The sequence below is a fragment of the Cetorhinus maximus genome, chromosome 13 (assembly GCF_964194155.1).
Source record: "Cetorhinus maximus chromosome 13, sCetMax3.hap1.1, whole genome shotgun sequence".
Taxonomy (NCBI): domain Eukaryota; kingdom Metazoa; phylum Chordata; class Chondrichthyes; order Lamniformes; family Cetorhinidae; genus Cetorhinus; species Cetorhinus maximus.
The window spans coordinates 105,142,057-105,214,145 of NC_135891.1; the positions used below are offsets into that span (position 1 = coordinate 105,142,057).

At 45.6% G+C, this 72,089-nt stretch overlaps 1 long non-coding RNA gene across 1 annotated transcript; it reads left to right on the forward strand.

Moving 5' to 3' along the window:
* The first annotated feature begins 786 nt into the window (after nt 1–786).
* On the forward strand, nt 787–58,166 carry LOC144689247 (uncharacterized). The gene is made up of 3 exons (XR_013578607.1): nt 787–1,018; nt 2,493–2,622; nt 58,074–58,166. It is a non-coding gene; the product is annotated as an uncharacterized LOC144689247 (long non-coding RNA).
* The last annotated feature ends 13,923 nt before the right edge of the window (nt 58,167–72,089 follow it).

Sequence of the window (72,089 nt, forward strand, 5' to 3'; positions counted from 1 at the left end):
TATTGTTAGGACTAACTTCTAAGCTAAGGTTCTTAATGTCATTCAGTGTGTTAAATTATACACCTCAAAACCCCTTGTTATTAATTATGTACTTAGCTACTGCATGTGAAAAGAATGCCTTGGCTAAAATGCATGTTCTTGCAGTATAAATATGTCACATAAGAGAAAGCACTGTTCTGTCAGCGTGCATTTTGAATTCATTTCAAGTATCTGCTCGAGTATTTTTGCAGGGCACATGTTTCACTGCATGTGCGCTTTTACACAAGGTTGCAGTTATCACTAAGGTGTAATATGCAAGACTGCAACGCAGGACATGCGCAAGGATCCCTGCATTGTTTGGAGAAAGGATTCTCCCCCAGCAGAGTAATATGTCGAGAAAGAATGTGCACCAAACAAAGTACAAGCTGAGCTCAGGCCTTAGTACATTAGGTCAAAAGCCTTGGCTTTCTAGTTTTGAAAGCTGGTATGCTTGCAAAGAGTTGATTGCTTGGGAGTGGAAACTTTTTTCCACCCACCTGCTGCCTGTAGCAACAAGGGTGAATTCCTGTGGTTTGCTCAGCTGTTCAAAGTATATATGTTATATGTACTATATATATATATATATATGTATAATATATATGTGAGCCTAGCATTCACAGCTGTAAATAAAGGTGATTTCATTCAACTGGTTTAATCTCAGCATGTCCTGCCAATAATAGTTAGGGATAAATAAAAAACATATATTGCACACTTTTCAGTTTGCATATGCGTAAACAATTCTCGGAGGGGGCAACCTGGCTCCTGCAGTCAGGAGGAGAATCGGAACATCCTTTCAGACATGTAAGCTGTCAGCTGTGGTGAAAGTCTGCTCAGAGCTGTGTTCTGGCAGGGAGAGTTTCTCACCACAGAACAGATGTCTTACTGATAATGGATGCTGTATTTGCACCATGAGGACCCTCTTTGTGCTTGTACATTTTGCTGTGCTTCAGATGTGGCTTGAACAGCAATTATAAACTTGACTACCTAATGAGTAAAATACGTGAGTCAAGTTTATCAAGGCAAGGAGGTCATAAAATCTAAGGTACAATTGTTGGTTGTTCTTTTTTTAAAAAAAAAATAGAGCCTCAAAATGGAGGTAAAATGGTCAAGATAAGTTGACATTGATGGCGAATTCATAAAGTGCGTGTAATTTCCCCCTCCCAATTGAAAGGAAAAGATTAGGCAATTGGAGCAAAGTAGATTTTCACTTGTTTGAGCAGTAGCCTGCCACAGCATGTAACACTAATTTTCACCACTAAGGTGGGAACTCACACTTAAACTTGGCAGGCTCACGCACGCTAAGTGTTGTCAGCTTTCATCTGTGCTAGTGGTGAGGACTTCCCCAAAGAGGATAGATCTCAGTTTGCCCGTCAAAAGCTTTGACAGTCTGTCTCCTGGGATGAGGTTGTTAATAGAACCTCCAAAGCACCACGTGAAGGACAAGCTGGGCCCCATGTTGGACATAGCATTTCATCTTCAAAAAGCAGTTTAATGATACCTAGATTTTTTTCTTACTCTGCCTGTCTAGGGAGAATGATCCCCGTGCATCAAACACCTTGTACCCACTCCACGCACTTCCCACCTGAAACTTGAATAGGAGGTGAACAGGCTTCAAATTCACTACTCTCTATTATACAAAAACATATATAAATAAAACAAAGTGAAGTTTTAGATCTATAGACAGGTAGCTCTATACGTTCTTCTATCGTGTTTTACTTACTTTGCTTAGCCACAAGGTTCGCTTACACCCACCTTTTCATTAGCCTTGTTTTTGCTGTTTCTGTAATTGTTTTGCAATTGTTTCTTCTTGTGCAATTAAAAAAAAAACTAAATCTGGAACACATTTCCATAGCTGTTAAGGATATTTTGAGGAGCCAAAATGTCACTTGTTCTACATATGTAAAGCACTTGAGCTTGGCACGCTTTCTTGCCTCTGAGTCTACAGGCTGTGTGTTTTGAGTTCCATTCTGGGATTTGAGTGCATAACCTAAGCTGATATTGCAGTGTTGTGCTGAGGGAGAGCTGCAAAAGGTGCTGATCTTCAGATGAGGCATCATTAAGCTGTCACCCTGGTTACGACAGCAGACCGTAGCACGGAATTACTTACAGGCATATTGAACTTTTAAAGGAAGTTATGTGTTTTTTTTTTAAAGTCATATGAGCAGAAGCTGGCTGAGGATGTAAAGTAACCACTTCTGGAAAATTTCTGTGTGGATTATACTTGACCAACTAGTTCAGTGAGAACATGGAATGTCACGCCTAAAAAATGGTGTCAAGGCCTACTTCAGACAAAGACATTTGGAATGCAAAAGACTAAACTTTAAACTCCTGTGGTTGTGGGGACAATGGAGACAGATTACCACATCTCAGCAGAAACCATCTCCTGCTGAGTTATATCTCAGAATGTGGCAATGGTCTGAGTTGAAAGAAAGTTGATTCTGGGCGAAAGACATGTTTGTTTTTTTCCCTTCCAGGAATACATAAGGGAATCGGTTAAAAAAGCCAGCTGCCAACCTGATCTATATGTTCTAGTTCTGATGTGCTAGTGTGTGCTGTGAAGGCCACAGCAGAAGAATATTAACTAGATAGCCCTACAGCTTGCAGGTAAATGTCGATTTCTCTCCTCTCTCTCTCTTTCTCTCTCTCTGGCTGGAGACAAGTCAGCAAAGCCACAGTCAAAAAGGAAACAGGACACTCCTTCAGCTAACCTGCAGAACTAGTGTTTCCAAACCAACTGCTTAACTGCCAAAGTCAGCTCTACCGGAATCAGCCAACTTAACAACCACAACGTTTTGCCATTGACTCCTCATGGACAAGCAAAAGACTGATTCGTATATATTTTTAAACTTTTATATTTGGACTCAACTTCTCATTTCTGATCTGTGTTAATACGTGTTGCATATTTATTGTTTTTTCTCTGGTTTTAGTAACTAATAAACTTACTTTTTCATTGATTCAACAAAGCCTGGTTAAATTGGCTCCTTCGAAAACATAAATACATTTGGACTGGGAAAAGGTATCCGCAAGGGAAGGGATCCGTTTTAAATTAACCTTGTTGCAACCAACCAAGAGAATTGAATAAAGAAGGGGAGCCAGCTCATTCCTCCTTACCCAGGAGCATAACAAAATTGGGGTTCTGTTCGGGAAGTTAACAATTTGAGGTATTATGTCTGGGATCATAACAAATTGGGGGACCTCACCCGGGGCCTGGAAGTAACACCCTATCTGCCTGTCCTTTTGCTTCAAAAGGATGTGAAAGGTCACATGGCATTATTTGAAAAAGAGAAGGGATTAGTTTTCAAATCTTCACCAACATTCCTCCCTCAATGAACACCAACCAAAGAAAAACAAATTAAGTTTGTGGGATATTGCGGAGTGAAAAATGGCTGCTATATTTGCCTGTGTAATGATCATTGCCTTTCAAAGCAATTAATTGTACGGTAAATGCTTTGAGATATTTCTGAGTGGTATGCTATGGTATATAAGTGCAAGTCTTATAGCCTGAAGATAACGACTATCAAACCTGCATTGAAAAACAAAATAATGTTTTCTGTGAACAGTGAAAAGAAGAGGAGATTCATAGGGCTCAATGATAAAGTGGAATACGGTTGCATAAGCATCAAAAATGTAATTTTACTACAACCAGTCGATACCTAAAAGAAAGTAGAAGGGACTGAGAGCAAGAGATACATGTTCTCAGGGGACAGTTCACCCACCTACCTTCGCCACCGCCATATGTTTTTCAGCATGTAGCCTCTGGTGTACACATGAGACCATCAGTATATAAACTGATCTAAAATGCTATAAAATGGAGAAATTGCTTGACTTTTGGAAATTGGATAATGTGTGCCACCCTACAGGGACTCATAAACGTATTACATTGGCTATAGATACGAGACATCATCCAGCTTCAATTCAGGCTTTTATTACTTTCAAATCAAGACATTTCTAAAATTGGATATTTGTCCATGATGGGTACACTTTCTGCAGTTCAGTTCTGTTAGATGTAATTTAAGCCATAAGACTATCCTCAGAGCAATGAATCCATTGTACCCTATTCAAAATGTGACCATGCATCATCGTCTATCCCTGGTCCACCCACCCGCAGGACTGAATGATTCGGGGGAAGAAATAGGGCAGCGATGGGGTAAAAGAAAGCAAAGAAAATCACTTTGAAAATCATTACACAACGACAAAAATAGGTTCTAGTAGCGAGGATTAAATAATTAGATAGAATTTCTATTACTTAAACTTATTATATAACTTATCCATTGCAGACATTGAAAATTAAAATTTGCCCAATTGTATCATTCAGTCAAGAGTGCACATACGCAGGCAAGGATATTGCCACGATCAGCCAGGCATGTTTTGGACACAGGTGCTGGATAATACCTGTGAAGGTATTATTTTGTGCACGTTCCCCTTTTCATGATTTGTATTAAATTTTCATTCGCCCTCCCCTTCACAGTGAAAAATATTTGGAGTGCAGTTTAATGCTACTGTTGAAGATAAGCAACAGCAACTGATTTTTAGTGTCATTTCCATCATAACTGCCTGGACCCTATCCATAGCAAAAACAGAATTACCTGGAAAAACTCAGCAGGTCTGGCAACATCGGCGGAGAAGATAAACCCTATCCATGCCCAGCCCATCATTCCCCCCCAGTGGAGGACCTGACAAAATATAAGGCAAGATTTATTTTAAAGATTAAGGTTAGATTTGTGTCTGGAATCGAGATACCAGGCAAAATGGACACCAGCTAGTGCACCTGAAGGAGCCATTTGCATTCCATCTTTCAACTTTGTGACATTGAGTTATAAAAAGCAGAAGCGTTTTAAAGAGAAAAAGAATACTTTTCCTGAGTCTCATTTAGCTACAGGGACAGTTTCATATTAACTATTAACTTTCTGAATTGTGGTGACATATGGTCATCAGAGGCTCAACTCAATTCTATTGATCTACTTTCATACACTCTTATTTGTATGTGAAGATTGAGAATTGAATAAGAATGATAGATTACTAAACATGGGTATGACTGTCATTCTTTAAATATATTACATTTAGCAGTTACTAAGAGCCTATCCTTGTTTTCTCTGTATAATCCATTGTGATAATAATACAACCATAGAACCATAGAAAAGTTACAGCACAGAAGGAGGCCATTCGGCCCATCTTCTCCATGCCAGCTCGAGGACACCCAGGTGCCCTTTCTAATCCCACCTTCCTGCACCCGGCCCATTGCCCTGCAGCTTACAGCACTTAAGGTGCAGATCCAGGTACTTTTTAAAAGAGTTTAGAGTTTCTGCCTCTACCACCAACTTGGGCAGCGAATTCCAGACACCCACTACCCTCTGCGTAAAAATGTTCTTCCTCATGTCCCCCCTACACCTTCTGCAGCTTATTTTGAATCTATGTCCCCTGGTTCTAGAATTTACCACCAAGGGATACAATTTGATCCTGTCCACTCTATCTATTCCCCTTGTAATTTTGTACACCTCAATCAAGTCACCTCTCAGCCTTCTTTGTTCTAAGGAAAATAACCCCAACCTATCCAATCTCTCCTCATAGCTACACTTTTCTAACCCTGGCAACATTCTTGTAAACCTCCTCTGCACTCTCTCCAGAGCTATTACGTCCTTCCTGTAATGTGGTGACCAGAACTGCACACAATACTCCAGTTGTGGCCTCACCAGTGTTTTATACAATTCAAACATTATATCCTTACTTTTATATTCTATACCTCTGCCAATGAAGGTGGGCGTTCCATATGCCTTCTTTACAACCTTGTCTACTTGAACTGCTGCCTTCAGGGACCTGTGTACTTGTACGCCAAGATCTCTCACTTCATCTACCCCTCTTAGTATATTCCCATTTATTGTGTAATCCCTGTAACTGTTTGACCTCCCTAAATGTATGACCTCACACTTCTCTATGTTAAAATCCATCTGCCACTTTACCGCCCACTCCACCAACCCATCTATATCGTTTTGGAGATTATGTCTACCCTCTACACTATCCACTACTCGGCCAATCTTTGTGTCATCTGCAAATTTCCCAATCATGCTCCCCACGTTCACGTCCAAATTGTTAATATATAACACAAACAGCCAGGGTCCCAACACCGAGCCCTGTGGAACAGCACTTGAGACAACTTTTGATTTGCAAGGGCATCCATCGACCATTACCCTTTGTTTCCTGTTACAAAGCCAACCTTTTATCCAGTTTGCCACATTACCCTGAATCCCATGGGCTTTTACTTTCCTGACCAATCTGCCATGTGGGACCTTGTCAAATGCCTTGCTAAAATCCATGCACACAACATCCACTGCACTACCTTCATCAACCCTTCTTGTCACTTCCTCAAAGAATTCAATCAAATTTGTGAGGCAAGACCTTCCTTTAACAAATCCATGCTGACCATCCCTGACTAGTCCGTGCCTTTCCACATGAATCCCTATCTCCCAGGATTGATTCTACAAATTTGCTCACCACCGATGTAAGACTAACTGGCCTATAATTGTTTGGCATTAATATTAGGACTTATGTGCAATCGTAATTATCCATCTATGAAAGATGATGGTCATGCAGTAAACAATCCATTTCAGACCGGGTGTCTTCATCTGGCTGACCTTTGGCTGATGAGGCCAGTTGAAGGGGCAGGTTCTGCCACAAGTACCACCCATGAAGCTTCCAATTGTCATTGTGGGTTGTTGTTTTGGGCTTTGGCACCTGTTGCCAGGTCACAGTAGCCATTGGTCATCATGGTGGTGCATGCCAGACCATAGGAGGTGTCACTATTTTCCTCTTTCGCCAGCTAGTGACTCCCAGGTGTGATAATCGATGATAGCAGGGCATTCATATTATGCTTGCAAGCATCCCTGAATCAGAGCTTTGAGATTCCCACTGGTCTGCTGGCTCTATACCTCACCATACAGAAAATCCTTGGGTATGTGACCATCTTTCATCCTGTGGACGTGCTGGAACATGGTCGAAGCTGCCTCTCCTTGATGAGTGCTAACAAACATGGGAGCTCTGCCTTTGAGTGAATGGCCAGCTTTGTGATTTTGTCCTGCCAAGGTGTACCCATAATGCGCTGTAGACTGTGAAGATGGAAATTGTTGAGCTTCTTCACTTGATAGCTGTAAGTTGTCCATGTTTCACAGCCATACAAGATGCTAAGAACACAGGCCTTCTAAACCATCATCAATATGCCGCCAATATTTGTGTTATCTTCTCCAGTAGGACATGAAAAGAAGTCTGGAAGCTTGGGAAGTTTTGTTGAGCTGGTGCATTTCGATGCATAAGGGGGTCTTTATCAATCATTTAATTCCCAGAAAATAGGATAAGTAATTGTGCAACAATATGGCAATAAAGAAGCATATTAAAACACAAGTGAACTGCCCAGCAGCTATTTGATATTAATGCAGGTATTTCTCCCTGAGCCCTCATATTCATTCATTGAGAAAATAGGCAGTTTGCTGCTTTAAATCAAATCTTCCTGTTTCCAGAAAGCTAAACATCATTCCAATGCCAGTTATGGCTAAAACATGTCGCTTGACTTTGGAGGTGGGGCAATTGCCAACAGTGATGCCAGTTCAGTGACCAGTCTTGATGTGAGCAGCAACCCATTTATTGCAAGGAAGAATGTGTGACATTCAACGCACCTTTTAAGATTCTGGTGGCTAGCATGCAGCTAAATTTTACATTCAACAGGCTGACCCAAAGTAAATCTTACCAAAGTAAATCATTTTGTTCAAAACTAAAAGAAATAGAACTTTCTAGGGTATTCTTACCTTTGGCAACCAGAAAAAGTTCTCAGAGTCTGACTCTGAATGACGGCAGACAAATACGTGGCTGTGGTGAAAGGCCTAAGCATCCACTTAAGGCCTTAGTATCCATTTAAGGCCGTCTCAGTGATTCTCTTGCTGCTTATATGAGCAAAAGTGGTGAATGACAACTGAAGATATTTCCACACTTACATTAATCCGATTCACATTCAGGATTGCAAGCTTAGTTTATTGAGGGGGAAAATAGCATTCAAGAAGGAGTTAAATTCGATCATCACTAATGTTATAAGCTGTGAGGAAATGAATGAATAACTTCCAAATTATTTTATGCGGTTTTAAGTAAACGGCTTTGCAGTGACATTTTTCGAAGACTTAGTAAATAATCATGTGAACAAAAATATTTTGTTCAAAGTTCAGATCACCACCATAATGAAGAAATTATACCATGAGAGATGAGAAAGAAAAGCCCGTGTGAGACATCAGGGAACAAATAATTCAATAATGAAAGTCAGATTTATTTAGTCACGATTCTTTTCTTTTTCAATTACAAGAATGTCTCAGATGAATGAAGAGAGTCATTTAAGGGTTGGATGTTGTTTATGTGAAAACATTTCGTTCTTGACTTCAATGGAATAGCATTCTGAGCCCAGTTCCTAAATGGTTCAAATCATGAATGTAGGTGACCCTTTCCCTATACAACCTTACAAATCCTAGATCTTCCCTTTGTGGGGCTAATGTAATTTTGGGTAGTTCAGCGCTATTGTTGCTTCTTCTCCAAACTTGCCAAATTGTTATCTTACAACATGGTGTAAAGACCGATTATCAATGATGCGGTAATGGACATCAGGGCACTGTAGCAACAAAGCTTTTGTGCTCATGATGGTTGACAAATATGAACAAAAAGTTGCGCATTTTAAAGGAAAAATGCAGTTAATGGAGCTCTCGCTGCACACAATCATTTGTGGGATATGATAATTTTGTGAGAGGAGGAGTGAGAGATTATGAAGTAGAAGATAAGTGTGAAGTGTTTCTTGATTGGTTCCTGGGAATTTTGAACCAATTAGGGTAAGTAGATTGGCACTAAGATTTTTAAAAATTTGATTATGGGATGTGGGCATCACTGGCTAGGTCAGCATTTATTGCCCAGCCCTAATTGCCCTTGAGAGCAACCAAGTTGCTCTTAGAACCATAGAACCATAGAAAAGTTACAGCACAGAAGGAGGCCATTTGGCCCATCTTGTCCATGCCAGCCCGAGGACACCCAGGTGCCCTTTCTAATCCCACCATCCTGCACCCGGGCCATAGCCCTGCAGCTTACAGGACTTAAGGTGCAGATCCAGGTACTTCTTAAAAAGAGTTTAGAGTTTCTGCCTCTACCACCAACTTGGGCAGCGAATTCCAGACACCCACTACCCTCTGCGAAAAAGAGTTCTTCCTCATGTCCCCCCTAAACCTTCTGCTGCTTATCTTGAATCTATGGCCCCTGGTTCTAGAATTCTCCACCAAGGAAAACAATTTGATCCTGTCCACTCTATCTATTCCCCTTGTAATTTTGTACACCTCAATCAAGTCACCTCTCAGCCTTTTTTGTTCTAAGGAAAATAACCCCAGCCTATCCAATCTCTCCTCGTAGCTACATTTTTCTAACCTTGGCAATATTCTTACAAACCTCCTCTGCACTCTCTCCAGAGCTATTACGTCCTTCCTGTAATGTGGTGACTAGAACTGCACACAATACTCCAATTGTGGCCTCACCAGTGTTTTATACAATTCCACCATTATATCTTTACTTTTATATTCTATACCTCTGCTAGTGAGGGAGAGCATTCCACATGCCTTCTTTACAACCTTGTCTACTTGAACTGCTGCCTTCAGGGACCTGTGTACTTGTACGCCAAGATCTCTCACTTCATCTACCCCTCTTAGTATATTCCCATTTATTGTGTAATCCCTGTAACTGTTTGACCGCCCTAAATGTATGACCTCACACTTCTCTATGTTAAAATCCATCTGCCACTTTACCGCCCACTCCACCAACCCATCTATACCGTTTTGGAGATTATGTCTACCCTCTACACTATCCACTACTCGACCAATCTTTGCGTCATCTGCAAATTTCCCAATCATGCCCCCCACGTTCACGTCCAAATTGTTAATATATGACACAAACAGCCAGGGTCCCAACACCGAGCCCTGTGGAACAGCACTTGAGACAACTTTCCATTTGCAAGGGCATCCATCGACCATTACCCTTTGTTTCCTGTTACAAAGCCAACCTTTTATCCAGTTTGCCACATTACCCTGAATCCCATGGGCTTTTACTTTCCTGACCAATCTGCCATGTGGGACCTTGTCAAATGCCTTGCTAAAATCCATGTACACAACATCCACTGCACTACCTTCATCAACCCTTCTTGTCACTTCCTCAAAGAATTCAATCAAATTTGTGAGGCAAGACCTTCCTTTAACAAATCCACACTGACCATCCCTGACTAGTCAATGCCTTTCCACATGACAGTTAATCCTAGCTCTCAGGATTGATTCTACTAATTTGCTCCCCACCGATGTAAAACTAACAGGCCTATAATTGTTTGGCATTTCCTTTGATCCCTTTTTGAACAATGGAACCACTTCTGCATTTCTCCAGTCCTCTGGTACCTCCCCTGTATCTAGTGAAGATTGGAAAATCATCCTCACAGCATCTGCTATCTCCTCCCTGACTTCCTTCAGCAGCCTCGGAAACAATCCATCTGGCCCTGGTGACTTATCAACCTTCAAGGATTTCAACCCTTCGAATACTTCCTCTCTCTTTATGACTATCCCATCCAATATCTTGCAGTATTCCTCCTGGACTGCTATATCTACATCCTCCCTTTCCTTTGTAAACACAGAGACAAAATATTCATTCAAAATCCTTCCCACAGCCTCTGCATCTACACACAAGTTTCCATCTTCATCTCTGATAGGTCCCACTTTTTCCTTAACTAACCTTTTAGCATTAACGTATTGGTAAAACATCTTTGGATTATCTTTAACTTTACTTGCTAATCTTTTTTCATGCCCTCTCTTTGATTTCCTTATTTCCTTTTTTACTTCGTCTCTGCATTTCCTATATTCGTCTAGGCTATCTGCCGTGCTTAGTTCTTTGTGCCTATCGTACGCTTTCTTTTTCTGTTTGATTTTCCTCTGTATTCTTCTGGACAACCAGGGGGGGTCTAGATTTGGCAGTACCACTCTTATTTTTGTAGGGGACATGTCTACTTTGTACAATAAGGATCTAGCTTTTTAGTGCTTTCCACTGGTTTTCCACTGTTTTATCCTCCAGCAGTGCTGTCCAGTCCACCTCAGCCAAGTCCCTTCTCATTTCTGCAAAATTTGCCTTCCCCCAGTTCAAGACTTTTACTCCTGCCTTATCTCTGTCCTTTTCCACGGTAATGCTAAATCTAACTGAATTGTGATCACTGTCGCCAACTGTCACTTCACCCACTTGCCCTTCTTCTAGACTAGGTCTAGAATTGCATCTCTTTTCGTTGGGTTTGTCATTAATTGGTTGAAAAAATTTTCCTGGATGCACTGCATGAATTTTTCTCCCTCAGTGCCCCTTATATTGTTTGAATCCTAGTTCATATTAGGATAGTTGAAGTCTCCTACTATTATTGCCCTCTTGTTCTTACAAGCAGAGATTTGCCTACATATCTGTTCTTCTATCTCCCTTTCACTATTTGGGGGTCTGTAGTATACTCCCAGTAGTGTGACTGCCCCTTTTTTATTTCTAAGCTCAATCCATAAAGCCTCGTTTGTTGACCCATTTAGTATATCATCCCTCCTCACAACTGGAATTGATTCTTTAACCATTAGTGCTACCCCACCTCCTTTTTTATCTCCTATTCTGTCGTGTCCGAAGACTCTATAACCAGGGATATTAAGCTGCCAGTTTTGTCCTTCCTTTAGCCAGTTCTCTGTTATAGCAATGACATCCTGCTGCCATGTGTCTACCTGTGCCCTTAACTCATCTACCTTGTTTGTAATACTCCTTGCATTGAAGTATGAACAATTTAACCCCATCAATTTCCCTTGCTGGACACTTTTAAACTTTGCTTCTTCTGTAACTCCATGTCTATCACAACGTCCCTAGCTACTGTTCTACCTCCATTTTTCTGATCTGAATCTGACCTATCTGATCCTACTCCTGGGATCCCATCCCCCTGCCACACTAACTTAAATACTCCCCAACAGAACTAGCAAAAGCCCCTGCAAGGACACAGGTCCCAGCTCTGCCTGGGTGCAGCCTGTCCGGTTTGTACAGGTCCCACCTTCCCCAGAACCGGTCCCAGTGCTCAAGAATCTGGATCCCTCTCGGCTACACCATCTCTCCAGCCATGTGTTCATTTGGTCTATCCTCTTATTCCTGCTCTCGCTAGCACGTGGAACTGGGAGTAATCCTGAGATTACTACATTTGAGGTCCTGCATTTTAATTTATCTCCTAACTTCCTGTACTGAGCTTGCAGGTCCTCATCCCTTAGTTTACCTATGTCGTTGGTACCAATGTATACCATGACCACTGGCTGTTTACCTTCCCTCCCCAGAATGTCCTGCGGCTGCTCCATGACATCCTGGACCCTGGCACCAGGGAGGCAACATACCATCCTTGATCCACGTTTGCGGCCACAGAAGCATCTATCTGTGCCCCTAACTATTGAATCCCCTATCACTATAGCCATGCCACTTGTTTTGCTCCCGCCCCTCTGAGCAGCAGAGCCACCCACGGTGCCGTGAACTTGGCTGTTGCTGCTTTCCCCTGAGAGGCCATCCCCCCCAACAGTATCCAAAGTGGTATATCTTTTAGAGAGGGGGGTGACCACAGGGGACTCCTGCACTACCTTCCTGAATCTTTTACTGTTCCTGATGGTCACCCATTCCCTTTCTGCCTGTGTAATCTTCACCTGCGGTGTGACCACCTCGCTAAACGTGCTATCCACGACTTGCTCAGCATCGCGGATGCTCCGCAATGAGTCCACCCGAAGCTCCAGCTCCGAAATCCGGTTAGCTAGAAGCTGCATTTGGACACACCTTCTGTACACATGGTCACCAGGGATGCTGGAAGCGTCCCTCATTTCCCACATCCTGCAGGAGGAGCATATCACGGGTCTGAGTTCTCCTGCCATGATATCCCACTCGATTAAGCTAGTTACTCCCTTAAAAAATACACTAGCTCAGGGCCTTATTTATGTTAGCTAGGAACTTTGTTTCTTGACTAATTATACTTGTACAGTACTACTCTATACTTTTTTTAGTTCCTACCTCAGTATTAAGCAATGAATTACTTTAATAGATTGAATAAAAAAAACTCACCAGGATTTACTCACCAATCAGCTGCTTTTTAAAAAATCCACTGTCAGAAGAGTGTCCCTCCCAGGTCTGGTGCACTCCTGAAGGTACTGCCTCTCCCTCTCTTTTTTTTAATTTTTTTTTTGCAAAAATATACTTTATTCATAAAATATCTTCAATCACATTCCAAACCATTTCAAAAACACCATTACAAGGGTACAATCCGGTTCAACTTTTACAAAATGTATCACCAGGTGCATCAGTACAAACAATATTACAATCATTTACAGCCTTTCATTTTGAGCTGTACAGCCCGAGGGGATTTAAACAGTTCCCAGTCTCTCGGTGCACTGTGGCAGAAAGGTCTTAGACAGCGACCCTTCCCCATTTCGCCTTTGCGGCAGCTGCCCCAAGCTTTAGTGCGTCCCTCAGCACGTAGTCCTGGACTTTGGAATGTGCCAGTCCGCAACACTCGGTCGGGAACAACTCTTTACACTGGAAGACCAACAAGTTTCGGGCAGACCAAAGCGCGTCTTTCACCGAGTTGATGATCCTCCAGCTGCAATTGATGTTTGTCTCGGTGTGTGTCCCTGGGAACAGCCCGTAGAGCACAGAGTCCTGTGTCACAGAGCTGCTCGGGATGAACCTCGACAGCAACCACTGCATCTCTCTCCAGACCTTCTTTGCAAAGGCACAATCCACAAGGAGGTGAACAACAGTCTCTTCCCCACCACAGCCACCTCGAGGGCAACGTGCAGAGGGGGTGAGACTCCTGGCGTGTAGGAAGGATCTGACGGGGAGGGCCTTTCTCACCACCAGCCAAGCCACGTCTTGGTGCTTGTTGGAAAGTTCTGGCGATGAGGCATTCTGCCAAATGACTTTGACAGTCTGCTCGGGGAACCATCCCACAGGATCCACCCTCTCCTTTTCCCTCAGGGCCTCTAAGACTTTACGTGCTGACCACTGCCTGATGGACTTGTGGTCAAAGGTGTTTTTCTGCATAAATGTTTCCACCAGGGACAGGTGGTACGGCACGGTCCAACTACTTGGAGCGTTCCGCGGCAGCGTGGCCAGACCCATCCTTCGCAACACTGGGGACAGGTAGAACCTCTGCACATAGTGACACTTGGTGTTTGCGTACTGAGGGTCTACGCACCGCTTGATGCAGCCACACACAAAAGTGGCCATCAGTATGAGGGCGATGTTGGGCACGTTTTTTCCCCCTTTATCTAGAGGCTTGTACATCGTGTCCCTGCGGACACGATCCATTTTTGACCTCCAGATAAAGCGGAAGATGGCTCGAGTGATCGCCACCACGCAGGAGTGTGGAATGGGCCAGACCTGCGCCACGTACAGCAACAGCGAGAGTGCCTCACATCTGATGACCAGGTTCTTACCCGCAATGGAGAGGGAACGTCGCTCCCACATGCCCAGTTTCCTTTTCACCATAGACACTCGCTCCTTCCAGTTTCTAACACATGCCCTGGTCCCTCCGAACCATATCCCCAGCACCTTCAGGCCGTCAGCCCTGACAGTGAAGGGGACAAAGGATCGGTCAGCCCAGTTCCCAAAGAACATGGCCTCGCTCTTCCCACGATTTACCTTGGCTCCCGAGGCCAGTTCGAACTGGTCGCAGATGTGGATCAGTCTGCGCACCGACAGCGGATCCAAGCAGAAGACGGCGACATCATCCATGTACAGGGAGGCTTTTACCTGAGTGCCTCCACTGCCTGGGATCGTCACTCCTCTTATGCCCGGATCCTTCCTGATGGACTCAGCAAAGGGTTCTATGCAACACACGAAAAGAACAGGCGAGAGAGGACAGCCCTGCCTGACTCCAGATTTAATTGGAAAGCTATCTGTTTCCCACCCATTGATTGAGACTGCGCTACTGATGTTAGTGTAGAGCAGTTGGATCCAATTTCAAATTCCCTCCCCAAGCCCCATTTTGGAGAGCACATCCACCATATAGGTGTGCAATATTCTGTCAAAGGCCTTCTCCTGATCCAGGCTGATGAGGCAGGTGTCCACACCCCTGTCCTGTAAATAGGCAATCGTATCCCTGAGCAGCGCCAGGCTGTCAGAGATCTTCCTGCCTGGCACAGTGCAGGTCTGGTCAGGGTGAATCACCAATTCCAGAACGGATTTGACCCGATTGGCGATGACCTTGGACAGAATCTTATAGTCCACATTCAACAGTGAAATGGGTCGCCAATTTCTAATTTCCTCCCTTCCCCCCTTGTGTTTGTAGATCAGGGTGATGATGCCTTTCCTCATAGTTTCTGACATGCTGCCGGCCAGGAGCATACTCTCGTACACTTCTAGCAGGTCTGGGCCCATCCAGTCCCACAGAGCCGAATACAACTCCGCCGGCAAGCCGTCGCTTCTGGGAGTTTTACTGTTCTCGAAGGACTCAAGGGCCTTAGTCAGTTCATCAGGAGTTAGCGGTTTGTCCAGGCTCTCCCGCGTACTGTCATCTAAGACCTCCGTGATAGAGGACAGGAAGGACTGGGAGGCCGTGCTGTCCGAGGGCTTCACGTCATACAATCCGGCATAAAAGGATTTGCTGATCCTCAAAATGTCGGACCGTGATGACTTTACTGAGCCGTCTTCTTCCTTCAGGTTGCTGATCACAGAGCTCTCTCTGTGTACCTTTTGGAAGAAGAAACGTGAGCACGTCTCATCCTGCTCCACGGAGCGGACTCTGGAACGGAAGATGATCTTGGAGGCCTCCGAGGCAAAGTGCGAGGCTTGCTGGCTCTTCACCTCTTGGAGTTCCTCCTTGACATCGACCCCCATCGATTGCAGCCGGAGCAGATTCTGCATGTTTTTCTGGAGTCGGGACATTTCCCTCTGTTCCTTTCTAGCTTTCTGGGTGCCTTCGAGGATGAAAAACCTCTTGATGTTTCCCTTGATCGCTTCCCACCAGTGTGTCAGGGACTCAAAGAGGGGTTTCATGGTTCTCCAACCTTTGTAATCCCTTTTGAGCTCCTCAATGTTCTCTGGGGTCAGCAGTTGCACATTTAGCTTCCATGCTCCCCTGCCCACCCTCAGGTCCTTCTCCAAGTGGTAGTCCGCCAGTAGGAGGCAGTGGTCAGAGAAAAACACCGGCTTGACGTCGGTGGATCTGACTGTGAATGCACGGGACACAAACAGGAAGTCTATCCTGGAACGAATGGACCCGTCTGGCCGCGACCAGGTGTATCTACGCTGCGCTCCGTCTGCAGGGTTGCTGAAGACGTCGTGCAGCTTGGCATCCTTAACTGTTTCCATCAGGGATCTGGACGTAGCGTCCAATCTGCTGTCGGCCCTGCCGGATCGTCCAGCCGCATCGATGATGCAGTTGAAGTCACCGCCCAGAATGACCGGCCTGGAGGTCGCCAGCAGCAGTGGGAGCTGCTGAAAAACGTCCAGCCGCTCAGCCCCTTGTGACGGGCCATACACGTTAATTAACCGGAGTGGAGCGTTCTTGTACATTACGTCTGCTACGAGGAGGCGCCCGCCCACCACCTCCTTAACCTCGGAGACGGTGAAGTTGCCTCCCCGCAGCAGAATACCCAGGCCGGAGGAACGAGAGTCGTTTCTGCCCGACCAGATCGATGGCCCAAGGGACCACCATCGTGACCATTGCCTGTAGGAGCTGAGGTGCGGTATCGCACACTCCTGCAGAAACAACAGGTCAGCTTTGACCTTGGCAAGGTAGTCCAAGGTCGCAACACATCGCGTAGTAGATTTAATGCTACGCACATTTATGGATACAATCTTTAAACCCATTTTAAAGCATTTATTCTCCTACCAAACCCATTGTCTCTGAGAGTCCCAGACCTTTAGCCTGCTCCTTCATACCCGTAGTGAGCTCAAATTGCTTCACTTTGGATGGGCTGAGGTAGTTCCCCTTGGCAGTGTTCTGCTCAGGTGGCATCTGGGGGTTCGCGTAGAGAGCGGGTTTTGAGATGACCTTTGCTGGAGAAGCTTCTCCAAAACTCACCCCCTCTGGGGTGTTGCTGTTCCCGGCTTCCTGGAGCTGGGGTGTGATGATTGCCTCACTGCTCCCAGATTCCAGGGGCTGTGGTGCACTGGCCTCCTCAGGTTACAGGCAAAGTTGGGGTGCGCTGGTCTCCTTGTTGTCTCCAATGTTCTGGAGCTCGGGTGTCTCGTCCTCCAATGCCCTGGAGCTTTGCCGCCTCTTCTGTCGGTGCCGCCCTGGCACTTCTTCATCCGAAGAGCTGCTGCCTTTGTCATCCATGTCGGATGGGAGACGCCGCTTGCCGCTTGTCTGGGAAGTGGCTTTGCTTCTTCTTCGCTCCTTCTTCCTTTTGGCTCTCTTCACCGTCCGCCACTCCCCCTGCTGCTTTTCCACTGCTGCCTCCTCCTCCATTGATTCGCTGTCCTGAGGACTGGGAGGTTCAGGGGGTAGTGCTGCTGATTGGCTATCTGTTGCCTCAATCTCTTCCTCCACCTTGTCTCTCTCTGTGTCCTCCTTTGTCCCGTTGAGCTCCCTGGGGGCCTTGGTGGTTGGAGTGACACGAAGCATTTCTTCTGCTTCCCCCTCGTTGGCTTTGGCTGCCTGTGCGTAAGTACGGCAGCGTTTGGGGCAGGTCCTGTAGAGGTGACCTGCCTCGCCACACAGGTTGCAGCACGTGGCCTGTTTGCAGTCTTTTGTCTGGTGCCCTTCCTGTTTGCAGATCTTGCAGAGGGAGGCGCTGCAGTTGGCCGCCACATGACCAGCCTTGCCGCATGAGCGACAATGCTTGGGTTGCCCAGCGTAGACCAGGTAGCCACGGTTTCCCCTGATAGCGAATCTGGAAGGAGGGTGGAAAAATGCTCCCTTACCGTCGGTCTTTAGCGTGACCTTAAACTGGCGTTTGCCTGTCCAGATCCCCAAGTCGTCTCGAATCTCGGTGCCGCTCCCCACCTTATCGAAGTACCTGGTGAGGAAGGTGACCACGTCGGCGACAGGGACGAAGGGGTTGTACAGATGCACCATCACCACACGTTCCCATTGCAACGGCAGAGAAAAGAGGGGCTCCGCTGTTTTTATTTTGGTTTGAGGAGGAGGGAGGGATGGAAACACTACAGCAATGTAATGTTTGGGGCTATCCTGTTCTTTGACAGTGGGTCCTCCTCGATCCCCTTCTGAGTTGCGGTGACTGCGCTGACTTCTCCCAGAATGCTTCTCAGTCACTTCTCACTACCACCCTCTGTTGGATGCTCTTCCTCCTGTTGAGAGCAAGGGTCCATTACCTCGATCCCCTTCTGAGTTGCGGTGACTGTGCTGACTTCTCCCAGAATGCTTCTTAGTCACTTCTCACTACCGCCCTCTGTTGGATGCTCTTCCTCCTGTTTGAGAGCAAGGGTCCTTCTCCTCGATCCCCTTCTGAGTTGCGGTGACTGTGCTGACTTCTCCCAGAATGCTTCTCAGTCCCTTCTCACTACCGCCCTCTGTTGGATCTTAGTTGGTCCTTGAGAAATTTGAGCCAATCAGAAGAGGAGAAGAGGTTATTCATTGCATTGCAGATGCTTAAATTGTGGTATGCTATAAAAACCTTTAACATGTAAAGGATATAGCCAAGCTTATTTTCTGTATTTTAATGTTACTTCCTGCTTGCCATAGTGATGTTTTATAGTTGGCAGTAAAGTGTCACTTTTAACACATTGGGATAGAATTGCAGCATAAAGAGGGCAGTATTGCTTCCTTTTACAATTGCTATTCAGGCTATTGAAAACAATGGAACTAAATTTTCTGTGAGGCATGTAGTGGGCAGATTCTGTGGTACTTTGCAATACACGTTGCGATTGATTCACCCGGGGCCCTTACAATAGTTGAGCTTGAATCTTTGCAAGATCATTGATGGCTTAGGCTGAAAATGTGTCTTCACGAGGTCTACTAGCTTGTTAAAGGATCTGGAATTTGGCACTTACAGGGCCGTCAGACTACGGATTAGATTATATATCTCACTCCGCCGTTATTTCATTCGCCACAAAGTAGAAACCTAGGCGCTCTAAGAACTGGCTCCAGTCTTCCTTGGATGAACCATATGGGTCGATTCTGCCGAAGTGTGGCATGACTGGTGAGTATATTTTATTTTCTTCCCTTAAAAATCAAAATACTCACATTCACGAGGCAAGGTGCAGTGCCAGAGCTATTTATCCTCATTGCCAATTGTAATAAACTTGGTGTACTGGACAGGTTTCTTCTCAGAAACAGTAAACTTTATTTACACCGCTGCTGACGAAGCAACACGCTTGAACCAAGACCAAGGCTTAAAAGCTCCGCCCCTAAGATCACCCGCGCTTAGGGCTGATTCGTCTGTACAGTCACATGATCCCCAAAACAGTAGGAAAGGTTTTACTTGCAATCACTACAATATTTATCCAAGAATGAATCTGCTCTTTGTCCTAAAAATGCAGGATGGCCTATCATTGACTGTTGGGCAAGATTTCACTGAAATCTATGAGAACTGAAGGGCAGAGTCACATGAGGGTACGTGTTTTATTGCCTTTTTTATTTTTTTCATTTTCTTGTTTTAATCAACGCTTCATTGCCTCAGGGAGATTATGAGGCGCTCAGTCGCGTACATGCGTGAAGTTTGCGTTCAGCTCGCTCGTCCTCCTCTCCCTCTGCACAGGCAGCGCTCAGCGCTGCCGCTCGCGTCTCACGCTGGGTGGGCCTTAATTGGCCTGCCAGTGTGAAACCGCGGTCCAGTCCCGATCGCGGGCAACGGTCGGCTTCCCCACCGCCCCCACCCACCCCTGCCCGCCAAGGGCAAAACCATGCCCCTAATTTTTTTGACATGATAAGGAATTACATAAGTTGAATTATTATCACAGCCCTTTATTTTAGCCTTACCTGCTAATGTGAGCAGTGATCAAACTTGGCCACCATCAATATGATCGATATGGGCCATTGTGCCACAAAAACCAAAAGCTGCCTTTGTCTCACATGCTATCACCGTTTTTAACACAGTAGAAATTACCCAATTCATTTGATGATGAGCAGCAGATTTTTTTCTTCCTTATTTGGAAAACAAGAAGCAATTGAGGTAACTAAAGGATGGCACCTCTGCCATCCTTTACTGGAGTGCCAGCTTAGACCTTAAGGCCAAAAACAAAGAAGATTACCAACTGAGTCACGCTGACATATCTAGGCTGACAACATCATTCTGATTAGCCTCACAGATAAGTGATCAAAGACGCAACATTTCATTAATTGGGTATCATTATGGAATTCAAAGCTGTCCATCTGGGTTCCAATATTTACAACCCAGGGCTTTGGTATAATAGAATTCAATTCAGCATTCGCCTGTACATTGCAACAAAATGATGCCTATAAACAAACTCAAAATGTGGACTTTCTGTCCCGTTCAACTCAAGCTTACCATATCATATATTCTGTGATACACCAATCTGAAGAAATAACATTCCATTAGAGAAGTGCCATTGACCCAAACCTTTCCTGCAACCTGTATAATAAGTATAATGGCCCTTGACTTCCACTGCATACCACAACACAAACATTGTACTATCATTTATTATTCTAGCTTCTATCTTCATTTTTGAGAATATGAGTTGGGAAGTGCTCCTATAATTTGTCAGCACTTCGACTGAAGAGGTTTATTTTTGTTTACAAACAAAAGCCTTGACTTCCCTTAGGATTTGACTATGTCTGAGAGAGAAGTCCAGATATCCCAGAAACATGATTCAATGCTGTGTTAATTAGGAGGTGCATTTTCAAAAGAGGTGTCAGGACTGCAGGGTATGGAACAGCATAGGGATAAAGAACAGACAAGTGGGTATTAAATATTTCACTTCTAATTGCGAAACGGAAAAATCATTTTCCAAAAAGCAAAATAGGCAACATATAAAAAAAAACGTTGCCAGTTGTGGCCATTATTACTTTGAGGAACATTTACAAAGCAGTTGTTTTCCATTTAATCTTCTTCACGTGCACAAGGATGGCCAACAGCTGGAAATCCCCATATGAAATTTCCATAAGCCTTTATGTATCTACAGGACTGCGAGTTCACACTAGGCTGTGTGAAGTTGCGATGTTTGGCAGGCTCATAGCAGTTCTTGGGAAAATTCTCAGGATGTGTTAGTCTCTGGAGACGTTTTCAGCTTGTAAGCAGACTTTTACAAAGTTGATCACCATTTCTCTTTGCCATCAGCTTGTCGGGATGTAACTTGTAATTCGCAGAGCCCTGTAACTTCAGGGATTCAGTTAAATTGAATAGAACTCGTATCCTGAACTGACCGCTCCACGTTAACTCTCGCCAGTTAACTTATTTAATTAGCCCTTTCAATGGCACTCATTTCTGCTTAGTCCAGAGTACAATTCCTTTTGGAGAATTTCACCTATGTTTTTATTTACAATATCATGACTAAGCCTCAATACTACTGCAACAACACATTAGCGGTCTGGGGTTCAAAACCTAGGGGCAGGGTTTTCCTGGGGTTTCTGAGTCCTGTTGTCAGGCTCAAATGGGAGTCAGAAGCCCGCACAATGTGGGAACCAGTCACTCAGTGTGGCTTTACCAGAATTGGCCAATTATTGGCCAGAGGGCGAGTTTGCCACCCAATTAAGAACAGTGGATGGGATCTTGAAGTTGGGGGGGCCAATAGGAGGCCCTCCAGCTTGAAAGCTGCAGCAGGATGTTGTTTGAGAGGGTAAGTGAGGGAGGGGGCACTTCAAAATCCCTCCAACATTTTCAAATTTAAAATTAAAAAATGGTCTTTGTAGCGGGACCACCATTGTTGGGATGAACCCCTCTGCAGAGCGGCCTGTGGCTGCTGCTATAAACTCAGGCAGGCAGCTAATCCTGCCCGGCGTGCTGGCCCCTGGACCTGCAGTAAGGCCGCCTCCAGGCAGCTGCATTGTTCCCTGTCACCCACGGGCACCTGGAGGATGACTGGAAAGTCCCAGTTGGTCTCCAACAACAGGCTTCAATAGGCACTTAAGAAGCTCAATTAGCTACCCACCCTTTGCTGGTGGATAACCCGGCCATCCTCCACCCTGAATTCTGGGAAATGGATGGGATGGAGCCAGGGATCTGACACAAAGGCTGGCGGGGACAAAATTCTACACCCACTTGCTTCCATTTTGGCCTCTGGCGTGGGCTAAAAATCCAGCCACCAGTTTTGCAATTGCCAGATCTCAGCATCGTTCTAAATAACAATAACTTTCATTTATACGGCGCCATTTAGTTTTAAATCCTTGGCACTTTTCTCTGACCTCCTTCCATGGTATCGATGCACCTTTGACGGTACAATGCCCAAATATGCACGTAGATTAAAAGTATTTCCAGACCTTAAATTAAAAAGTCAAGCTTACAGTAAAATTTGGTAATACTTGTTCAAGAAACAAGAAGTTCTAAATAAAACCATTTGGTGACATTATAGGGAATACATTTTTGAAGCCTTTTCATTTTCTTTAAACAGAAACTCAATCTCCCTTTAGAACAATACTATAATTGACATGAAAACAATCATGTTCAGTTGAAAAAATTTTTTTGATAACAACTTTGTTGGAAGTACCCTGGAACTGTTTACTACAAAACTAAATTATAATGTCCGCCTCACAGAGTAAACAGCAAAGACTGAGAGAACACATGACTCAGGTCTTCAAACTGATGAAAGGCAACTCACAGTAGCTTAGTTGTTTAAAGGTATCTGGTGTAATACTGGACTCTACAGAGCAGATAGTGCCAGCTTCCTCTCTCAGTTGTGTTTTGTCTTGGGTATGGGGTCTGTTTGGGCTTGCCTGTTACCCATATGCTACCACATAAAGGTTCGTAAAAATCATTTTCGCTTATTTCCAGATCTATGTACATCTCAGTACTCCACATGAGGTTGTACTTCTGCTTCCCACCAGATCTCAGCCTCTTAGTCATGTGACATTGCATCATAGGTACAACAGCATCTGGTGCTCCGAATGTTAACCCTTTACTTTACAGTCTGTGATCTCAATAGGCATCAAATTGACTTCAGCATCCCTGCGCTAAAGGAGTGCAAAAGCCCGCCTTAGTTTCACTCCTAAACACCATCCGGTGCGGCACTGAACCAGGAAGACCAGAGGCTCGGGACTGGGACCTGAACCCACAACCTGCTGACTTAGAGTCAGGAGTGCTACCACTGGCTCAAATGGCCATTCTTTTATATGTGAAAGCAGAGAGTGGGTGTCGGCAGATTATTTGACAGCTGATCTCCGCAGCAGAGCTTTCAAGAGGGACTGCTGAATAATGGTCCCCCTGGGTAACGGAAGACTTTGGATGATTTTTCTCTTCCCAATAGACTGCCAACACTGAACTCCAACTGCTTCCCCAGCTGAGATCACCTAACATAAAAGTTAACATCATCCTGTGTAGTACACTCACTCATTGAAAGTGACTGCAGATCTTCCCATGCCATGACTTAATTCGTGAGTGGGAAACGTATTGTGTGGAAGGAATTCAAAGCTCTCTGGTTTCTATTTGTTTGTACAAAAAAGAACATTATAGGTCAATTTTGACCCTGTGAAATACTTCTGGATGGCTGATGTTATTTGTACGGCACTAATTCCGAAAATCCCAGCGACGCTGACTGCTGGGCAAGTTTCTGTTCCTCATTACCTCCTGGCTTTGATTCTTGAGTCAGGCTGTCTTCTGAAGGGTTTTTTTATAGACCAAATTGAAACCTATTTTGGGAAAAGCCCAGTGCACAGCTGTAACCCACGTGGATTTGAATGGGCCTCCACTTGCTGTTTATATCATTAGTCTTCGATCTACGTAAACATGTGGGCTGGAAATTTTCATTTAACCCAGTCGTCTAGAAAGGACAGCTTTCAAGCCCTCAATTACTGATTACCAAAGTACTTGCAGATATCTCCAGCTCCATTTTAGCCCAGGTTTTGACGTCACCTCAGCCGCTTGTGGCCTAGGGGATTGTAGATGCAGCGCCTCGGTTCTTTGCCCCCCCCACCCCCCCCCCCCCCACCCCCACAGCCTCCCCTCCCCGGGTAGTTCCCCTCCCCGGGTAGTTTCCCTCCCGAGAACTTTGGGAAATAGCAGCCCGAATGGTCCCCCTGCATTCAGATAAGTCACAGGGCGGGGGTTTGGGTGGGGCTTACAATCAGGGTTGGGATGAGTAAGGGAAGCTTTCACTCTCCTTGTGGGCCTTCGAGGTGCATACTTACTCCTCCTGACTCCACAAGGAAACTCAATTAAAAGCCAAAGGACTTAACCTTTTTTTTTGGGCCTCCATTCTGAGCCTGACTTCTCCATCTCTTAACCTGTTGGGAAAAGTGTAACCACCCCCTCGCTCCAGGCTGCTGGTTAAAATATCAGTAGGTTCCCCATTATGTCATTGTAGCCCGATCCGTTTGTTTAAAAGAGGGCCTCACCCTTTCGGTGTCCTTTTCACCTCCTCAGAAGAACAGGTTAAAATCATTGCCTGCTGGACCGATGCGCTAATTCAGCAGGGTGGGCCTCACAGATGATTTTAACTGCCTTCCCAGTAAGTTCTCCTGGGCCGGCAGGGATAAGATTGGCGTTTTTATGTTGGAAACAGCTGTCGTCTCGTGATGGGCAAATCATTTGAATTGGCAGCACAAAGGCTTTCAGTGGAATTGTCCGTGCCCGCTGGCATCGGGTACGGTCAGTGGCGTGAGCGGACAATATGGCGAGAAGGCCTAAAGTCCGTTTCACGACGTCATGAAACCAGTTTGCGATTGTCTGCTCCGCCCACCGATGCCGGGGCCGCGTTTCCCGCCATCGGACATTGGGAACCTCATTGTGATACGTCTGCATATCATTATAAGCCCAGCCCACCGGAATCACTCCCTCCCACCCTCCCCCAGCTGGAGTGTCCGCCCACGTCAGCATGCGATCACGCTGACGTGTTTCACAACCCCATATATAAGGCATGCACTTGGTGGACTGCACTTTGAGGGGAACTCGGAGGTAAGTGCACAGTAACGTTGTGAAAGCGCTTGCCTGGGTCACCTGTTGGGCTTCAAGGTTGAGGCACAGGGTGGGGCAAGGGCTGTCCTACAGTTGAAGGTAGCGCATAAGCATGTTTGGCGTGCGGGGTGGGGTGGACGAGGGAAGCGGCCACACAATAGGGAAAGAGTGTGTAAAGTGATCGTTACTCCGCAGCTGAGACAGGCATGTGTGGAGTCAGGCCTCTGGCTTATCCGCCCACTCAAGCAACGCAGAGACATGAAAGTGCCAGCAAATGCTGCAGAGCTTTTCACCTCTCGGGCACAGGCTGCAAACTAATGAGTGTTTAGTGGACGGCAGAACAGTTGGATGACTGGGCACACTGTACAATCTCCTTGCTAAAGCTGGCCATGGATCAGTCACTGGTGGAGGCGCTCACAGCTCGTTGCAATGTCATCATCCAGGTTTGGACCAGTCTCCCCCACGGCTCAAGCTAACAGCGCAGCCTTGCAGTGTGGGTTAGGAGAGCGCCTGAGCCTGAGAGCACAGCATGCAGTCCCGATGGGCAAAGGTGCCACCAATCGGTTGGGTGGAGAGGGGCAGCCATGAAGTGCACTAACATCTGGCTATCCAAGTGCTGGCCAGCATTCTCCAGGATGCGTTAAGGGGCCTTCAGACTTAACAAAGACAGGTTCTCAGTACACCCTCATGCTAACCCACGCTTCTCTCCCTTTCATCCTGCAGCAGAAATACATCAGGACCATGGAGCCTGGTGAACTAGCTGTATGTCTGGTGGTGAACAGAGAGCAGATACAATGGAGAAGAGAGCGACGGAGGCTCCTGGCTGCACAGAGAGAGGAGCAGCAGCCTCAGGAAGAAGGGATGGCTGGAGCTCCTGCACACACCACTGAAGAGCCACCATGAGCCATCATTGATCGACACCTTGCTAGACCCAGGGTCTATAGACACTGCCTTTCATTCCTGCAGATGACCAAGAATAAATGTTGCCAAAGACTGTGCATGTCTAGGGAACCGGTCAGTCACATCTGCCACCTGCTGCAGGATTTGGCGCCAAGGGGACATGTAGTGCACCCACTGCCCATGGCCGAGAAAGTGACCACAGTGCTTAATTTTTATGCCAGTGGCTCCTTTCAGGGCTCCACAGGTGACCTCTGTGGGATATTACAAGCCCCCAATGACAAATGCATCCATGAGGTCACGGATGCCATCTTCGCAAAGGTCCACAAGTTTGTGCATTTCACCCGGGACCAGGACAGCCAGGATGCAAGAGATGTGGGATTTGCCCAGATCTCAGGTTTCCCACAGATGCAGAGTCTCACCGCCTGCACTCATGTGGCGCTCAGATCTCTGTCACAATAAGTGGCCAACTATGCCAATCACAAGGACTTCCATTCGCTGAATGTGCAGCTGGTGTGTGACCACCACAAACGCATCCTACAGGTCTGCGCACAGTTTCCAGGGATGACCTTGGCACGCGTCCTCTGCAGGGCTATGTCCTGGAGGGCCCCAGCCTGCTTTCAGGGTCCTGCTGTGTGGCAGTGGCCCCCTCCTCAGCCTGTGGAGCTGGAGCTGCTGAGGTCACAGGAAGAAGGGATTTGGATGAGCCTCCACCTGAGTCCAAAAGGCGCTCGAGGGACGTGTCATTGAAGCTGGGAGCTGCAGTTCTTTTGCCTTTCAGGGCCATGCTGTCATTGCAGCAGTCGTGGGCTGGAAACACTGACAGGTGTGCGTGCGGCTAGACTTTAAATATAGCGCCCGGTGTGCTGAGGCAGCGAGGTGATGGCATGGTGGGCAAATGAGAGCCCACCCGCCATGGAAACACCGTGTTTCCCAGGAATGCATAATTAATGCGGCGGGTTTTGGGTGATATGGCGTGAAAAGCCGCCATTGTGGTCAGCGGGGCAAAACAATGCCCGCTACCACACTTAGTGCAAATCTGGGACGATTCCACCCTTTATCATTTTAATAGAGGACTTCCCAACCTCTCTAGCCTCTGAGTCAGATGGTCGGTGTTCAAGCCCTGCTCTCGAGTATAAAAGCAAAGGCATTGCAGTGCTGATGAAGTGTTGAGTCTTCAATCCACTGAGGGTCTTTCTGTCAGACGAGACTTTAAACCAAGGACCTGTCTGTCTATTCAGATGGACAGAAATGTTCCCATAGTAATATTCGCAGAAGAATGATGGAGTACTTCTGAAATGAAAAGAGAAAATGCTGGAAATACTCAGCAGGTCAGCCAGCATCTGTGGAGAGAAACAGAGTCAACATTTCAGGTTGATGGTGATCACTGCCGCACCAAAGTTAGACGGACAAAGAGGTCACACATCCTACCACCTGTTCTGCTGTGACAGCTGAGAGAACTGTTGAGACATTCCACTCGTCCTTGCTGATCCGGACTAGCCAGAGGTACAATTTGCCAGCTTTTCTGCTCTTGAGCATGGTCTACAATGTGTGTGTGTGGATGCTGGTGTGCAGGGGTGGGGAATAGCAGTGATGCCCATCGTGACAGGTCAGCCTGGTGGTGGCATTCCTCGTACTGTCTTGGGAATGGGTAAGGCACTGGAGGGCTGCCACCACCCTGTGTAACCCAGCATAAATCAGGCAGAGAGAGAGAAAAAAGAGTGGGAGGTTGGTCGTGGTGCATTGGAGAAAATCAAAGGAAAAACCCACATGATATTCTCCTCAAAGAGGGTGAAAAATGAACGGTAACCGTGTGCTAATTTATTCATTGATGGAACAATCTGAGAGTAGCTCAATTCCAAACATTGATTGAAAAAACTGTAACAAAATCAATAACTGAGTACATTAACATGAGTCATGAATATATTTCAACTACTGCTTCCCTCTTTCCTATTAGATTTCCAGACACTCAGAAACATACTCATTATTATACTGCCAGGAATCAGAACCTTCCCCTTCCCCCACTTGCTTCCCAGTCTCTCCTTCTGCTCACATGCACCAGTATTTTTTTTAAAGGGGCAGGCACCTCTGAAGTTACCATTCTCACACCATGACCCACATTTACCTCCTACCGCATGGGACGTCTTGAGCTCTGCATTCTTTGCCCTATCCATTGTTTCAAAGTTATGTTTTGCTTGTAGCTTATTCTGAAATCGTCACCGTGTGATAATTTGCCTCAAGGTATCACTGCAGAGACTATTGCATGCATATTGCTGTTCTCCCCGTGTGTGTTTCATCCCCCCCAGTTAATCAGCTTTGTGGTGTTTCTTCTGCCTATATTCCTGCATTATTTCTTTCTGCAGCAAGGGATATTGTGACTTGCATTAATTCATTTTATTAAGTCTTCAACCCAGATCATTCCAAACTGCTTTCCATCCATGCTGGTGGATAGATATGGAATTATGCAAAATTCCCAGGAACAGGCCATTTCGGCCAGGCAGCCGGGGCCCGCATTGATGCTCCTCATGAGCCTCCTGCCGCCCTCGTAGAGATAGAATCATAGTATTGGATAGGAGGCCATTCTGCCCATCGTGTCTGTGCTGGCTCTTTGAAACAGACACCTAATTTGTCCCACTCCCCTGCTCCTTCTGCACAGCCCTGGAAACATTTCCTTTTAAAGTAATTATCCAATTCCCTTTCAGAAGTTATTATTGAAGCTGCTTCCGCCCGCTTCGCATTCCAGGTCATAACAACTCGCTGTGGGGAAAAAAAAAATTCTCCGCACCTCCCCTCTGATTCTTTTGCCAATGACCTTAAATCTGCATCCTCCACTCATGCACCAACTCTCCTGCCACTGGAAACATGCACTCATTCAAAACCCTGCATTATTTTCAACACCTTGCATTGCCCGACTTGTTCAGAATGCATTGGCCTAGATCAAAGTTTAAAACTCACAGGCGTGCCTGAAATTCTTCATTTCAATCCCAGTTGCAGCAAATCAAGAGATTCTCCTCACAGGCTGAAGCTCTGGTTTTAAGAATGGTGTGCCATTCATTTTACTGGTGTGTTCGCGTAGTGACAGCCAAGACTGCAGGAAGACAGCCAGCTTATGTTTTCCATGTATAGTTTAACAAGATTTTCAAATTGTCCCTTGATTTTTCTCCAGACTGAGGGTGGAATCGTCCCAGACTTGCACAGAGTGCGGCAGCAGGCAGGCAAAGAGTAGTTTTGCCCGCTGACCGCAGTGGTGGGTTTTCATGCCCTATCGCCCCATTCCCGCCTCATTAATTATGCAGCCCCAGGAAACCTGCCGTCTTGCTGGTGGGCGGCCTCCGATTTGCCTGCCACGCTGTTACCTCGCCGCTTCCTCACGCAGGGCGCCAGACTTAAACTGCAGCCGCGTGCACGCTTCTCAATGCACGCAGCTCAGGGCTGCTCCAGTGAAGACATGACCCCAAAAGCCAAGAAGAGTGCAGCCGCGCCCCCCCCCCTCCACCCGATTCAGTGATCCATCCCTGGGATGGCTTCTGGAGGCCTGCCACAAAAATGTCTTCTACTCTGCTCTGGCCGGAGGAGGCCCATCAGTCTCACCACTCCGTCTTGGGAGGTGGTGGCAAAGGTGGTCAGTGCCAATGCTGCACATGAGAGGTTGATCATCCAGCACAGCAAATGGATGAATGATCTCATCCATGCTGCCAGGGTAAGGCAACCATCTCATTACTCTAAACTCACACACTCACAAGGCCATCACAAATTCACTGGCATCTCACTCACTGCCAGCTCAAGGGACATCACACACGCCCTCACATCTCCATCTGGCCTCATCTCCTCTGGAGACTGCCTCCTCAGCCCTCAATATTTTGAAGCCATTTGCACAGATCAACATGTGCCCCCACACACACCCTGGGATATCCCCCTTCCTCAGTACAGCCCTCGCCCTGCAGCCTCTTCTCTTGCCTGAGGCCACTTCTCCCCCACTTCCCCAAGCAAGACCTAGCCCTGCAGCCATTGAAAAGCTGCCCCTGCCTTACAGCTGGTCTGGTAGCTAGAGACCTGCCTGTGAGCCCCCCTAAAAGTGATGTGGTGCTGCCTGCGAAGTCTGGTGCTGATGGCTGTGAGTGCTGCCCGAAGCAAGGTAGGCAAACAAACCTTGAAGTCCTGAGCAAAGCGCAACTCGCCAAGTACACGTTGCTTATGTACAGTTGTGAAACACGTCGGCGTGCAGTCACCCTGACGCGCCCGGATGATCCCGTGTGGGGGGGATGATTCCGGCGAGCAGGGCTTATAATCAGATGCTAAAATATTGAAATTAGGTTCCCGACGTGCAGAGTTGGGAAACCAAGCCCGCCATTGACGGGTGGAGTGGATGATCGCAAACTAGTTTCACGACGGTGTGAAATCGAATTTTGGCCACTTGGCGTATTGTCCCCCTCCTGCCCGCCATGATGGCCGACACCAACGCGACCAGAAAATCCCAGCCAGAGAGTGCGCTTTGGAATGCAATTCTACAGTGAAAAATTCCAGGATTATTTGTCATTACTATTCGATTGAAATCATCCCATGGAAAGACAGTGGGCCAACAATTCTCCTGCATTTAAACTTCTGAGTAATTTAAAGGAAATGTCATGCTGTAGGGTCTATTTATGGAAGCTGCAGTGTATATTTCTCTTATGAATGCATGAACATAAAACATTGGTGGGCGAAAAGAGCAGCTAGTCTATCAAGTCTGCCTCACACCATGATGGCTGCACCATCATAGCTGAAAGCTTCTTCCCACTCTCACAGCCATGTAATCACCTGGGAGAGGCAGGTAAAAAGTGAAGAAACCTGGCTTCAATAAAGGAGCAAATACTCTGGGAAATTCTTCTCAGATCCCCTCAGGCGATCAAAGCCAATGCAGGTGATCACAGAGACCAAGTGTCATGTGTAAAGACACTTATCCTCAATACCCTCTCTGCTTCAGTCAAAAACTGTCCCAGCTCCTTCTAGAAGGCACCCACAGCGTCAGCACCCACCACACCAGCTGGCAATGTATCCCAGAGGCTCCCTACTCTCCAGGAAAAGAACTGCCCGATATCTCATACATACTTTAATACCGTGTCCTGTGATCCTACCAAATGTGTAGTGTAAGGGGATTCAGCAGAGCAAGGGTTAATGTGGGACTGGAAAACAGTCCTGCCCATAGTTTGATGTAGAGAGTCATGTGATGGTAGAATGTGTGTGGAGTAGAGTCTGGAAGCAGCCAGCATGGGGACAGCACCCATGCATAGCCGTATATTGGATATTTACATAGTTATAGGTTACCAGTAAATCATTCAAGCCTCCAGACCTCTTCGTGAGACACCAAACAACCTTACAACATTAACCTACAATAATAAAGACTTTCCTCAGCTCTTTAATTATTTTATAGACCTCTGTTCCCTCTAAGTCTGTGTTGCTTTAAAGTAAATAGACCCAGGTCTTTGGGTCCACCTGATTAGCTGATGCTCTTTAGCTAGGAATTACTCTTCTGGGGTTTCTCTGGATCCATTCCAAGGCTAACATATCATTTACCATTGTAGGGGAACCAAAACTGGACACTGTAGTCTAGATGCGATCTGATCAGAGACCTGCATAATGTGTGCTTTGATTTAGACTGAATGGTTCTATTGATACAACCCAATATCTTCTTAGCTTTAGCTATAATTTCTCCATATTGGTCATAAGCCTTCAGCACAATAACACCAGAACCTACTTCTCCCTCAACATATGGGATCCTTGGATTTATTATCAAAATACAAATGCAATGAAATTATGCTAAATCTTTAGAAAACAATGGTTAGGCCTCAGCTAGACTAATGGGATTAATTCTGAGCACCACACTTAGGAAGTGTTGTATATTTTATATTTCAGATCTATGCAGAGATCACCCTCCAGGTTGCTAGGTTAAATGTGTGCAGAAACTTTATTTACAAGAGTTTTATACAATGCTTTAAAATATCTGCACGTCTCGCTCTAGCTTCCAGCTCTCCCTACAGTTTGTTTACTTTTCTCTGGATCCACACCTTAGCTTAACCAATCGAGTACAGTGAGCATCAATAGTCCACAGACATACATAATCAAGCACAGAACAATTGAACACTACAGGAAAGATGTCAATGTCTTTGAGAGGGTGCAGAAGAGATTTGGGAGAACGGTAACAGGGACGAGGGACTTCAGTTATGTGGAGAGATCGGAGAAGCTGGGGTGTTCTCTTTCGAGTAGAAAATATTAAAAGGAGATCTGATAGAGAAATTCAAAAACGTTAGCAATTTTAATAGAGTAAAAAAGGAGAAAATGTTTCCAGTGGCAGAAGGTTTGGTAACCAAAGGGAATGATTTAAAGTGATGGGCTAAAGAGTCAGAGGTGTCATGTGGTGTTTTCTTACACGAAGTTGTTGTGATCAGGAATGCACTGCATGAAGAGTGCTGGAAGCAGATTCAATAGCAACATTCAATGGGGAATATAGTGACATATGAACATACATACAAACATTTGAACGAGGAGCCGGAGTAAGCCACTTGGTCCTTCAAGCCTGCTCTGTCATTCAGTAAGATCATGAAGAATGTATCTATTCTGTGTATTCTGATATATCCCTTTAAAAGTCTGCCATTGCATCTCTATGGACCTATACCTTAATCTCATGTGTCAGTTCGCTCTAGCTAGCTCTGTTATCATGCCCTCATAATTGTCCTTATTTAAGTTTGAAATACTAGTCATGGGACCACTCTTCTCTCCCTCAAACTGAATGTAAAATTCAATCATATTATGGTCAGTGCTACCTAGGGGTGCTTTCAAATGAGGTTATCAATTAATCACATCTTGTTGCACAGTACCACAACACTCAACACTCAACCCACAACACGCAAGAAGCTTGACACGATCCAGGACAAAGCAGCCCACTTGATTGGCACCACATCCACAAACATTCACTCTCACCACCACCACCGACGCACAGTGGCAGCTGTGTGTACCATCTACAGGACGCTCTGCAGGAATTCACCAAGGCTCCTTAGACAGCACCTTCCAAACCCATGACCCCTACCATCTAGAAGGACAAGGGCAGCAGATAGATGGGAAAACCATCACATAGAAGTTCCCCTCCAAGTCACACACCATTCTGACTTGGAAATATATCACCATTCCTTCACTGTCGCTGGGTCAAAATCCTGGAACTCCCTCCCTAACAGCACTGTGGGTGTACCTACACCACATGGATTGCAGTGGTTCAAGAAGGCAGCTCACCACCACCTTCTCAAGGGAAACTAGGAATGGGCAATAAATGCTGGCCCAGCCAGCGAAACCCACGTCCCGTGAATAAATTTGAAAAAACAGGTCTAGTATAGCCTGCTCTCTGGTTGGCTGCAGTACATGCTGTTCTAAGAAACTATCCCAAAAACATTCTATGAATTCCTCATCTCGGTTACCTTTGCCCATCTGATTTTTCCAGTCCATCTGTGGTTCAAAATCCCCCCTGATTATTGCTGTACCTTTCTGACAAGCTCTCATTATCTCTTCCTTTATACTCTGTCCCACCATGTGGTTACAATTAAGGAGCCTGTACACCATTGCCACAAGTGTTTTTTTTTTTTGCCTTTATTGTTTTTCATCTCAACCCAAACTGCTTCTACATTCTCATTTCCTGAACTTAGGTCATCCTCTTTTTATGCGCCTATCCCACCATTAAATAACAGAGCCACCCATCCACCTTTTTTCTAGCTTCCCGCCCTTCCTAAACATCACATGTCTTTCAAAATTCGGGTCCTAACCTATGTCATCCTGGAGCCACGTCTCTGTAGTGGCTATCAGGTCGTACTCATTTATTTCTACTTGTGCCATCAGTTCATCTGTTTTGTTTCGAATACTAATTGCATTTAGGTACAGAGCCCTTAATTTTGGCTATGGGGAAAGGGCAGGGGATTGGGACTAATTGGACAGATCTACCAAAGGGCAGGTGCAGATATGATGGGCTGAATGGCCACATTCTGTGAGATATTGTGCTATATATGGACTTCCGCTTACATGCAAGAAGATTTATTTAGAACAAAAATATTGCTAATTAGAACCCAGAATAACACACTGTTAAAATCTAAGTGTGAAATTCATAAAATTCATATGCTGATCATCCTCCCATCACATTAACATTATTTTATCCATTGTATATGAATTTAGGAATTATATAATAAAAAGAGAAAATGCTGGAAATACTCAGCTGCACTGGCAACATTTGTGGAGAGAGAAATTGGTTGGATTTTGCTGGTTGGGTCAGGATCCTGATGTCAGGTTCAGTTCTGGGTCAGGAACATGAAAGTGGCTGTGGTGGCCAGTTAGGAAGTCACCTCCAGGAGCCCTGTCCAATTCAGGGTGGCAGGTGGTCCAGGAAAACAGGAGGCTTGAATCAGAGGGTCCGTTGAGCCAGCAGCCATACTGGGAGAGGTGGACGCTGCTGAGACAGGCAGGCAAGCTTGAGGGCACCTCAACATGGAGGTGCCCTCTCAGTTGCCTTCAGAGAAGTCAACAAATAAAGAGGCCTGAAGTCAGTAGGGCCATTGAGGTGGAGGGGAAACCGCTTCACAGAAGTTGTGACGGATGTGGCTTTCCCTGCAGCCCTGTCATTGGGGCTTCAAGCCTCCAGCTCTGATGGCACCCCACCACCTGCCACCAAGAGGCTACCTCGATTGAGTTGGCAGCCTCGGCACTTAGCAGGGGTTGGTGGGGGGAGGGGAGTTGTGGTGGGGGTTCGTGGGTCGTGGGCACTCTGACTGCAGGAAAATACTTGCGCTGTTGCAAAATGTCCCCTAAGTGGCTCCGCAATTGCCCTAATTGCCCCATGTCCTATGGGGAGGCGATGGTATAGTGGTATTTTCACTGGACTAGTATTCTAGAGACCCAGAGTAATGTCATAGCAGATGGCGGAATTTGAATTCAATAAAAACATCTGGAATTAAAAGTCTGATGATGACCACAGTAAAAACCCATCTGGTTCACTAATGTCCTTCAGGGAAGGAAATCTGCTGGCCTACATGTGACTCCAGACCCACGGCAATGCGGTTGACTCTTAGATGTCCCCTGGACAATGGCCATTAGGGATAGGCAATAAATGCTGACTTGGCCAGAGATAGCCACTGTGAACATGAACGAATAATAAAAAAAAAAATGAGTGGGCAGCTGACCCTGTTCTCACCCGCTCTTGGGAAACTCCTCCAGAAATAGGAATGCAGTGGGGGTGCAGTCTGGATGATCTCTGCAGGGCCAGGAAAATTCAGCCCAACTTTTCACGTTGATGACAGGTTATGACGAAGGCTCATCGACCTGAAATATTAATCCTATTTCTCTCCTACGCAGGTGCTGTCAGACCTGCTGAATATTTCCAGCATTTCTCTTTTTATTTCAAATTTCCAATATCCGGTGCCTTATGCTCTTGTCTTTATGAATTATATATTGTGTTTGTAATATGGTATTGTGCTGCAAATTGAAGCTTTAATTTCATGGCTTGAATTATATAATTAGCTTTGGAATATGCAAGAGTTTAATTAATTCCTTGCTGGAACTGCAAGATAAATTGTCTTTTTCTGAGACAAGTTGGGCATTAACAAAGCAAAAAAACAGTCGGATTGAGGATTCATCTCCCTTGTTTTCTGCTGATATAATGAAAATCTACAACAATACTCAAACCTTAAAGCAATAAAATAAATATAATACACATTTTAAAATTCTGCATAACAGGATCAGGGATGCAGACATAACGTCACTGATGAAACTAGTGGAATGTAGCAAACTTTTGCAATTCATGACAATTGAGAGCTTGTCACACAAACTCTCTCTGACTTCAAGGGTTACAAATTCTTTGGGGAGATCTTGACTACTTTCGCCTGGCTTTAAGGGTCAGTAGCAGGTTCAAAATATGGTCAGTAGCTATACTGCCCCATAACACCAGTGATGTAGCTGCTTCCATTTTGAAAAGGCCTGAACACTTGGCATCCAACAAGCCTGCCTGTTTCCCTGCATAACCATTACGTTTTGTGAATCAACATGTTTAAAAGGGACACAGATTTAAACAATTGGAAGTCTTAAATCTACCAAGAACGGAAGAACAATAAAACTGGGAAACAAGAATACTGGTCTGGACTGGTCTAGTATACCTTAAAGTGGAACACCAGTAAAAACTGGGCAATAATAGTACTGGTCCGAACTGTTTTCTCCTTCTGGGTAGTGTGTATCCATACTGCTACACCTCTCAGAGGCACAGCGTCCGTACTTGCTTAAAGACTTTTACATCTCTAACTCTTTCAAATTTTGAGGAAAGATCATTGACTTGAAATGTTAACTCTGTTTCTCTCTCCACAAATGCTGCCAGATCTGCTGAGTATTTCCCAGCATTTCCTGTTCTTATTTCAGATTTCCAGCATCTGACGTGTTTTGCTTTTGTGATAGAAATCTGGAACTCCCTTCTCCAAAAGCCTCTGGATTTTGAGACAATTGAAGCTTTCAAGACTACGATAGGTAGATTGTTATTCGGTAAGAGTATTAAGGAATATGGAGCAAAAGTGTGAAAATAGAGTTGAGGTGCAGACCAGCTGAGATGCAATTGAATGGCAGCGCATGCTTGAGGGGCTGAATGGCCTACTTACCCCATATTGTTATGGGTTAATGGGATATTTAAGCCAACAACATGATTAACTCAGCACTAAGCTGCCATTTCATTCGGTCACAGTTTTATATCCTGTAGGTGCTTGGCACCTGAGATAAAGGCTTTAAGCAAGTGCAGAGGCTGTGACTCTGAAAGGTGTGGCATTATGGATACACAATAGATGTAAGATTTTCAGTTGCATATACTTCTCCATCCCTCAACCCTTCTAAATATGCTGATTTATGTTGGGCTATGGTTTCAAAGGGAAGGGACCCCACCAGTGTCTTAGCCAGGTTACCGTTCTTCATCTGCAAACCTAGATGGTATCTAATTTGAGGCATGACAGACATACCTACTGTCGTTCTACCTGACATCCTCAAATGTTATGTTTTCCAGCAGATTTTGCTGGACTAAAAGATGAAAGGGAAATGTCTCGCTTTCATATAGAAATCCTTCAGGTCCTCAGGACATCCCAAAGTGCTTCACAGCCAGAAACGTATGTTTAAAAGTGCAGTCACTGTTGTAACGGAGGCAAACGTAACATGAATCCACAAACAGCAATTAAATAAATGATCTGAATGAGCTGTCAATCAGGAAAGCAGAACAGAAGTGGGAACATACATACCAACCTGCGAACATATGAATTAGGACCCGGAGTAGGCCATTTAGTCCTTCAAGCCTGCTTTGCCATTCAATAAGATCATGGTTGATTTGATTGTGGCCTCAACTCCACATTCCCGCCTACCCCTGATATCCTTTGACTCCCTTGTTACTCAAGAATCTATCTACCTCTGCCTTAAAAATATTCCCTGACCCTTCCTCCGCTGATCTCTGGAGAAGAGAGTTCCAAAATCTCACGACCCTCTGAGTGAAAAAAATTCTCCTTATCTCCATATTAAATGGGGGGCCCCTTATTTTTAAACTGCGTTCACCAGTTCTAGTCTTTCCCATAAGGGGAAACATTCTTTCAGCGTCCAACACACCTGGATGGTTTTCCCCTTCACCATATAGTTGACTCCAACTATAGCACCACAACCCATTGACTGAGGATCAAACCTGCCTCTTCCTTGGTCTACTTTAGTCCAATTCCATTCCTGAAGCTACATTACTGGCCGCAGCAGAGAGGGTTATTTTTACTCTTCTGATGACATCATTGTAGAGTGACCTCATCGTCATGAGCAACAGCACAAGGTAGCGCTAGGCTTGAGTTCCCAGCAGCTTATTAGCTCTTCCTAATCCTGTCAGCTGCTGTCACATTCTAAGTCACTACTTAACAGGCTGGCCAAGAATCAGCTTCACTCGCAAACGCCAGGCAATTAAAGGTCATGTGACTTACGACATTATTCTGTGAAACTATTCAAAGCAACCAAATTATTCTGAAATGATAATAGATTTGCATGCCTGCCATCACTTGTGATAAACACCAGCCAGAAATTTGTGATCACAATGCCCCTGATGATACAATCATTTTCTGACCTTTACAAAACGGCACAAGCTGATTCCCACATAACTCTCAGACATGAGGCAACCAATTTATTTAACCAGTGCCATAAATAACTAGGAAACGAGGGAGAAGGGAATAGGGGGTTATGTTGATAAAATTGGGATGAGTGAAAATGGGAGGATGCTCGAGTGGTGCATACATACCAGCGTGGACTTGTTGGGTTGACTGGTCTGTTTCTGTGCTGCATATCCTTTTTAACCCTAGGTTACACTGGTCACTGGGAGACATGTAAAAATGATGGCAGAGTGACCGTCATAATAGGCGGAATTTAACTTGGCCCATGGAAGGAGGCTGGGGGGAGGGGAACTGGGATGGAAGGTAGGGGTGGAGAATCCATCGCCTTCCTGACTCTGTCCAATTCACTCAGGGGCGGGGCAGGTTGAGGACAGCCTACCCTTCTTGAGGCCAACTGAGGCCCTTAAGTGGGGAGGCCACCCAGTTAAAAACTGGCCGGGAGCTCTTGGAGGCAGGATCTCCTCCCTTAAAGGGACAGGAACCCTGATGCTAGGCAGTACATCGCCAGATAGACATAGAATTGCGTTGGGGCTCTAGGAAATGGCCGATTCATGGTTCTACCTGGCTTTGCCGGCTTCTGCTGCCACAATACTCAGCCCTATATCTTTTGGGTAGACTGCAATTCATGAACAGGCAGCAACAGCCTACTTCTACGTTCATTTGTGCAGTTGTGAGAGTTGGTGTTCCAGCAGTCGCAGTGACTCTGTACTTTTGCGATGTATGTTCTCAGGGCTAGAAATACGGTAGAATGATTAATTTCAATGCGTATGAAACCTTATGCATAAACTGCATCACAAGCAATGGTGCCACTTTAAACAACATTTTACGGCCGAACGTATTTGCCATAAAAACAGAAAATGTTGGAAATACTTAGCAGGTCAGGCAACATCTGTAGAGAGAGAAACAGAGTTAAGGTTTCAGGTCAAATGACCTTTCATTAGAGCATCGGCATTCCCCTTGATGACTTCCTGATCAAAATGGCTAGAAGAGGTCTGGGGAAGCAGCTGCCCAACTGTTAAAACAGGGACCCGTGGTCATCAGCACACGCTATATAATTTGGGAGGGGCGTTCTCCACTCAGGACTCTTCAGCAGCTGCTCTGGCTGTCAATGAAATTATTTGTCTTTCAAAATTTCAAAATGATCTCTGTGGAGTCAGGAGCAGCAGGGATGCTCCCTCATCCCCGCAGAACTTGTGGCTGCAAACTTCCCTGCTCCTGCTCCAGAACCCCCTTCCCGGGATAGGTCTGCTGTCGGCTACTCAAGCTGCCTGACATTCATCTTTTTGAGTTGGGCTGTCTGCCTGTGGAAGTGCAACAGGCGATGGCAGCTCACCTAAGTAACATTAACGAGGTCCAAGGCCCAATTTTGGGCCAGTGCCTTGGGTGCTCTCGATGGGAGTGCACGCACTTGTGTACAGCACCAATTTCAGGGCTGAAAATGGACCTGCAGACAGTAGCTCCCACCTCATCGTTTCCAATGGTCGTTGATGTGATGAAGAGCTGATGACTAAAATGGGTAAGTTCAAAGAAAGCTTCCTGAGACAGGAGTAGTTAGGTCGCAGAATTTTCTACCACCAAAGATTGTTAAATCAGAATCTATACTTTTAAATGTCAACTAAGTGACTGCTTGAAAACAATGGGCAGAATTTTATGATCCACAGGTGGGCGCACGCCCAACCCGATTGGGCGTAAAATATCGCGCAATGACATCGGCTGAGCATCCCGACGTCATCGTGCTCTTGCGAGACGCTTTGGTCGGTAGGCGCGAGGGGGTGCCGCCATTAACTAAAAGGCCACTAAAGGCCATTAAATAGCCAATTGTTGTAAGGGCAAAATGGGCACAGGGCCAGCTGACATTCTCAAAAACCTCATTCATAGGTGGGATAAAAGGGGGAGCAGCATTGCCAGTGTCAGTAGTGGAGAGTTTGGTACATAGTTTGCTGCTGGTGACTTACTGGTACTTGGTAGCTTCATCTCTGTTTGGGGCTTCATTCTTAGCATTTCTAGGCTTCATTTCAGGACTCCTTGGTGCGTCCAAGGCCCTCGGAGGATTCAGACCATGTGGACCCTTCCATGTATCAGACAGCCTTCCGTTACCCTGGTAATGGGGATCATGGTCTCTGCTGGTGGCACTCACTCTGAGGTGGAAGAGAGGGTAAGAAGGGAGAGGAGGCCAGGTGTCCCTATTCACCTTCCAGGAGTGGGACCTGTGGGAGGAGAGGTGCAGGCACAAGGGGCGCAGGGCCAGCAGGAAGTCCAAGGCGGAAGGGGCCGCAAAAAATGCCACTATCCCACTGCCAGGGTTTACAGGCGGCGATGCTGCTACCTCAATATGTCCGAGGTGCAATGCCGAAGGAGGCTCCGTCTCTCAAGGGAGACAATGACCTCCATTTGTCAGATGATTGGGCCTGAGATCAGCTCCGACTGTGGGGGTGGACACCCCATGCCAGTGGCTTTGAGGGTCACAGTGGCCCTCAACTTCTATGCCTCCGGCTCTTTCCAGGGGTTAGTGGGGGATCTGTGTGGAGTCTCCCAATCAGTTGTCCACAGTTGCGTCAAGCTGGTGACAGAAGCTCTGTTCAGGTGGGTAATGACATTTATTCTTTACCGTATGGATGAGGCCAGCCAGGCTGAGCAAGCCAGAGGCTTTGCAGCGATTGCTGAGTTTCCCCGCGTCCAGGGTGCTATAGACTGTACACATGTGGCCATCAAGGCGCCAGCAGGTGAGCTCGGTGCCTTCGTCAACAGGAAGGGCTTCCACTCCATGAATGTGCTTATAGTGTGTGATCACAGGATGCAGATTCTGCAAGTCTGTACAAGGTACCCTGGCAGCTCCCATGATGCTTATATCCTGAGACACTCCCAGGTGCCAGGGCTCTTCAGTGCTCCAGCCCGGCTGGATGGATGGCTGCTGGGTGACAAGGGCTATTCATTGAAGAGGTGGCTCATGATGCTTTTCCACACCCAAGCACAGAGGCAGAGAAGCGTTACAATATGAGCCATGCCTCCACAATGGTGGTGATAGAGTGGACCATGGGTCTTCTCAAGTTGCACTTCCGATGCCTGGACCATTCAGGGGGTGCACTACAATACCTCCCAGAGCGAGTGTCACTGATAGTGATTGCATACTGCACTCTCCACAATCTGGCACTGGCAAAGGGGACCTACTGGAGGAAGAGGATCTTGACGCAACTGCACAGGCCACAGTAGTGGCCTCATGAATCCAGTAGTTAATTAGTAGAGGAGCGTGGAGAGGAGAACGCTGAGGGCATGGAGGCAGACCTCGGTAACAACCAGGGGGCTAGGGACAGCAGCCTTGATCCAATGCTCCTTCAGCTAGGCTGCCAAAAATCTACTTCCACCTCATGCCAGGACTGCCACCTCCATCCCAGATGTCTGAAATGACCCTTTCATTTGAATCCAAAGTCCACTCAGTGCCTGTGCAATAAAGGTTAGAGCCCATCACGTCCAGCATTACATACTGGCATACCCTGCACCAGAAAAATAAAAAGTTGAAGCTTACTCAGGTCATAATGACAAAAACAAAATTTATCTCATTTTGACAAACCATAAAGATTTACATAACTTTCTCTGGTCTTCATTCCCAGACCAGTAAAGATAAACCAAACATAAATGAACAGAAAATCACCCGTGAACTGTCCCTCTTGTGCACATGGTGCCTTTAACTTATGTTTCCGAGCGCTACATCTTGATGTCCAGCCCCCCTCGCTGGCACTGACATTGGAGACAGCCTGCTGACTCTGCTGTCTTGTTGGCCTTGATGATTTTGGTGGTCATCCTCTGGCCAGTGGAGCCTGTGCTGGCCTCACCTGGGAGGGAACAGCCAGTGCCATGGCTGGCATCTCCCCAGTTGCCACAGCCTCATCAGATGTGACAGTCACTGGTGGAGGAGCGGAGCAGCTGCTGTCATCTAAAGTACCCTGAGAGGAGCCCACAGAGATGGCAAGCAGCTCATGCGCCAACGTGATGTTGCTCTAGGCCTCCCTGCTCACCACTGATGGACAGACACCGAGCTGGGATACTGGGTGCCTCATCCATCTCCCAGATTGGCACTGACCATCTGAGGTCAGTGCCTGTGCGAGGGCTTGTAGGTCCGAGCACAACTCCAGGAACGCCTGATTCTGTTCCTAGAGCTGCCTTTCCATGAGAGTCGCCACTCTCTCCATGGAGGAGGCAGTACACTCGGCCATGAGCGACAACGCAGTGCTCATGTTCCGCATGGATTCCTCCACAATGGAGACCTTGGCACACAGAGCCTCCTCGATCTCCACCAGATCCTCCCACACATCTCGCTGGACATCCAGCATCTGCCGCCTGAGGGATGACTCCAGAGGCTCAACATCATCTGCTTTTGACTCAGCAAAGTCCCCAGAAGTCCTCTGACTGCTGGCGCCCTGGGCACTCTCTGTCTCCACCTGCACCTCAAGTGAGTGTGAACTGCCCTCACCAATGTGCACGGACATTCTAGCCACTGATCTAATGCCCACCATGGTGCTGGCATCTGCGCTGGTGCCTGAGAGTGGGTGTGATGCAGGTGCAAGTGAAGCCCAGTGATCCCCCGGCATCAGGGGTGGCCTTTCGGGGTCCAGAGAATGAATACGTGCTGGCGAATCTAAGGGAGAACAACGACATATCATTAGTTAAAGTCACCACACTGTAACCGTGCATGCCAGGCACCCTGGTGAGACATTGGAGATCTGCATCATGGTGCCATCGTCTTTCAATGATCAATGGGGACTCCAGGTTCGAGACTCCCAATCAATGAAGGGACTACACTAGAAAGGTTGCAAAATGCGAAACTCTCACCTCTGTGCATTGCGCTCTTATCTTCGTCTGGCACCCCCACATTTCCACGCCTGGTTGCACAGGGTGGGTGCTGCCTTTTGAGCTCGAGGGTGTCCTGCTCAAACCTGCTGAGCAGCTGGAGGATGGAGGGACGTCTGCCTGTATGTGTCCTGTCCGCTTGGTTATGGCTCGTCTTCTCCGGAAAGGACAGAGGAGCATTGATTAGTCCACTCTCTACCTGCAGCGCCATTGCAGCCTAGCCAACCCCACCTGAGGAGAACCTTGCTGGGCACTTCCAAGTCATGGCCCTCAAGCTGCAAGGCACTCAGTCCAAGCAGCCAGGGCTCAGCCCCTTGGCCAGCTCCGGCGTGATTGACAGTTGGCACTCAGACTCTAACACCCCTGAGCTCCACAGGGGGACAGCCAGACCTTAACACTTCTGCACACTGACCCATACAAACATGGTACTCACCCTTCCTGCTCACAGCAGGTCATTGAACCACTTCCGGCACTGCACCCATGTGCACCACACCATGTCATGGCTGCCACCATTGCTGCCACCTCCTCCCATGCCCTCTTGGTGAGGTGCGGTGGCCTCCTCCTCCCATCTCCTGGGACAAGGGTGTCCCTCCTGACAGCCACCTCCTCCAGCAGGACGGCGAGGCACTCATCCAAAAGCGGGGGACCGAGGGCCCACCCTATGTGCCCTCCTGCCTGGTGTCTCCAGCTGCACTTGACTCCATAACTCGAATGTTGAATGTGCAGAGGAGACGTTCTTCCGTGGCAGCCTTCCAGGGGCTGCCTGGTCCATTTTAAAACTGGCTGGGCCGGGTTGCCATTGGACCCGGTGGCTGACAGGCACCTTCCCCCGCTTGGCCCTTCCCGACCAGTGACAAGCCGCATTTCACGCTGGGCAAGGTTTAGTTGCCCCGCCAGCATGAAATCACAGTTGGTGGCCAATCGCGGGTGGCAGACCCTTTCCCAGCCATTCCTGGGCCCACCCACCAACGACCTCAAAATCCTGCCCAATGAGATAATGGACTATGGCGGGAGTTAGCAATGAATTTATATTAGGCTAGCTGGCTAATCTGGAAAGAAAAACACTGAGGTAGACGGTCTGACTGGCCTGTGTTTGTGTGTATCATTCTGTGATTCTGTTCTATGAGCTATCACCAGCTGAATTATGGTTAGTGGAGCGTGATGACTGATACCTCAGTACAAGTTCTCTGTGCTAGCAGCACTTTCAGTAACCATCGGGGCCAAATCTATAAGACATCTGCTCTCATTGCATCTGGCTGGTCACATCCTGTACTTGGTCACTAAACATACAAAACTGCCTCTCTTGTTTTTAAATGCACATGCTCAGTTTAATCGGGACGAAACCATTCGGTAATATTATTTACAAACATAAAAGACCACGTGGGCTGCGGCAAAAACTAAAACAAAAGGGTTTGTAGGTTTTTGGATGCATCACGACGCACATTAAGTGAAACTGATACTTCCAAATGTGAAAGTCTCTTGCCGAATGCCTGTGAAGATTTCTAAAAGCAGCATGATTGCTCAGTTTCAACAGTAATTTATATGAAAAGGGAAATCAATTACTGAACTCACTGAGAATTGGCTGGCCTCTTGGAACTCATTTCAGAGTATTCCGTTGACTCTAAAATGCTTTTGTTACGAGCTTAATGAGTACAGTGCTTCATGCACTCTACTAGGAATGAATGTAACATGGCTGCTTCCAGTCAGTGCCTTATGGCAGAGGTCACCTGACTATGGGAAGCCAGGTAGGATCTTTAGGGCATGGTTGCATTTCAATCAAACAGGTTTGGTACACCGTGGGGTTGTGGAAGGTTCTGTTTAAATGCAAGCGCAGGATGAAAAGAGCAGTAAAAACTGGGAAATAAGAATACTGGTCCGAACTGGTCCTGTATACCTCAAAATGGAACACCAGTAAAACTGGTCTGAAAGTCTTTCTTTCTCTTTCCTCTCTCTCCTCTTCTCTCTCTCTCTTTCTCTCTCTCTCTTTCTTTCTCCCCACAAGCGCCATGAAGCCCTACGTTCAATGGCAGGACGTCAATATTTCCACTTGAGTTCACAACAAGGGTAGAGGCGCAGGCTGAAGGAGCAGCTGCCCACTATCCATTAAAAACTCTCGTAGGCTTGAGTAACAGGTGAAAATCCAATAGAACTGGGTTCCCCCCAATATCCTGCCTCTCTGCTCCCATGCAGAGAGTAGACTATCATATTATTTTGTTTGCTGATGCATTTTGGTTGCAAAACAATGATAACCTTAGAAGAGCAAACTATATGAACATGAATATATTCTGAAACCTAGCTTTATATGAATACACGGCGTGACCTCAGGTGCGTTTATGTCAAGCGTTTTTGGTCCAGTGTAAAGTTTAACCTTTAACTAGGCGAAAAGTTGATCTCTATCTGTGCTTTGAGGAGATGTGCGTATTTCATGATAAAGTAAACATCATTCGACAGCTGCCTCTCAGTTGTAATTAATACTGAAACCAACATCGCAACTTCATAAGAGTTCAAGCAGGGGTTACAGTTTTTTAAAACCCTGTTTCCCTGCAAGAGCGAGCTGGAAAATGTGATGTGTTGAATCGCATTGTCTCCCCAAGAAAAACACTCTGTAAAACCCTTCATTAATTTCCCATCTGTTAAATGAATGGGAGGCTGACATGGATGATGCAATTTCAGCTGAGGCTAGAAACTTGGGAGGAGAAATTGGTCCCTGTCGGCCCAATTTCTGGACGAGAAACAAGAGTTGTTTGGGAAGGTTGGCAGGCAGTAGGGGGGTGGTGGCGGTGGTATTGTGTGAGGGCTATGTTGTCAGATAAACTTTCCCTGGTCTTGCTCCTCTCCCTGTGTTTGTGATGTTTGGTTCTGCAGAAATAAAGGGCTGTGTTTATTGCCCACCCCAGGAGTGGACTAAGAGGCAGGAGGAGCCATTTAATAGGGCGGGAAGGCAAGGGGGAGAATGTATGTCACCTCCCTGACTCCCCCCCGCCACTGCTTCCCCTACCTGACTGATTCAGTTAGGGGTGGGGAAGGTCAAGGTCGGCCTTCTCATCCCCAAGCTAACTGAGACCTTTAAGTGGCCAATTAAGGCCACTGAAGGGCCTCATCCCATGGTTGCTGGTATTTTACCATGGTGGGAGAGGCTACGCCCTGTGGGTGCCTGTAGGCTCTACGGGCTCTCTGTGGTCATCGGAGAGCCTGCCAGCAACAAGGGCCACCCTAACAGAAAGCCCCCCCACTCTCCACACTGACACCCCTCGCCTCCCCCTTTCCTCCACCGCCCCCCCTCCCAACCCCGTCTCTGGGGTCTGCCAGACTGGCCAAAATGAGGCAGCCCCAATGACCTGGGTTCTGGGGCCTCTCTGGCTGTTCCTCGTCCCAGGCCTCCTGCAGTCCCAGGAGTGGCCAGCACTCCCTTTGGCGCTGCTGGGACTGAAGGGCTGCCGGCTGCCTGGTTGGCTGGCAGCTCTCAGAGGCGGGATCCTTGTCCTGAAGGCCCCAGGAACCCCGACGCCAGGCAGGTAATACCTTATTGGGCTTTAACCCCATCGATGTTCCCAGAAATGATCATGGCGGGTTTGCCACCAGCTCTGCAGCTGGTGGAGGAGGTCAGCGCCATGGTCATTAAATTTAGCCCAAAGAGTGAGAGCTGGTGAAAAGCTGCTGAAAAGGTAAATGGGGATGTGTAAATCTTGCGTTTATAATGCATGGGCTGAGAGTTAGACAAGAAACTGTTTGGTGACTATTAGGTGGTTTCTAGTGGTGCTGGAAAACATTGTCACCCTCCTTGAGCTCCTTCAGTGAGGTACCAGAAAACCTGAGGCAGCCCTGCAACTCAACGCTGCCAAGGGAATTGACCCAACTGTGCCAATGAAATCTTCCCGATGGGAACGCAAACTTGCTTTAAAAAATGCGCTCCCACTTCAAAAGGTCTCAGGATGACCGCCGGAAATTGCACAGGGAAAATGGGTGGGCTATCCAGTTCCCAGTGCAGTTGGGTGGTGAGCCTGTTGGTCATGTTAAAATGAGGCCTGGGCCTCACACTGCTAATGCTGGGGGAGGTGTGTGGGGTGGTTTTTGTTTGTCCTGCTCAATTCAGGCCCTGGGTTAAAATTGCTAAGATTTGCTTTGGCATCCAAGAACCAACCAACTATTTAATGATCCAACTTAGCTCATCCATCCAAAAAAACCCTAATGTCCCCCCCCAACCACCATCGGCATTAACCAATGTCTTTATTTTTAATGATTAAGGTTTTTGCTCCTCCAATAACTTATCCAGAATTCCATTCCGGGTATTGTTGACTGCACAAAGGAAAATTCCTGTTCTAATTAGCAAGTGGATAATGATTGACGGAACATTTTGCTGAGAGATGTAGAGAAAAGCAGCAGGGCATATTAGATGTGAAAGCCTGATGATTTAATGGAACCCAGTGTACTTTTCTCAAGATCCCACAGGACAACTTTCAACCTGACTGAAGGCTTGCTGCATCTCACCTGTTCCTCCTTTGACAATGCCATTTTGTGGTGAACTGTTTCAAGGTGCTCAAGGAATTGACTTGTGGTCTGGATTACTCTCAGGATCCTTTCTCTCCCTGAACAGGGAAGTGGTTGGCCTTTGCTCAACAGCTTCTACAAACACATCTAGAATCGCGAATTTAAATTATTTGGGATCTCTTCTGCCGCTCGGCATTGCATTCTATACCCTCCGCTCTCTGACATGGTTTATTGCTTTTCCCTCATTCATTGTTCACCAATCCTTCAGGCATTGTGCCCACCCCCTTTAGAATTCTCGTTCAAAATATTTCACCTCACAACCCGTATTCCCAGCCTTCAGAAACCTTCTCAAAAACATAGCTGTTTAATTGTAAAGCTGTAGCAATGCTGCTCTAAAATGAAATGTTATACTCCTTCAACAGGGGGAACTGAGGAAATATTCATTCTCTGTCAGGCAATGCTGAGACTAGCTGACCAAAACTGAAATAACAATTCCATCCATTTTATGTTTTTTTTAATGAATGAGAAATGGAAACTTGGTTTTAGTACAACCAGAAGTTGGCAAAAATAAAGGTGGAAAATCATAAGAAATAAATATGCAGAAAGCTGAGTTTTGTAAGTACGCTCAGAAATATGCTGTTAAATAAAATCATCTTGATTAATGTAGCTTCAAAACCTATTTCATTTTCTGCAGTCAGCACCAAACATCCCACAATACCATACATGCGGTAAAAAATACACAAAGTCTTTACGGCATTCCCAATATTGATAATGAAATAGGTACCTGTCAACCAGCACCATTATGGTTCCTTAGACATGTGAATTTGAATGACATGTCTTAATATATGTACCGACAAACTGGAAGAAGGATGGATGAAGGGATGGGTAAACTGATATTCGGAAGAATAATGGATAGACAGGCGGAAAGATGAATGGATCAATTATTCGCTGCAGGAGAATCTGTATAACTAGTTTCCCATATAGCAAGCATACTGAGGAGGTGCCTTCCCTGCTAAGCCTAGTGTCAACTCTGATTGATTTTTATTTTTGATGAATGAGTTTAAATCATTGTCTAGCGCATGTGAATAGCTCCATGAACTGCAGTGATTCTTAAAAAGAATGTAAAGAATGGTGTTGCCTCACAGGTAAATGGAGACTTTATAAAGCAATTCTCCCTGTTTGAGCAGTGCTATCTAAATCCCATCCAAAAGTAAAGCCTACAGAATTTTCTCGCTTTGAACCTCTCTTGCAAAACACAGAACTCGCAAAACAAAATACTATGACCTGGCATAAATGTCTTAATGACATTTATGTCAGCCTAATCGAAAGCTTAATAAGGTTCAAAGCGTCTTCGGATAGTTAGGTTACTGGCCAAGGGCCCACTGAGTCACACTATTTTCTTACTGGAACTAAAGTAAGAAGTTAAGAACAAACAAAAGCAAAACATTGCAGAGGTTAGAAATATGAAATAAAAACAGAAATGCAGGAGAAACCCAGGCAGCATCTGTGGAGAGAAAAAACAAAGTTAAAATTTCAGGTAGACGAACTTCCATTAGAAATTACAAGGCCCATTTATGTTTGCCAGAAGCGTCATACGTTTATAAGCAGGGACCCATCCTCTGCAAACAAAAGAAATGCGTTCAAGGTTTTGCACCATTTTGAAGTCTTTGGAGCTTGGGCAGCCTATTGCTTTCTCCATGACAATGCTTCAGCCAATCAGAGTTGACTTGCCAAGCAATCAGCACCCTTTTCTCCTGTAGTATAAATTGTTGTGATCATTTGAAATTTGGCATTCTTGTGTTTGTCCTGATGAGTGCAAGACCAACAACTTTAGCAAAATGTATTCGTTTTCAGCAAAATTAAGAGGTCGTTTGTCTATTTTCCAACATCCCCTTTGCCCCCAACCTGTCCTGAAGGTATATTTTGGCATATAGTGGCACCAACTACCCATTAACCCTTTCAAGTTCATCATTCTTTAAATGTTCACCAAGATAGCATTAAGCCTAGCAATTGCACTGCATGCTATTAGCATTTGAATTCTTAACAGCCCAGATTTTGCACTCATGGCATCCATTCATTATACTTACATTGGCCAGAGACTTTCTGTTGGTTTTACATTGTAACTTGGTTATTAGAGAATCAAACAGTGCTTCACACTCCACAGGGGACCTGGGACCTGTGTGAACATGGCAAGCAAAGGGCTGTCACCTTAACTAGGCAGGTTGAGGAAGCATTACTGAGGCATGCAGAGTCTGTTCCGGGAAGTGTAAACTAGAATATTTAATTCAATGATAATTCATGTATAGAAAACAAAATAAATGGAGGGAAAGGTGGAATTAAGAGAACAAGAGAGAGAAAAAGTTAACATTCACTGAGATTGTTTTGCAGTAAGACTTACAATGCTGCTAAAAATCCACTTTCAATTGAATGAACAAGCCCTAATTTTTGCTCGCAAATTTAGTGGATATCCATTGTTTAAGTACAGTTCGAGTATCCTTAATCCATAAATCCAAAAACCAAACATATCCAAAACTGCACTTTTTTTTGAATCTCATTGACTTTCAGTGCGGGAAGTCGAATAGTTTGTCTGCATTGTTTACCTTACGATTTTGGTGGTGAACATGTCAATAAGAAATTTATTACGGGTACCCTGTGTTTATTATTCAATGATACATCTTACTTTTCTAGCCATTTTATTTACTTTAGACTATAGCTAGCCTAGGCTTAGGCTATTGTGATAATAGTTTATAGGGAGTATCTGAAAATCGAAATTAACTGAAATCCGAAATGCAATTGGCTCCTAGGATTTCGGATAAAGGATACTCGACCTGTACAGCAATTTCATTTCCTTCATATATGATTTAATACCGAGTCTCTCGATGAGATACTGTTTTAGCACAGTTTCTGAAGGAGCAGGGCAACTTGGAAAGCAATTTCCTGGTTTCTGCATTTCATGGAATCACAGAATTGTTACAGTGTAAAAGGAGGCCATTTGGCCCATCATGTCTGCACTGGCTGTCTAAATGAGCAATTGACTTGGTGCCATTCCCTCGCTATAACCCTGCACATTCTTCCTCTTCAGGTAACAGTCTAACCCCCTTTTGAATGCTTTGATTGAACCTGCCATTTAACTGCGCATGTGCAGACCCCAGAAGCTGCTGGCCGGAAGAACTGATAGCGCAAAGTCCAGACCAATGCACTTGTGTTTTCTTTCTTACAGCCAACTGCATTTCATGAATGTATTTTGACTTGCTCCCCAGGCTCAGCGACTTTATATTATCTTCCATCCCTTTGCCAATGCCATTAACTTTTAAGTGGATTACAAGTGCCCCTGTAATTCCTTTTTCAACAGATATTTCCTCCAGAAATGATGCAGCCGAAGAGAACTTTTTTGCCTTGCACAATATAGTTCATCAATAGTAATAGTGGAAATGTGAATTCCAAGTGGCGATGTGAAAAACCTTACTGTATGATGTAAAAGACAACGAGTGAACTTAAAGCAGTGAGGCTTCAAAGGAAAGCTTGGAAATAGTTAAAATAAAACATTTGTATTCATGCAGCGCCTTTCATGGCCACAGGACTTCTGATGAAAGGTCATTGATCTGAAACATTGGGCGGGGGTTTTCTGGCCCCTGGTACCGGCCGTTAAAAGTAAACGGTTCTCCAAATTTTCCCGTCCCACCTGCAATGCGGCCCGCCGGTGTTGGGGACAGCAAATCTCGGCCGGTAATTCTGTTTTCTACCTGGCTGCTGAGTATCTTCAGCGTTTCCCACTTTTATTTCAGACTGCCAACGTCTGCGGTATTTTGCTTCTGTAAAAAGCTATCAAACTCAGTTTGAAACTGTTAAATGCCGTGACCTCGGTGGCTTTTTGGGGAGATGGTTGCAGGTTTAAATGATCCTACCGTGTGAAGAAGTGCTTTCTAACAACACCCCTGAACAGCTTAGCTTTAATTTTATGGCTGTGCCCCTTCGTTCTGGACTCTCTTACCAGGAGAGATAGTTTCCACCTATTCAATCAATTCCTTTGATCATCTTAGCCCCCTCAATTAGACCACCCCTTAATCTTCTATATTTAAGTGAATACAACATTGTATTTTAACCTTAGTTGAGTCTAGATTGAGGGAAGGTAGGCGGTTAAATTACAGGAAGCAATTTGGGACATACAGAACAAGTCGCCTAAGATACACAAATTAATAGGCCAACGGCAGGAGTTTAGTGTGATCAAGTGTGAAATACTGCATGAGAAACAAAATGGGCATCTAAAGTACTCCATGAATGGTATTGAGGTGAAATTGAAAGGAACCTAAGAGAATTTCTGCTTAACGTGTTCAAACACTGCAGGTATCAAAACATCAAATAGAATAGTGAATTATGCAATGAAAATGGTAGGTTGCAAGATAGCCTTCAACTGTACAGTACATTAATCAATCCCCTTCTGGTCACTGAGACACCAGGAAGATATTCAAGCCCTGCAGGTGGATCACTGAAATAAGAGAATAATGAAGATAAACAGGCGAATCTCAAGCTTTTAAGTCTTAAAAGGAAGTGACCGTATATATTTGTTTTAATTGAGGCATGTACAGAGAAAATAGGGAATATGCATCAAGAGAATACTTCAAACTAAACCATAATAGTAGGATAAAGGCGTCACAGGTTCAAACTAGTGAAAGACAAATTTAGGGAAGTTCTTCAACTCACAAAAATTGATGAATACACTGGGTAATGATTACAGGTAGGCCAGAATCGTTTAAGAAACAGTTGAAAGCTGTCATGGTGACTCCGTAGGGTCTTTCCAGGTATGTGAGTTAAGACAGGCCAAATTTTCTTCCCCCACCTTTATCTTTCTTATTATGAAGGTAAAATAATTTTCATAATATTATTCCGGTTTACTGTAAAGTAGGTTTATGGGTGCGAATGTAGATTGTTCTGTCCGTGTGATTTAATTATATTTGGGCCAGGATTTTCCAGCCGTTGGGTGGGCTCGGCGGGGGCGAAATGGACTGCCGCCGGCAATCGGGCCCCGACCACGATTTCACGTTGGCTGGCCGATTAACGACCAGCTAGCATGAATTGCGAGCTGTGGGACGGTGGGGGAGCAGGTGTTGGAGGAGGGCGAGTGCGGAGGTTCACGCAGGTATGTGAGTGCGTGGCAGTGAAAGCTCCCCGAGGCACAGAGCTGCTTCTGGGGAGGCGAAGATTCTTAAAATTAAAAATAAAGCATTTAAAAATGTTAAAAAACATGTCCCCTCAGACATGAGCAGGGACATATTAGAAATTAGCTTGAAAAGATTTATATGTTTTTTTAATCACTGACCGAAACCTCAGCCCGTGGATGAGGTTTTGCAAAACATTCAAAGGCCACCTGGCCGATTTGCCTGCCCGCCAACCGTAAGGTAGGCCGGAAAGCGAAAAGTTTATTTTAATTATGGCCAGAATTTTTCCCTCATCCAGGGGGGCTTGGTGGGGGTGGTTGGAGACGATCAGGAACCCGACTGCTGCCCATGATCGGCTCCACACCGCGATTTTAAGCGGGCGGCCCAATTAAGGCCCTACCCAGCGTAAGATGCAGCTGCAGCCGGAGAATGAACGAGAAGAGACGGGCAGGGGCGGGTGCTCAATGTCCACCGTGTCCAATGCCAACCCTGGCGGCCAATTCAAATGCGGCCGCGGCAGCCATTGGAAGGCTCCCAGTAAAGGGCGTTGACCTCGTGATGGACAGAGCTGCGGGTGGACATGGCAGGTGGGAGGGCAGGTCGGCGGGACATTCGGCCCTGTGTTTCTCTGATGAGTGCCTCACTGCCCTCCTGGAGGAGGTGGCAGCACGGAGAGAAATCCTTGTCTCCAGGGATGGGAGGAGGAGGCCCCCTTGCTTCACTAAAAAGGCCTGGGAGGAGGTGCCATCCAGGGTCAGCAGCCAAGATATGGTGAGGGGCACATGGGTGCAGTGCCAGGAACGCTTCAATGATCTGCGATCGGGAAGGGTGAGTACCGTGTTGGCATGGGTCACTTACCACAGCAGGTAAGAGCTGGCCATCCCCCACTTGGACCTCAGAGGTCTTAGATTGTGAGTGGCAAATGTCAATGAGGCAGCATCTGGGCAAGAGGGTGAACCCTGGCTGCTTGGAATGAGTGTTTTGCGGCTCCAGGGTCATGGATCGGCTGAGCCCTGCGAGGTTTTCCTCAGGTGGAGTTGGCCAGGCTGTGATGGCGCTGCAGGTACAGGGTGGACTAATCAATGCTCCTCTCTCCTTTCAGGAGAAAACATCCCATAATAATGCCGAGAGCTTGCGGACTGGCGGGGGACCACCCCACTTATTCATCTTGACCCGATATGAGCAGGAGGCCATGGAGCTGGAGAGGCGCAACGTTCCTAAGTCAAGTGGCCATGGTGAGGTTGGGGTGCCACAGGGAGGTAAGAGTGCACTGAGGTCAGAATGTCTGTCATAGCAACCATTCCATTGTAATCTCTATATTGATGTGAGTCTCAAACCTGGAACCCTCACTGATAATGGGAAGACGAGGGCACCCTGAAGCGTATCTGTCTCATCCGGGTGCCAGGCAGGCACAGTAACAGTGCAATGACTTCAACTAATGACCTGTCCTTGTTCTTCCTTTCAGGCTCACCAGCAGCTCATCAGGGTGAGGAGCCTGAAGGTCCATCACTGACCCCAGAGGACAGCACCCATCACAATTCACCTGCGTCACACCCTCTCAGCCAGGCAGGCACCAGCGCAGATATCAGCACCTCGGTGGGCATTAGATCGGCAGCTAGTATCTCGGTGCACATTGGTGAGGGCACTTCACTCTCACTTGAGGTGCAGCTGGAGGTAGAGAGTGCCCAGGGCGCTGGTAGTCAGAGGATTGCTGGGGGTCAAGAACATGCTCAGTCGATGGCTGATGTTGGGCCTCTGGAGTCCCTGAGGCAGCAGATGCTGGATGTCCAGCAGGGTGTGCGGGAGGATCTGGTGGGGATACATGAGGGAATGTGTGGCATGGTGTCCATTGTGGAGGAGTCTTTGTGGAGCGTGAGCAATGCAATGACCCTCATGGCCGAGCCCAATGCCTTCTCCGTGGAGAGAGTGGTGACTCTCATGGAGAGGCTGCTCCAGGAGAACAATCAGGGGTTCCTGGAGATGTGCTCGGACCTGCAAGCCCTCACTCCGGCAATGACCTCAGCTGGTCAGTGTCAGTGTGGGAGATGGATTGGGCACCAGGTGTCCCAGCTCGGTGCCCATTCATCAGTGGTGAGCAGGGAGGTGCAAAGCGACCTAACGTTGGCACATGTTCTGCCTGTTGTCTCTGTGGGCTCCTCTCAGGGCACTCCGGATGACGGCAGCAGCTCCTCCGCCCGTCTGCCAGTGGCCGTGGCATCCAATACGTCTGCGGCGACTGGGGAGATGCCAGCCGTGGCACTGGCTGCACCCTCCCGCACCCCTTCCCTCCCCTTAAACCAGCTTATATTTCACCTCTTTTCTATTTTTACTTCTGTTGAAGAGTCATATGGACTTGAAACGTTAATTGTGTTCCTCTCCGCAGATGCTGTCAGACCTACTGAACTTTTCCAGGTATTTTTATTTTTGTTTTGGATTTCCAGCATCTGCAGTTTTTTGCTTTTACCATATCATTAAATGTGTTTTTGTACAACAAGCCCCTGGGTGCTTCATTAGTTCTACAGGTGCAGGGTAGCCAATGATGTTATGAGTGACTAGTTTCTCATGAAACTTTATTGAAATGGCACATAGTACACGTTGTTCAATAAGCAAATGATCCTGTCAGCTATCGAGTATGGAGCCTGCAGCCCTGGCATGCAGTGGTGGTTCTTATTTGGTATGCTAGCTGAAGGAGCATTGGATCAAAGCATCCCGGGTGTCCCTGCCTCCCTGGAGGTTTCCCATGTCAGCGTCCATGCCCTCAGTGTTCTCCTGTCCATGCTCGTCCTTGGACTCACTACTAGACTCACCGTCTGCTGCCTGAGCAGCTGTGTCAAGATCTTCTTCCTCCATTGCGTCCCCCCTTTCCAGTGCCGGATTGTGTGGAGTGCAGCTTGCAATCACTCTCAGCGACACACGATCTGAGGGGTATGCAGTGCGGCCTCTGAACAATTCAGGCATCGGAAGCGCGACTTGAGAAGATCAATGGTTCTCTCTACCACAGCCCTTGTGGAGGCATGGCTGCTGTTGTACGGCAGCTCAGCCTCCGTTCTTGGATGGCAGAGAGGCGTCATGAGCCACCTTTTGAGGGGATAGCCCTTGTCACCCAGCAGCCATCCATCCAGCCGGGCTGGAGCACTGAAGAGCCTCGGTACCTGGGAGTGTCTCAGGGTGTAAGCGTCATGGGAGCTGCCTGTGTACCTTGCACAGATTTGCAGAATCTGCATCCTGTGGTCACACACTATCTGCACGTTCATGGAGTGGAAGCCCTTCCTGTTGGCGAAGGCACCGGGCTCACCTGCTGGCGCCTTGATGGCCACATGTGTGCAGTCGATTGTACCCTGAATGTGGGGAAACCCAGCAATTGTTGCAAAGCCTCTGGCTCGCTCAGCCTGGTTGGCCTCATCCGTACGGTAATGAATGAAGTCAATGCACAGCTGATCAGAGCTTCTGTCACCAGCTTGACACAACTATGGACAGCTGATTGGGAGACTCCACAAAGATCCCCCGCCCGTCGGAGGCATAGAAGTTGAGGGCCACTGTGACCCTCAGAGCCACTGGCATGGGGTGTCCACCCATACAGCTGGAGCTGATCTCAGGCTCGATCCTCTGACAGATAGAGTTCACTGTCTCCCTTGAGAGACAGAGCCTCCTTCGACATTGCACCTCAGACATATTGAGGCAGCTGCATCGCCGCCTGTAAACCCTGGCAGCAGGATAGTGGCGTCTTCTGTGGCCCCTTCCACCTTGGCCTTCCTGTTGGCCCTGCGCCCCTTGTGCCTGCGCCTCTCCCTCACTCCCTTGGACGCTGAATAGGGACATCTGGCCCCTGCTCCCCCTTCTGCCCCTCTCTTTCTCCTCATAGGAGGTGCCCCCAGCAGAGACCACAATCCCCATTCCCAGGGTAACGGAAGGCTGTCTGATACCTGCAACGACCTACGTGGTGTGGATCCTCTGTGGGCATGGAAAACAACACTGAGTCTTGAACTGAAGCCTCTTATTTCTGTCAAAGCAGCTCTGAAGTGAAATTAAGCTAAACCGCTCACACAAGCAACCAGCAGCAGCTTATAAGCTAAAGTACAAACAACCCGCATTAACAAGCCCGCTCATCACTCTTATCCCGCCCGTGGATGAGCTTTTTGAAAACGTGGCCTGCCCGCCAGCTCGTTTAGCCCTTGCGACGCCCTGAAAATCACACGGGCTAAATAAACTCTGAGACAATTCATGTCTCAAGGGTCTTAACTGGCCACTTAATTAATGGCGGGCGCACCTCCATCTTAATCGCGCGCCTGCCTAGCAAAATATTGCAAGGTTGCGCGTTGATGTCGGCATGCTCGGCCGTCGTCAACGCGCTTTATTTTTCACTCGGACATGTCGGGCGTGCACCTGCACGCCAACCTAAACATTCTGCCCTATGACTTTAATGGCCTTAATTGGCCGTTTAGTTGCTGACGGGCATGCTGCCGACTCCCGCATGCGCTTGCCAACCAAAATACCGCGTGAGTGCGTGATGATGTTGGGACGCTCGCTCAACATCAATGTCCATCATTTTATAGCTCGTTCGGGTCGGGCACACACCTGCCGGACGAATGAAATATTCTGCCCTTGGAGTCAGGTAGGCTGCAAGCTTGAAATTATCAAAAGAAGCTAGGCATAGAAATGTACTTGAAATACTAACGAGTGAACTTGGATGGGGTCTTAACATGTAAGGTAAAGTTCCAAAGATATATGGAACAATGGAATGTAAATATTAAAGAGAGAGAAATATATATAAAGGAGAATGAAAGGCTATGTCAGGGGGCCATGTAGGATCTAACAGGAGTGTGGGAAACAGCCTTTGGGAAGCCTCCAGCCATTCTTGCAAAAGTTTGCTGTGTCAAGTAAGTGAAGTTGGAGACAAGATTTTGGAATTCTACTTTCAAGTGCATGCTGTGGTGACTTGCTGGCTTGTTTTCTTAAATCTAAAATCTATTTTGGACTGTTGCCTTAAAGTGGGTGTATAATTTAGAGTCAGGTTAATTAGAAGTTTTAGGATTTGTTATATTATTAAGTAATTGTAGTCTATGTATGTGCTTGACATCTTTTATTCGTTAACAAGTATTTTAATTCAATTTTTAAAAATCTCTAAAGGGAGATTTAGTGGACTCATTACTTCTGAATTCAGTGCACACATCTTCTCATAATAAATGCAAGTTGCAAAACAGCTGTGATAGCGTGGCCAAGTTTCTTTTGTGGATTTGATTTGCCTGGCACACATCATCTGCCACGTCATAACATTTTTGCAATCTTGCAAAATAGTAAAATCCACAACGTATGAAAATAAAAGTGCTGTTAGAAAGCATCATTTACAGAGACACAAATAAACGGAGAAACAAATGACGAGTGATGTTAAAATGGATTTTTTCCAATTTGTTCCTAGTTAATTTCATGCCGACTATTACCTTCTTTTCCAGGATACAAGGCCTTTGCAGTGCCATCAATCAAACCAAGTACTGTTGAAGACAAAGAACAGAGTGGCAGTCACATTTTTTGTTTGCAGACTACTTTAAACTATTATCAAAACCTGCCAAGTTAACCTTGGAGAGCACAAGAAATGCAGCTTTATGGACACCCTAGTGTTTGTGGGCAATGTATAATTTATATTATTGTTCAAAGGCCCTTACAGCAGTTGTGAATGGTGTGTTTTGCTTAGTCAGTGCAGAGGAGTTTGTTTGCTGCATTGTGTCTTTGTGTCTGACCATTAGTGAATAAAATTTGAAAGGTAAAAAAATGTGATAACTAAATTACAGAATAAGATCATGAAAAACCTGGAGCTGTACCAAATCTATACTTTTGAGATCACCTCACCAACACGGCTTCTCATTTGCAGAATGGTATTTCAATTCAAGCTGCTACTAGACTCAGCTAGTAGTACTCTTGCCCCTGGTTGTAGATGTAAATCCTAACACAGATATGAATATTTAATCTAGATTGACATTTCGTCTTGTTGCTAAAGGAGCACTATATTGTTGGAGGCATTGCCTTTCAGGTGAGATGTTAATCTAAAAGTGAAAGGAAAGCCAGTGTCCTCCCTCGTGCAACAAATCAGCTTTGAGTCAGTTGGGGGCATTCTTCCTCTGGGGAGGAAGGCTCTAGGTTCAAGTGCCATTCCAAAACCTAGACTGATACTTAGTGCAGTACTGAGTGAGTGCGAGTGTTGGGTTGCGTGAGATGTTAAACCAAGGCCTCATTTACCCTCTCAGGGTGGACGCAAACAATCCAATGCAACTATTTCAAAGAAGAACGTGGGTTTCACACCGATGTCTCGGCTAACAGATTATCCGGTTATTATCATAACGTTGTCGAAGTATCTTGCTGCGTGCAAATCGGCTGATGCTTTTTCTAGAACAGTGACTACACTTCAAAGGTATTTCATTAGCTGTAAAGCGCTTTGGCACATCCTGAAATTGCGAAAAGTGTTACATAAATGCAAGACGTTTTACCTAGTTATTCACCCATTTACTGTTTATGGGACCTCATTGAATGCAAATTGACTGCTGTAGCTGCTTAGGTATAATAGAAAGTAATCCATTAATTTTAAAGTGCTTTGGGCTGTGATAAGGCGCTATATCAATACAAGTACATTCTTTTTTATTCATAACTCAATTAGGAGATTTTCTGTACACTATACTTCTGAGAGATATGAAGCAGGCCTGGGTGGACCAAGATTGAATAATTAACAGTGCTAAATTAGCTGATCTGAACCTGCATGACAGTTGCTACAAATGATCTCAGATGATCTTAGTGCAGTGCAACTTGCCTGTGAAGGTAAAGAAATCATTCGCTCCTCACCATTGTTCCATAATTGCTGTTGCTGGACACTGCACTGTTGTGATCTTCAAACAAAGCCAGGACAGAGCTCAACTGTAGTGTCTCCCATAACAACACATTGCACTTAAATAACATCTTTAATGGAGTAAAACATCTCAAGGCACTCCACACGAGTGTTATCAAAATGTTACCGAGTCACATAAATGGGTTAGGATACAAGGACAGGTGGCCAAAAGCTTGGTCCAAGAGATAACTTTTAAAGTGTAGTCAACGTTGTAATGTAGGGCAATGATTACCCTTCAGAAGCACTTTTGACTTCTTGAGGTCATGAAAAGTGCTACACAAAGACATAGAGCAGGATTTTCCCGTCGACGAGCGGGGGGGCGGGGCCTGCTCACCAACGCGTAAAATGACGTGCGGTGACGTCAGGCGGAATTCCCGATGTCACTGCGCCCCATTAAAATTTTCTGGTAGGCAGGGGCTCAGCAAAATCAGCTGCGCGCTCGCTGACCTGTCAATGGCCAATGGAGGCCATTGACAGAGTCATTAAACTAATTAATAGACCTTCCCATCAAACCTTAAGGTTGGCGGGCAGGCCAGGAGCCCCGGCGGGAATTAGAAAAAGCACAAAACCTCATCCACTGGCGGGATGAAGTTTCATGTAAGTTTAAAAATTTTAACAAAGTTTTTGTTAAAATTATGGATCTGTCCCAACTCATGTGACAGTGTCACATGAGGGGACATGTCAGGAATTTGTTTTTTCTATTTTTAATTCATGTCGCAGAACAGCCGATCTCCCTGAGGCAGCACTTAGCCTCAGGGAGATGAATGCGCTCTTTCGTGCGCATGCGCAAAAGAACGCACTCTCGATTTCGGGATTTGCCCCCCGCCCGCGCAGGGAGCGCATAGCGCTCCTGTGCGGACGTCGCGCTGGGCGGGCCTTAATCTGCCCGCCCAAGTAAAATGGCGGCATGCCCCCAATTGGGGGCGCCGATCGGAAGCACGCCTGTGCGTGCCCGCCGTTCAACTTCGCCCCCGACAGGGGAAAAGTCCTGCCTATACTTTCTTAATGTCTTTGAAGGAGCTCCTAATGAAGAAGAGAGAGAGAGGTAGGGAGAAAGAGAGGTTTTGGGAGGGAATTCCGGAGCTCAGGGCTTAGGCAGCTGAAGGCATGACAACCAATGGCTGAGTCATTAAAATTAAGATGCACAAGGGAGTACGTGAGGAAATAGTGGAATAGCTCAGTGATACCAGCTGTAGAGACCGAGATATGTGAGTTAATACAGGGCAGGTGACACCTTTGGAAGGAAGTGAGAAGGAATAGCCTTGAGAGGAATAAAATTGGGCGGGCAACATAAAGTTGGTACAACATTCATCTAGCTGCTGAGCCTGAGACTGGTGTTGTATCAAAGGCAAATACTTTGTTTTATTACGAGGATCTGTTTGTTCGAGGCCTATCAGTTTATGTGACCAGTCATTATATGTTAAAACCAATACTCACCAGTCCCCTATCAGGCTAATAAAATGATCATATCCACTACAGTATAACAGTAATGAGAAACATTGTTTGTCAGCCGAACTTCTGCTTTTCTCACCCCAGCTCAGCAAATTCTCAGCTTCTGTGAATCAACTATTCCTGACAGACAGCAGTGAACTCAGAAGATTCAGGCAGAACAACACAATACTTAATAGGATAATTAAAAAAATTTTGATGCTGTTAGAATTTGAAGTTAGGTCCCTTGGTTAAAGAACCAAAGGATTAGAAACAACCAGATTTTTTGTTCATTGTTCATTAAGATTAAGAATATACTTTCAAAGGTCCTCCCTGTTGACTTTGTTAAATAGTTTATACAACAAGATTCTTTTAAGCCACAAAATTGCTTTTGTCGATGTAGGCAAGGGAAACTGGCAAATATTTTTCCTTTGTCTCTGCCTGAAGCGTATAAAAAAAGAAGTTAGTTAGGTTGATTACTAACCGACATAACGCCCAAGGAAAACAACGAACCTAAGAGCAACGAGCATTCAGTGTATGTCACCAGCTAATTAATTCATCTAGCAATCTATGCAGGATAGCCTTAGCTAAACCCAGTTAAACCCTTACAGAGCCTCCAGGTGGTTTTGCAAAGCCTTTCTATATCTGTAGATGCGCTGGTTGTTTGCTCTATCAGTAAATGTTTTATTTTTGCAGAAGCAATTCCCAGTGGAAGCAATTGTAATCAAAGAGCAGGAGAAGCGCATGTTTAGGATACTTGTGATATTTCAGTGAGTTGTGATCTTCACTGAGCCGCAGTGGGCGTGTCCCAGCCCAGGAGCAGATAAGTCCCTTCCGTTTTTAAACTAGAAGCCTATCTGAGCAAGGTTGCCAATCTTCTGCCAGATTGGGCTGGTGGACTGCTGTAGGCATGGCCAAGTTTATTTCGTGTAAGATCATTTTAACTAACAAATACTTTCATTTTGTAAGCCTGGGGTAAATATGTAAACCCAGGTCCAAAGGTGAAAGCAAAATACTGCGGGTGCTGGAAATCTGAGACAAAAACAAAAATACCTGGAAAAGCTCAGCAGGTCCGACAGCATCTGTGGGGAGGAAGACAGAGTTAACGTTTCGAGTACATATGACTCTTCCTCAGAACGAAAGAGAAATAGAAATGAGGTGAAATATAAGCTGTTTAAGGGGGGTGGGACAGGTGGAGCTGGATAGAGGGCCAGTGATAGATTGGATAGAAAGGAGAGATTGCCAAAGATGTCATAGACAAAAGGACAAAGGGGTGTTGACGGTGCTGATATTAGCTAAAGGGTGTGCTAATGGTGACATTGAGGGTAGAAAGCAGGATGAGCAAGGTACAGATAGCCCTAGAGGGGGTGGGGTGGGGGAAGGGATCGGAATAGGCTAAAAGGTAGAGATAAAACAATGGATGGAAATAAATTTAAAAATAATAATAGAAATAGGTGGGAAAAGAAAAATATATTAAAAGAATATAATAATTGTTAGAAAAAAGGGGATCGGAAAGGGGGTGGGAATGGAGGAGAGAGTCCATGATCTGAAGTTGTTGAACTCAATGTTAAGTCTGGAAGGCTGTAAAGTGCCTAATCGAAAGATGAGGTGCTGTTCCTCCAGTTTGCGTTGAGCTTCACTGGAACAATGCAGCAGGCCAAGGATGGACATGTGGGCATGAGAGCAGGGTGGAGTGTTGAAATGGCAAGCGACATGGGTCATGCTTGTGGGCAGACCGAAGGTGTTCCGCAAAGCGGTCACCCAGTCTGCGTTTGGTCTCTCCAATGTAGAGGAGACCGCATTGGGAGCAGCGAATGCAGTAGACTAAATTGAGGGAAATGCAAGTGAAATGCTGCTACACTTGATCACTTGCTCACTCTGCCTTCTACTTTTAACGTCACCATTAGCACACCCTTTAGCTAATATCACCACCATCAACACCCCTTTGTCCTTTTGTCTATGACATCTTTGGCAACCTCTCCTTTGCCTCCACCTATCACTGGTCCTCTCTCCAGCTCTACCTGTCCCACCCCCCTTAAACAGCTTATATTTCACCCCATTTCTATTTCTCTTTAGTTTTGATGAAGAGTCATACGGATTCAAAACGTTAACTCTGTCTTCCTCCCCACAGATGCTGTCAGACCTGTTGAGTTTTTCTAGCTATTTTTGTTTTTGTTCCAGAGGTGAAAGGCTATTATCTAACCCATTGCACCACTTAAATTTTTTAACATGTAACAATCCTGGCACGGAGTTATGTATAATGGCAACAAATGTTAAGAATTTTGGGTGTGAGATTAGCAGACCTCAAATGCAAAATCAGAAAATGTATTCCTATAAAAGCACAATATGCAGATCAAAGGGGCCATCTATACATACAGTGAAAGTGCCAAAAAGTTTCTTAAATTTATAGTCTGAAGACTACTTGAAAAGATCCTTTTAATAGAATAGCAGAGGGCTCTGATTAGTTCATGTTTTTAGTTGTAAGTGCAACTAATTAATATAGACACAATTGGCTGAATTTTAACACTCAAAAAACAGGTGAGTAGGCATCCAGTCAGGTGTTAAAATTTTAAAAATTCTAAAGCCGACCTCAACTGGCCCATTTTTCAGGAGGCAGACTGACAATTCAACTCATTTAATGAAGCCGGCAGCCTTTGATTTGTTTTGCATGTTTAACAGTGGCTTGCTGGGCTGTTCGGGAAAACCTCATAGATGAAGGGAAGTGAGGGCAGCTTTGGGAAGAAACTAAATGCCCTTACATACAACTTGTGGGCAGGAGGAGGAGGCGTGCTTCTCCTGCTGTCCCCCAACCCCCTCCCCACTCACTCTTACCCCAACCCCCCACCTCCCACCCCCCCCACCCCCCCCAGCTCTCCAGTACGATCAGAAACTGCACCCCACCCCCATACAAAGACTCTTCGAATCTGACCACCTATGGAGTTGGGAATCAATCTCTCAGGATTGGGCACTGATTGTCTCCCCACTCCAGGAGTTGTAGGTTGGACCTACCTGCTCCTTTGGCCAGCATTGGGAATTGGGAGCTTTAGCCCATGGATCTGATGAGTGGTTTTGTATATTATCCCGCAAACTACAGCAAGGTCAGTGATGCAAGACATTGGTGGACATGATCCTGGTATAAATGCTTGAATTGTGGCTCATAGATTTTCAGGGCTGCAATGTTTATATATATAGTAGTGTATATGAAGTTAATACTCTATCTATCTCTGTACATACACATAATCACTTGGTAAGCTGTGACTCAGTTAGCAGCACAGTTGCTTCTAAGTGAGAAGTTTGTTGGGTTCATAGCGAAATGGTGGATACTGGGTGAGTTGGATGGAGGTTGTAACAACAAAGGGTGGAGAGCGTGGGAGGCATGGGTTGGCATGAGTTGGATCTAAGTTGGTATAGAAGATATAAAGGGCTATGGGGATGAGTGGCAGTGATGGGTTGGCATGAGTTGGCACTAAGTTGGCACAGGGGTTATTAAAGGCTGAGTAGGGGGTTGCTTAGTGGCCTCAATTAATAACAGAGCAGGAAGGTCATCCACTGAGATTAAGACTAATCAAAATATTATCCAACTATACTGAAATAAGAATTTGCAAACAAATTATTATAATATGATTATCTTTTAAATTGTTTCCTTTAACTTAAGCTGAAGCAGGATATTCTGAATAGGGGATGTTGAGATTGCACTAAACACTTCTGGTTGGAGACAGGCCCACGTGATCTGGTTGCCATGGGGAAATAAACTCAAACAGAAACCTATTGAAATATCAAATTATAGTTTTCACACCTGGGGCACCTGCATTTTGAGACATGAGGGATGGAAACAAAGCAGATATTGTAGTGCGGAGAAACAAAGCAGCAGTGAAGATCAGAGAAGGACTGTTTTGTGTTAGCATCCAAGCCGGATGCTTGTAAGGCTTGTTTTCTTTTCTAATGGAAGGAAATAGAACTGATATTACTTGTAGAGATTTAAGGAACAAGGTGAGCCTTGCTGGTGAAAGTTGGATCTGAAAGACTCAGGCTGAGCGGAACAACTTTTGATAGACACTGGAAACTTTGACCTGGTGTTGCAGGGAGAAGTGAGCCTGCTGGAGAGCTGGGAGAAACTTTGAATTTATTCTTGTAATGCTACATATCTGCCAGGAGTGCAGGGTGCAGTGAAATGAGTTGCCAGATGTATCTCAATTGTGTTAGTTAGCTACTGTAAAAGTGCCTTTTCTTTAGTTTTGTATACCCTAGTTGCCTATTACGTGATGTTTGATCTATTTTGATTGTTGTTTGTTACATTAAAAATCTTAATACATTAAATCATGCCCTTCAGTTACTTCTGAATTAATCTCTTTAAAAAAATTATTGGTCTCTACAGGGATCATAACTGTATTAGCACAAGCCACAAATATAGTCCTGCTTACATATTTTGTACTGGATGCTCAAGTAGATTCATTGGTTTGAAAGCAAATATTTATATGGGGGGATATTACCCAATACTCAACTACCAGGCCCATTGTAGCAGGTATCTGATTGATGGTGCTTGGATGGCTGTTGTAAATGGACAAATACTTTTCTTGAACAATCAAAGGCAGTAACTTAAGTGTAGAAATATGGCTTCACCCATTTTTGGCACTTGGTGAGGAAGCACCTGTGCCTGAATGGTGCTCTCCCTGTGCCTGAGTGGCGGGGCCCAATTCCCACCCTCTAATATTGGGCCTGGGTTCATTTCAATGGAGTCTGCATGGCTAAAACAGCTAGAGGAAGAGAACCCAAGGTTGAGACGCTGCCGGTGTTGCAATAGCCCTCAGCTAAGTAAAGACAGGGTTTGAGAAAATAGAAGCTGTGGGAGCAACACAGAAGCATGGGAGGCTGGGGAGGGGGTGGTGGGGTAGTGTCTGAAGCCAGGTCACGGGAGCTGAAGTCTGGATCTCTAAATATGAGATTAGGAGGTGTATTCCTGCTTGTTCTCACTTCCACTCAGAGGCAATTAGTTTTGAAAAACTTAATTTATAGGCAGCAGGTGGTTCAAAGGTCTGGTTTCACTGAGTGCAGGTGTCTGCTGACTCAGAGTGAAACAGTCTTGAGGTGGGTGCCTCATAAAGGTGTTGGGCCCCTTATCTGTATGTGCAGGGGTCTAACGCTTATTTCAAGCATAGGTCTTCGCCGCCTAGTTTTTCATTCAACAACATCGTGGGTGGTGCATACCCTTCCTGCCCATCATATTGTGGTTTTAGTAGGCCTGGTTGCCCTGGGTAGCTCAGAAAAATTTGTAGGCCTTAGATTTGGATGTACTTTCTGTAAATTACGGCTCTTATTTGAAATATGTATTTCAGAATTGCATTTCAGTGAACACAATCCGCTTCATACTAATAACAGGGAGTAGAATAGACAGAAATCTTTAGGACAATCCACACACATTATACAGATTGATGACCTTAATGGCACATGTGCAAGAAGATCTTGAGAAATCTTGGCAGTACAATTGGCAATAAAAAACTTTTTGGCTGCCACACCAAAGCATAATTTTCGAACTGATAATATGTTGAGAATGTAACACTCATCTAGTAATATATTAATATCATTTAAGGAATTCTTATAGAATTTAGAATTCCATAATGTCGATCAATTGGATTATCCTTGCTAGGACATTGAGATTTCAGATGAAGGAAATTAACCTGAGTAATTCTATTTCAAGCCTGGAGTAGTAATTCAACATTTTCAACAAAAGTGAATACCACAATGAAATAATAGTTAATTCTAGAGACATTCTTCAGTTCTGCTTTTTAATTTAAATGGTCATGGATCCATATAATCTTACAGCACAGAAGGAGGCCTTGTAGCCCATTGTGCCCATTGATCCAATTAATTACAAACTATAATTATAACTGGATCTGTTCTACAAGGCATGGGCTCCATTTTGTATGAATTGAACTAAATGAGACTGTATTAATACTATTAGAGAGAATCTTGCACAAACCCATAAGAGTGGACTTAAGAAGGGATTGCTCATCTCCTGGCACAAGAATATAGCTCTGCTGGCAAACTAATATGGTGGTGGGGTTGGGTGGGGTTGGGGGTGAGGGTCTGATTTTCTTCATGTGGAAGGCTGTCTATGAGAATTGTTCTTTTTGGGACAGAAATGATTGGGAAGGGTGGGGACCCTGGGGAACCTCCCCCCTCCCCCCTCCCCCCCAACCCCCCAGTCCCCCAACCCCACCAAGGCTTTTAACGTACTGCAGATTTGACCTAAATCGGTATCATCTTTCTACTTTACCAGCTATTGTATAATAAGTGTAACTTTTCTGACCCACTGTTACTTATGTTATGTTGTTAGAAAATGTGACTGTACTCACACCGGTTTGCCTACTAGGATATCACCTGCAAAAGGAGGGACTTGACTTCAATGTGTAACTTGATTCACCTTGCCCAATTTTAAAATTGCCATGTGTGCAGCTGCTGCAGGTATGTGGAACATTGTTTTGGACACAATATGTAAACGTATTTACCATTTTTAATTCCACTATAAATAAAAAAAATGTTTCCTGAAAGAAAAGGTGTACTGAACCCAATTACAAATAGGAGGCCTGGTTTCCAAGCTGAAATCTTTTTTTGACTGATGTGCGATTTGACTGGTCAAATATTCTGAGCATGTATACGAGTGTCTTGTCAAAAGCTATTAAGAAAGAATTAGAAAACAGGAAGTTTACATTGCTTAGCCCATAAGTTATCTAAAAAGAAGCTGTTCCACAGAGGGTCAAAGGTCAGTTGCCTCCCATTCTAAAGCAAGGGCCATTTTAATTTGCTACTTTGCTGATAAAACTTTTGCTTGAGGTGACGGCCGAGAGAGATTCCTCACAAGTTTATTGTCCATACAACATGTTTAACAGGTTTTTTTATTGTGTTCAAATTAGCATTAACTTAAAGGGTATGAATTGAAGTAGCTTTGTCAATGCTGTACTTGATATCGGAAGAATCTGAGGAACCGACCCTTTAAGAGTTACTTTAAAATCATGAAACATTTTATAATTTAGGTTGAACTTACTGAAATATTATTTTTTTATAAATGAACCATATCGCTTGGCTTAATACTTTTCCAGGAATTTCTTGTGTTGATAATTTCTGGCTGCAAGAGCAGTCAGAGGCTGGGAATTCTGTGGTAACTCACCTCGTACTCCCTAATGCCCGTTTTTAAAATGTATTCATTCATGGGATGTGGGCGTTGCTGGCTGGACCAGCATTTATTGTCCATCCCTAATTGCCCTTGAGAAGGTGATGGTGAGCTGCCTTCTTGACCTCTGCAATCCATGTGGTATAGGTCCACCCACAGTGCTGTTAGGAAAGGAGTTCCAGGATTTTGACCCAGTGACCACCACTCTACCACTGTCCACAAGTGGCCAGAGCCAAGAATGTTACCATCCACTTTTCATTTTTCGCAATTGTCAGAATGTTACTATTTTACACATGTTCATGACAAAAGATAATGGCCTAATTGTAATTGATTGGATTTTAACTCTTTCGCAGTCAACCAATTAAACTAAATTAACAAAATGAGGGATACAATAAACACAGCCCCTAAATTAGGGAACTGCAAAACCAGAGACTTAATTGGATTTTTAGAAGGACTGCAATTCTACAAGTGTTAATGGGCCAATCAGAAGGGATTGAATGTTTACTTGATTAGATGTTTCTGTTGTTAATGAATGATTGGAATAATGTGGTCACAGAAAGCCTGTTTTGTTTATTTGTAACAATAAAGCGATGATCCCAGCCTAATGGACTAGCCTGAGCCAGCAGCAGTCAACTTCAGCTGTGGCTCAGTTCATAGCACCCTCACCTTTGAATCAGAGGGTTGTGGGTTCATGTCCCACTCCTGGAAAACCAAGAACTGTGATTGTACTTAAAGAGTTGCAATCTGTGACTGTTAATAACTTGAAAGAGTATAGCCCAGAGCAACAAAGATAAGGAGTGCTTTGTTAGACATGCAGGCGTATCAAAACTAATTGCTCCAACAAACTGCACAAAGGAAGGTGATTATCCTGAGAATCTGAACATCGGTGTTCAGCATGAGCTGAGGGTAATTGAATCAGCAAATCAAGTGAAAAAAGGGGGATTGCCTCAAGCAGACATCAGGAGGGGCTGGCGAAAGGCAAGAGGATCGACACAAGAGGAGGATACCCTGGAGATCGGAACAGCAGTCGGGAATGGCTGGTCTAGTCAACCATTGGAAGACATGGAGAGATGGGACGATGGCAGAGTGACTAACCAACAGAGTCTGCTCCTACACGAAGGCAAACTCAAAAGGCTTGGGTAAGAACATTGTTTTATTGCTAATTCGCTGAGTGATCAATAAAAGGGTTACTGTAGTTCATCAGAATACTTTGTTTTTGTCTGACTCATTGTTGCCTAAATTAAGGGTCTGAATCTAAACTTGTTGGGATCTTTTAACGTCCTTACACAAGGACAAGTCAGGAGTGTGATGGAATACTCTCCACCTGCCTGGATGAGTGCAGCTCCAACAACACTCAAGAATCTCGACACCACCCAGGGCAAAGCAGCCGGCTTGACCAATACCCCACCCACGACCATCAACATTCACTTCCTCCATCACTGACGTACAATGGCAGCAGTGTGTACCATATACAAGATACACTGCAGCAACCTGCCAAGCTGCCTTCAGCAGTATCTTCCAAACCTGTAACTTCTACCACCTAGAAACACGAGGGCAGCAGGTGCTTGGGAATACCACCACCTGCACATTCCCCTCCAAGCCACACACCATCCTAATTTGGAAATATATCGCCATTTCTTCATGATCATCGCATCAAATACTTACAATGGAAAATTGGCAGCCATGCACCTTCAAGTTGATTGTAAATCGCTTTGGGAAGTTCTGAGGTGCTATATAAGTGCAGGTGCTATATAACTGCCCATCTTTTTGACCCGAATGTCATTCCCTCCTCCGTTTGTCTCACTATTTGCAAATTTACCTTCAGGCGCATAGATCTCACTTCCTGGAATTCCCACCTAGTAAACCCTTTCTATCTCCCCATTCTCCCTTAAAACCAATCTTGTCTCTTCTAAAACAAAAACAATGTTTTGGATTTCCAGCATCCGCAGTTTTTTGCTTTTGTCTCTTCAAATGTCTTTCTTTTTGGCTCTGTGTTCATTTTCTGATGTATCAGTTCTGTGCATTTCACCATATTAAATGTGCTGTTTATATGCTCGATGTAATTTCCAGACTATGATTCCATCGAGTGATAAGCACTGTCACGGTCAGAAAAAGACTGTAATGTGCTACTATAGGTTTAGCAGTTCCAACCAAAAATAACACAGCTGATCACTTGTGACTTGTGACTTTATATTCCTTAACACGTACCAAAGTGCTGCAATTTTTACCTTCGTTCCCAGATGCACTGAAAGTATTGGCTGAAGCCAATATGGCATTAAAGCATAATTAGCTGTTATATTCATAAAGTTGTTGCGTAAGGGGAATTGGTTTCAGTGGTTTGCTAAGTCACTGTAATCACGGTGATACAAGTTAATTACATTTATTAAAAAACAGATGGTAATGAGTACTTTCAATTAGACACAGTGTGAGCAGTTTGAGGGAAGCAAACTCCAAAATGTTTCCCTTCCTACAAAGAGCTGGAGTAAATGATGAAATATTGATTTAAATATCTAGTCATGCAATACAAATGTACATATTGTGCTTGTCATCTTGATTATAATAATGAAGATTTCGATCATCCCAAAACTTTCTTATGAGACTTGATATGTGAAGACTTGTTAAACCAGCTGGTCACATGGAACTCATAGGGAGTTACAAAGAAGGCAAATGTGAGGCAGCATTATCATGTTATATTGATGACTCCCCTACTATGGGTTACAAATGAATGAGAGAGCTATTACACTTGGTTTGTGAGTGTGTGTGCTGAGAGTGATGAGGTGGTTGGCTTACCCTGGCAGAACGGATGAGAGCATTCATCCTCTTCCAGTACTGGATGGCTGATATCCTCTGTGCTCCAGTGATGCTGACTGCCACTGCCACTGCCTCACAGGCCGGATTAGTGACTCTGGTGGATCTCCTCTGGCCAGAGTGGGGGTAGAGGACATCGTGGCGGCCTTCCACTGCGCCCAGCAGGTGCCCCAGAGAGGCATCACTAAATGTGTAGGCTGCCGTCTTCTTTGCCTCTAGGGCCATCTGTTGCCTGGAACTGTCCTGATCTGAAGGCATGAAGTAGGCTTGCGCTCTGGTGCGCTTTAAATATGGTGCCCAGTACGAGGAAACACTGAGGTCACTGCCCGGCGGGCAAATCTGAGCCTGCTCGCCAACAAGCCAGCATGATCTCCGTGAATAGGAACATGGGAACCATAGGAACAGGAAGAAGGCCATTCAGCCCATAAAGCCTGCTCCGCCATTCAACACGATCATGGCTGATCAAACACTTCAGTGCCTTTTACCCACACTATCCCCATAACCCTTTACATTATTGTTAATGAGAAATCTATCAATCTTTACCTTAAACATACTCAATGTCTGAGCTTCCACGGCCCTCTGGGGTAGAGAATTCCAAAGATTCACAACCCTCTGAGTTAAGAAATTTCTCCGTATCTTGGTCCTAAATGGCTTCCCCCTTATTTTGAAATTGTGCCCCCTGGTTCTAGACTCCCCAACCAGGGGAAACATCTTACCTGCATCTACCCTGTCTATCCCTTTATGTATTTTGTAGGTTTCAATGAGATCACCTCTCCCTCTCATTCTTCGAAACTCTAGAGAATACAGGCCCAGTTTGCCCAATCTCTCTTCATAAGACAGTCCTGCCATCCTGGGAACAAGTCTGGTGAACCTTCGTTGCACTCCCTCTATGGCAATAATATTCTTCCTGAGATAAGGAGACCAAAACTGCACACAGTACTCCAAGTGAAGTCTAACCAAGCTTCTATACAATTGAAGCAAGAATTCACCACTCCTGCACTCAAATCCTCTTGTGATAAAGGCTAACATCCCATTAGCCTTCCTAATTGCTTGCTGTACCTGCATGTTAGCTTTCAGTGACTTACGGACAAGGACACCCAGGTCCCTTTGTACATCTTACCATTAAGGAAATACTCTGCACATCTGTTCCTTCTACCAAAGTGGATCACCTCATATTTTTCCACGTTATAT